General features: G+C 38.2%; 1 protein-coding gene across 1 annotated transcript; it reads right to left on the reverse strand.

Moving 5' to 3' along the window:
• Positions 1-6,751: 6,751 nt before the first annotated feature.
• On the reverse strand, positions 6,752-37,320 carry LOC109056450 (cysteinyl leukotriene receptor 1-like). Its single transcript, XM_042769673.1, has 2 exons — positions 37,196-37,320; positions 6,752-8,403 (listed from the first exon to the last, which is right to left on the reverse strand). The coding sequence occupies exon 2, from the start codon at positions 8,387-8,389 to the stop codon at positions 7,331-7,333; it is 1,059 nt and encodes a 352-aa protein (XP_042625607.1). The 5' UTR covers positions 8,390-8,403; positions 37,196-37,320; the 3' UTR covers positions 6,752-7,330.
• Positions 37,321-72,089: the final 34,769 nt, after the last annotated feature.

The raw sequence follows: 72,089 nt of genomic DNA on the forward strand, positions 1-72,089 counted from the left end.
AGATAGAACAAAGCTTTTATTCTTACAATCCAAACTTAATACTATATATGTTGATAAGGCGAAAGGTGCTTATATTCGTTCAAGGGCCAAATGGATAGAAGATGGGGAGAGAAATTCAGCGTACTTCTGTAAATTGGAAAAGAGCAGGCAGGAGAAAAATAATATTCGATCCTTAATTATTGATGGCAGTGAATCTTCCAACGCTTATGATATTGCACAAAAAACCTTTTCCTTTTATAGTAACTTATAGAAGTCGACATTTTCTTAAACTAATGCAGATGCTTTATTTGAGAGTATTAAGCCATTTATTCCACAAATCAGTTTGGAGTTTAAAGAGATATGTGATGCAAAAATTTCGTTACAGGAGTAAGAGAATGCTTTGCAATCTTTATCCTCTGACAAATCTCCTGGCTCCGATGGTTTAATGGCCAACTTTTAAAAAATTTTGGGGGATTCAATAAAATGTATTTTATTCAAGACTTTAAGAGGTTACTGAATGTCTTTCAGTAACCTCTGGTTATAATTCTCATTCCCAAGCCAGGCAAAGATCCTAAGTGTTTAGATAATTTGCGGCCCATTACATTATTAAATAATGATTATAAATTGTTAGCACACATTTATTCTAATTGGTTGAAGACCGGTTTATCTCAGATTATAAGTAATACGCAGTCAGGGTTTATGAAGGGTAGATCGATTCATAATAATTTACGTTTGGTCCTAGATCTGATTTACTATAAAGACAAGATTAACAACAATGGTATTATGTTTTTTCTTGATTTCTACAAAGCGTTCGACACAGTCGAACACCCCTTTATCTTTGCGGCTTTAGAATTGTATGGGTTTGGGAAACAGTTTAGAAGTATAATTGGTAGTTTATATCGGGATACAAATTGTTCTGTTTCATTGACTGAAGGGACCACTTCACGCTTTAATATAAGCCGAGGTATTAAACAAGGCTGTCCAATTTTACCTTTACTTTTTATTGTGGCAGCTGAAATGCTTGCTCTCGCAATTAAAAATTCTGACATTGAGCAATTGAAGGTTTTTGATGATTCCATAGTGATCAGTCTATTGGCTGATGACACAGTCTTATTTCTAAAGAATACTGATCAGGTTCCAAAAACTCTTCAAATGATTAATTATTTTTCTAATTACTCGGGCTTAATAATAAATGTGAAATAATGACATTGCAAATTTGTGTGAGCTGAGATTCTTTCAATGTACCAGTTAAATCTAGGGTCAAATATCTTGGTATTCTAATTACCAAAGATAAAGTGAATCACTTAATATATCTAACAGAACTGATGAATGTAAGGCCAGATTGGACAGATGGATGCAGAGAGATATTTCTATATTTGGAAGAATTTTATTGACAAAAGTGGAATCTCTGTCTAGATGCATTTACCCTGCAGGATCCCTTCCCATTTATAATAAGAAAATTAAGTCAATTAATCAGATGAATTTTAATTACATTTGGAAGAGGAAAGCTCATTATGTTAAAAAAGGGACACTAATGAAGGATTACAAAGAAGGGGGTTTGCAGGCCATAGACCTTGACTGTATGAATGGAACTTTCAAGATAAAATGGCTCAAAAATTTTCTAATAAATAATGACAGTTTCTGGTTCTGCACCCCTAGAAATTTCTTTGGAAGTGTTGGTGGAATAGAATTCTTATTGCGCTGTGATTTTTCAATACAAAAACTTCCTCTCCAATGATCAGAATATCATAAGCAGGTTCTTTTATATTGGAAGTTGATTTATAAACATATTTTTTCCCAATTTGGAATAATAGGTACATTTTATTTAGGAACAAGTCACTCTTTATCAGAGATTGGTGGAAGAGGGGTGTCTGGTCTGTTGTTCACCTGCTAGGGAAAAATGGTTCTTTTATGGATCACAGTACATTTTGTGAAAAATATAATATCCATTGTGATTACAAGCAATATAATAGGGTATTGAACTGTATTCCAAAAGCCTTTGTACTGTTGGTTAATAACACAGTGCCCAATGTAACTGAAGCTCTTCATTTACCTTCTTTGATAATAAATGGGCAAAATTTTATTAGTAACCGCCTGCCAAATAAATTAATAAGGACTTTTTTTTGACTAGCTTGATTTGGAAATTTATCTTGGGTCAATAATGTTAATTATCTTTTCCCCAAGAGCTCTATTTTTAAATTAAGAACCATCTATATCTCCTTTCCCATACCCCCAAAGCCAGGAAAGTACTTTTTAAAATTTTTAATGATATCTACCCATCTTTAGAGTTTCTTAGATATAGATTTAATATTGATCATAATAATTGTACCTTTTGTGATGTTGATATTGAAATGACTGTTCATTCAGTAGAGCCTTTTGGTCTCATACATTCCAGTGGCTTAAAGTTTCAATCAAGCTGTCTTCTCAATTTTCTAAAAATGATATAAATATTTTTGGTTTAATAATGGAAGATGTACATACTCAAGTTGTTCTGAATAATATTCTCATTTTGGGCAAATTTTATATTTTCATAAATGTAATTGCCTTAAAACAAAGCCATTGTTTTCTGTTTTTCAAAAGGAATTTTGGATGTACTGTAAATCTGTAAGACTGTTAAAATGTAAAACTGTAAGAAGACTGTTTGGTTTATTGCAGAAATTTTAACTATTAGAAGACCCTATTGTATAATTATTATTTTTCTTTATTTTCTCTCTTCGTGTTTTTTTATTATTTTTATTATTAATAATAATATTTTCTTTCTTCTTCTTTTGGTTTGGTGCTCTGTTCTTGGGAATCTTCTTACGATCTTGTAGTGCCTTATTGTATATGTGTTTTTTGCAATTAAAAAAAAAAACCTCACCGTCTCCTCCATTATGACGTAAATCATTAAAACAAAAATGAGCAGTTCTGGATCCTGTCCTGGCAGGATTGTCCTCTCGTCTGCTCTCCTCTCGCACCGTTGCTATGCGACAGAGCACTAATCAGACACACCTCATGGCGGAATTAGGAAATCCTGTGAAGGCGGAGCATCTCACGCACTTCAGAGGACCCTTCGTGCACTTTGGAGGCCTGGTCTTCGAAGTGTGTACACTCAACTTTGGGACACAGCTTTTAAATTGGGTCTCCCATTTTATGTTCCTTGAAGTGCTGATTCTGGCGTGCTTCTTGCTCCCCAGGTTAAAAAGACAGTAATAAATGTATAAAAAATGTCCTTGAAATTCAAGTAGTATGTTTATAATACATTTGTATTCACAACATGTTTATTTGAAGTGCATTAAAAATATATTGAATTGCATTTTAATATATTTCTAAAAAGTATACTAGAAGTACTTTTGTTTTAAATATATGCTTAGTTTATACTTCTAAGAAATATACTAAACACAAGCATACTTTAACACAAGTATACTTTTAGTGACGTTTAAGTGTATTTACAGAAAACACACTTATGTTACCCTTACCTAAAGTATATTTTATTTCTACTTTGTGTTAAAGCATAACAGAATGATTACACTTTTAGTGGGTTTTTAATGTACTTTATATTGCAATAGGCCTACACAAGGTTTTATTTTAAATATTTATGTATTTATAATTTTAATATTTGGAAAAGTACAATATTAAAAAAAAAAATCAACATTTACAATGTACAAACATTTGTCAACTATTATTAAGCATTGCGATTTTTAAAATATGTTTAGTTTTACTTAAAAGGTTATACTTTGGTTGATTAGGCTCTGATTGGTTCGTATGATAATGAGCTCCCACCAGACAGCTTTGTATATAAAATATGATGTGCTTGCAAATGTCTCTTGAATGTGAATATAAGTCTAAATTTAAACAGTATTATACAGAGCGATCATTGATCGTGTCTCTTTAGGGCACTTGGAGGAGACACGTAAATCATATGGATTACTTTGGCAATGTTTTTTTTTTTTTTTTTTGCAATTTCAACTTTTTGAAACGTGAACATCTTTGGTGAATCTTTTTCCATCAGAGGGACATAAATCTCTCAGATTTCATTAAAATATCTTAGCTTTTCTTTCGAAGATGAACGGAAGTCTTAGATGGTTTGGAGCATCTTAAGGGTGAGTGATGACAGAATTCAAATTGTTTTGGGGGAACTATAAAATTAATTAGAAAACATAGCAGTATGTTCTTATTTTTACCGTCTGGCTTTTGGAACCTCACTGTGACTTCAGGTAAGATTTAATTAACGTTATTTGTGTTTTTGACATGCATTGGCAAAAAAATAAAAATTAAATTAGTCATTATAACATTAACATTCTTTTATTTGCAAAATGAAGTTTTGTATTAATTTCTGATTTCCTCAACAATTTGGCTTCACTGTAATGAGGTTAATGATCTTTGAAAAACCATGGTTATGAACATACAATTACTTTGTCTTGAGCTGATTAGCCAACTGTGGTAGTGTTCATTGATTGGTGTTTATATTTGTTTAAGTTTCACAACCTTATTACCTTTATTTTGTAATATATATTTCTCATTACAGACAACAAAGATCAAACTGTAGGAAGGGTTGCTTATAAGAGAGCATACAGTACATCTGAAACTGCTGAGGCTGGGAAGCATTTTGACTATTGACTATATGTTATTCCGAGGTCACCGTAGCCACCAGATCCAGTCTGTATCCAAGTCAGATGGTCACTGCAGTCACCCGGATCCAGTATGTATCCAGCCCAGATGGTGGATCAGCACCTAGAAAGGACCTCTACAGCCCTGAAAGACAGCGGAGACCAGGACTAGAGCCCCAGAGACAGATCCCCTGTAAAGACCTTGTCTCAGACGACCACCGGGACAAGATCACAGGAAACAGATGATTCTTCTGCACAACCTGACTTTGCTGCAGCCTGGAATTGAACTGCTGGTTTCGTCTGGTCAGAGGAGAACTGGCCCCCCAACTCAGCCTGGTTTCTCCCCAAGGTTTTTTTCTCCATTCTCTCACTGATAGAGTTTTGGTTCCTTGCCGCTGTCGCCTCTGGCTTGCTTAGTTGGGGACACTTCATTTACAGCGATATCGTTGACTTGATTGCAAACTATTGCACAGATACTATTTAAACTGAACTGAGCTGCATGATGACATCACTGAATTCAATGATGAACTGCTTTTAACTGTCATTTTGTATTATTGACACACTGTCTTCCTAATTAATGTTGTTCAGTTGCTTTGACGCAATCTTTTTTGTTTAAAGCGCTATATAAATAAAGATGACTTGACTTGACTATTACAGACCAGCTACATTGTTCTCAGCGTACTGTCATTCTTGAAAAGAAAATACATCATCAATCATCATTTGCTTTGTGTGTGTGTGCGTGCGTGTGTGTGAAATATTAACATTTGTTGTTTTTCAGATCAGCTGCTATAGAAGACAAACTGAAATCTGAGTGCAGAGACAAGCAAAGGAATAGTAAGTATATTTTAATGTCATATCACCTCTGTTATAGAGATTTTTGAATCAGGACTAATGGAGGGTGATTCGGTCAATCTTTGAAGAAAAATGTTAGCAATGTGTCCATTCCAGCTGGCTACTTTGTGCTTGCTTTCAGTCACTCATGTAAAACACTGTTATTTAATTTTGTTTCTATTTTTTTTTTCTAAAGCTGCAACGCTCTTGTGCAAAATACAATGCTTAGCTCCATCGGCCCTCTGTTTGTGCCTTCGGATCCACCAGCTCTGTCTCCATCGGTCGGCCCCCAGGTGTCGGCAGCCACACCATCTACATCTTGGCTCCTCGCTCTCTCGATTCTGGCATGTTTTGTCAGCACTGGGATGCTCTGGGTCTGTGCTATGTGCCAAACACCATCTAAGCTGTCAGGGCATCATTGTCATCCTCCCATCACCATCCATTCACCACATTCTGCCATCTTCCCCGCACTTTTGCCTCTCACCATTCCTACGCCATCTCCTCGTCCACCTCCAAAACCCCCTTCCATCCCTCCCTATTCTGTTGCTTGAACTTTATCATCTTCAGTCTTTGCACACACACAGCTATTCATTTCTGTACTTTGTTTTTCAGTAATTTTTTATGTACTTTTTCTTCTTCAGAAAATTGCATTGTAATTTTTATTTATTAATTGATGTAAAATTCTGTACTTTTTAGTAAGACCGGTATTACTGAAATGTTCTACAAATGAATAAGATAGCTCTGCTATAGCATTTCAGTCTTTTTTTTTTATTTATTATGTTTTTTTTGTATAATGTATTAAAATCTACTTGAGTATGTTTGTAGTAATACAAATATACTATAAACATACTTGTATTTCAAGAGCATTTTTAATACATTTTAATAGTATGTTTTGTTTTGTTTTTTTTTACCAAAGTATATATGCTGCTGTACTTTTTATTGTACTTTATGAATATTTTTAATGTACACAACAATATATAATACATTAAAGTTTTCTAGATATCAAAGTGTGTATGTGTGTATATACTGAAAAAAGCAGCTTTATAATATACTAGTAGTGTAATGCTAATGCATTTCTAATGAGCTGAAATACAATTGAAATGTACTTGAAGCATTTTAAAGATGCTTCAAATATACTCTAACTGTAGTTCATGAAGTATTAAAAGTACATTTTCAATGTATTTTAAGAAATACACTTAAATTGCACTAAATACAATTAAAGTGGTTCCAATTTAACAATTTCAATATATTAAATATATTACAAATAGATTCAAATCAAACTTAAACATATCTTGAAATACACTTAATATACTTAAAGTTGTTTCAAAATAATACATTTAATATGCACTTAGTATAGTATAATTTAAATATGTTTATTTTTCACCTGGGCTTTGATTAAGTCATGACTCATCACTGTCTGACTTACATCTGTTTCAAAGATACAGTTTTTACAAAAAAGTTACATTTTGCATTTACACTGATACATCCTAAAATGCTACTTTAAGAATATATTTCACAATGAATACACACAGCATGCAGAATGCAGTCTGTTTATATGATGTTTGTCTGTATGTGTGTGTGTCCTCTTAAATCAACAATTAACAAATACAAATAGTTCATCCAATAAACACTGACTAGGGGGTTCAGTTATCAGTATTATGAAATGTGTTTAAAAAAATTATATATTCCAAGTGTATGTTTTTAATGGCAAATGTATTCTCAATTTTTTTTAAATATATATTTTCTTGCTTGTAATCAAACCATGCACAAGATGTATAGTGCTGTTTTACAGTCTTAATACTCAAATGTAGTACATAAGAACCTCTTCTTCTTCTTCTTCTCCTTCTTAATACTACTTTGAATGAATAACCTTTATTTTGCCTCAAGAAATCGGCTTTTGCCTTGTCAGAGAATCAGCATTTCCATTCCCTCTACCCAAGTTTGTTTGAACCATTACAGATTTGCAATTCGCTCTCCTCCACAGGCGGGGAGCTTTGGACGGCATGGCGGCATTTGTGAGTTCCAATGTAGTTTCCAGAAACCCTTCGGAAGGTGGATAGTCGATGACGAAAGTTCTCTCCAGAGAAAAAGTAGAGCATTGGGTCAAAGCATGAGTTAGCAGCAGCCAGGCAGAGGGTGATGACCACAGACTTCTGCATGTACATAGTATCTTTGCAGTTAGCATTTTCACGGTTTTTAAAATGGAGATGCACTGTGCGTTGTATATGATAGGGCATGAAACTAACCAAGAAAGCCAGCATCACCACAACAATCATCCGAATGGCTTTGTTACGTGTGTAACGCTGCTTGTTAGCACCATTCGTGTTTCTAAGTAGAGTGCGCAAGATGCCAGCGTAGCACAGCAAGATGACCAGGAAGGGAATAATAAAACCCACCACCAGGGAAAAGTAATTCAGCACGATCAGTTTATCCAGGCTTTGGGGCGTTTCTGGTGGTTCAAAACACTTGGTTTTGTTAGACTTTGGATCAGTATGCTGTCCAGAGAGGAGGAAGGGTGAACTGGTGGTGCAAATGAAAACCCAAATGCACACGCAAACTATCCATGCCTTCTTCTCAGTGGCTAGCCTCAGGTTTTGCACCGGGAACACAATTGCTAGAAAGCGGGTAAAACTCATGGCCATCATGAAGAAGACGCTGCAGTAGAGATTGACGTACAGTGCGTAGGAACTTAAGCGGCAGAGAAAGTCCCCCAGGTTCCACTGCCCTTTGTTGACGTAGTAAAGCACCCGTAGTGGCAGAGTGCTGACACACAGCAGGTCTGACACGGCCAAGTTGAGCATGTAGATGTGGAAGGATGATTTCTGACGGTAGGTACGAAGGAGCACGTACAATGCGAAGCCATTGCCCATCAGCCCTAAGACAGTGATGATAGAATATACCGTTGAATAGACTTGGTTACGGAAGTCATCGATTGAGGCACACACTTGTGTATTATTAACCGTAGAAGATGTTATGTTAGATGGACCCATTCTTGCATTGGTGTCTGAAATATGAAAGAAACAAAGAAATATAAATATTCAATTCTTATAACATATTGATAGACTTTTCCTAATACAAATCTGTACTGTATTTCCAAAGAAATGATCCTGCCATACAAATGAACCAGAAAAAAGTAATATTTGTGTAAAAAAGGTGTTTCAAACCTTTGCAGCAGAAGTTAATTTCAAGTAGATTGTATCTCTACACTAAATTAACGTCATGTCTTAAACATTTTATCTAAACATAAACCACACAGTGTCTCTTACATGATTACACAGTACAGGTATTTCGACGTTCATTAATACTGTATAACAGTTTATATATGAAGCGTTGTTAGTGTTGCAAGGCTCTTCAGTTTGAGGAATAATTAATTTCAAATATAATAACATCTTCTGCTCTGACTTTACAGTATGAGTGCAGTGTAATTGATGTTTCTGAGCTACAGCACAAGTCAGAGTTTAGATAAATATAGATTTAAAGATATCTATATAGATTAACACCTGCTACAGCATCTCAAAATATAGCATCTCATATTATTTAAATGTTTTATCACCAAGAGCTGTTTCAGTCCTTTAGTGAGACCATGCTCTTCAGTCATCACCCTCAGTGAGTGTAAGAAACACTGTACAGCAGGGGTCCTCAAATAGCAGACCTAATAACAATGGTAGCACCATTTTAATGTTTCTACAGTTTAAAGTGCACCACGCGTCCAAACAACAGAGCTGTACACCAGGGGCATGTCTATGTGGAGGCCAGGGGTGGCACCGGCTCCCCCTGAAATTTGGCTGGCCACCCCAGGTGCCCACCTTACCAGATGTCTTGCGATAGGCTTGTTTTTAGTAAATTTCTAACTGCATCTGGCAGTGGCGGATCCTGGCATGTGCAGCTGCCTAGGGCCGCTTTCTTCTCCTCTTTATACTTAATCTATAGCGTGATATATGACAAATATCGAGGGTGCGTAATGTTACGTGATCCATGTAATGCGCGAGGACGAATCTCTCCACTCGCAAGCGGATTTCCTTCACTCACACAAAACTGGATGTGTGCTTTTAAATATACATTGTCCTTTTATGAATTGGCTCTGCTCTCACTCAGATATTGTGTCTACACGCTCTAACATTGTCTTCGCATCACTGAAGACCTGCTTTTTTTCAAATTCAGGCGAAGAGTAGGCTTATCTCACTAAATGGAAGCAAGCTGATAATAGTCAGCCTTCTCTAGTTATTTATTTTATTAAAAGCCTACTTATTTTAGTTAAGTGCTTAAATTGTAAATATGCATGTATTCAATTATTTTATTTAGTGCATTTGTATTTTGTTGTTTTTTTTTATAGTTTTGCAATGAAAGCGTATCAACCAGGTTCCAGAAATAAAAATCAGTGAGGGTGCTCTAGTCTTAATGCACACTTTCACATATTTTGTCCCATGTGTTGCTGTGGTTATCACTATGTAAATCACTGCTACTTCGAGAGTGAATCCCGCATAAATATGCAGACGTCATGCCAAACTTTGCAACGTGTGTGTGGCTGAAACAAGAAAGCTTGCAAAGAGTGCTCATAAATTCTAAAAAGCTGTCACTTTTTGTTTAGTGTGTGTATACACAATGTATTATAACATACATTGGGCCACAAACCAACCGCCAACCGCCGTCTGGCTGTTCTGGTGCTCACTCAGTGCTCTGTAGTGCCAACCAGAAGGCAACAGTTCAAAGAGAAATTGGGCTGGATATGAGCAGTCCAGGGTGATTTTCTTAGCCCTTTTCTTCACTCTGGAAGTGTAAAGTTCATGGAGGTTGGGCAGAGGGGCAATAATAATCTCCTGATGTCTGAGCCAAACCAGACAGTTATGGATGAACACAGGACAAACTCAGTGAAGGCTGAGTAGAACTGTGTGATCAGATCCTGTGACAGGTTGAACTTCCTCAGGTGGTGAAGGAAGTACAACCTCTGCTGGGCCTTTTTAGCAATAGAGCCTTGCAACTCATTCTAATGTAATCTATTATTAAGCAAAACTCTCCAGTCATCGCATTCTTGCATTTGTATGAGAGCGCAGCAGTTTGAGCCGGTGATCATAGGAAAAACAGACAAGCGAGTCATTTTGAAACATCAAGACAAATAAAATCATGAGACGAAACACAATACTTTCTTCTCTGAGGTTAATATATCGGTTCTGAGACAGTCAGACAGGATTATACAGCCTAGAAACTGCGCTCCCTCTATAATCACTAAAAGCTGTCATTCACTTTAGTTCATCGCAATCTTACGACGTCCCGCTCTACAGTGAAGCTGTCTTCACTGCACAATCAATCTCTTATTTACATCGTATTTATAATGAGAGGATTTACCAGCTTGCAGAACTCAGCACTCGACAAAAACACAGTGTGTTGAGTGGGGATTGAACTTTTGATGCTCTCCAGAACACAAATACACACTGGAGCATTTGCCAAATATGTTTTGCCAATATCAGATGGGGCCCCTTGATTTCCCAGGGGCCCTAAGCGGCCGCTTACCTCAATTATTGGTTAAGCCCCTCACTCCCACTTTAGGTCCTGAGAGACTGGAACCTATGAGCTTGTTTAGCTCCAGGTTGTTAAGACTGCACCAGGCAGCCAGCTGCTCAACCTCCTGCCTATATGCAGACTCGTCACAGTCCTCGATAAGACCGATGACTCTGATGTCATCTGCAAACTTCAGGAGCTTGACAGAGGGGTGTTTTTCAGTGCAGGTGTTCATTTTCATCTTTGGTGCTACCGTGCTACCAGCAGAGTTGGGTACATTACTTGAAAATTGTTATCTGTTTCTGATTTCAAATTACATGACAAAAATTGTAGTTAGTAAGGTAATCCTTCACATTACACATTTAAGGTAATATTATTAGACTACTTTTTGATTACTTTTGACCAAACTTTTTTATCACATTGATTTAAATAGGGCAAGCTTGCACTATATTGATAAAAAAAAGAAAATATATTCCATTCATTGTTATTAATAACATAAAGTGCATTAAACATTACATTACCTCAAGGTTTAGCAAACTGTGGTTTGTGAAGGAACTGCAAGGGGGTTTGTGAGTTGTGTAAAGCTAATAATTAATTAAATGATAAAAATTAAAATTAAAAAAATCATTTCAAAATAATCAAGATAAAACGCTTGCTAAAAATGAAATATTTAATTAGTTTACCTGCATGTTATGTTTAGCGTTAGTCAATATCAGAGAACCATGAGCATTCAAATGTGTTACTTAATCTTGAAATTATACCTTAAAATCTCAGGGGTAATTCAAGTAAATATATTAGGTGAAAGAGGTTTTGCTGACAAAAACAGTTTGTGAATGCATTCAATGTAAATAATATATGTGAATTTCTGCATTTTAATATGTTTGAAAGACAAAAGTCTTCCCGAGACAGTAATACATGGTTAAATGACCTACTGAGTGATAATTCAAATAAACATTAATGCTTTTCATCAGTAGTTAACTCAATGATGAAATGCTGAGAAAATGATTTGTGTAAATCCAGTGGTCAAATGCTGTGCGGCCTCTCAATTGTCTGTGTAGTTTCATCACCCAACTAGTGACTGGTCTTTCACAAAATGTTCACAAAACTGGAGGACTTTATGAATGTATATTAGCACTAGGCTATTTTAGAAAGAAACATTTAAAAGATGAAAAAGAGGAAGTAGGGAGAATCAATCAATTATAAATAATTTATTGCTGTTGTGTGAATATGTAGTCATGTAATCAATAAAAAAGTAACTGTAGTCTGATTACCTCATGAACAGTTAAATGTTCCCCACTTATACAATAAAAATGTGCAATATCCTTATATTTATTTGTTACCCCTTCATCCTAGTACATCCCTGCATCTTACTCAATCCAATTCCATTATCATTTATAGCACAATTGTTTATACACTTATTTATCTGCAAAGGGTTTTTATTTTTTATTTTTTTGACTGTGTGTTGTTGTCTTTTGTGTACTGGAAGCTTATGTCACTAAAACAAATTCCTTGTATGTGCAAGCATACTTGGCAATAAAGCTCTTTCTCTTTCTGATTACAAGTATTTAAAAATGTATTTTAATCTAATTAAAAGTACTTAATATTTGGAGTCTGATTACGTTATCCAGATTATGAATCAGTTTCTGCCCAGCTATGGCTACCAGGGGTGTCAATAGACCCATCTTACTGGGGCACAAGCTCCAGTAAAGACTACATAAGTGGCTTAAATAGAAGCGCCCTATCAGGTTTTAAATCATATCATAACCTTCCGTTTTGGCTGTAGGTCCGGGTCCGTATGGGACGGCATCTGGGTCCAGACCCGGACCACGGTCCGCCTTTTAGTGACTTATGTTATAGACTGTTAAAGGGGTCACATGATGCGATTTAAATTTTTCCTTTCTCTTTGGAGTGTTACAAGCTCTTGGTGAATAAAGGAAATCTGTAAAGTTGCAAAGACTAAAGTCTCAAATCCAAAGAGATATTCTTTATCAAAGTTGAGACTCTGCCACGCCCCTCTAAAACGGCTCGTTCTAACATGCCCCACATCTCTACGTCACGATGTGGGAAGATTTGTGTAATGCCGCTCAGATGTTCACGCAAAGAAAGAAGGCGTGGTTTCAGTAACACAGTTAGTGTTGAAGCAGTCATGTCAGGGAGATGCTATGTGTATCTAGGAGAAAACAAAAGCACTTTATTTGGCTTTCCGAAAGTAGATGCATTTAGGAATCTTTAAGATTACTTACAACAGAACAGCAACACATTTTATGGATGACCGTTTCATGAATCTAGGAGAGGAGGTCATTCAGACTTTGCTACGACAATCTGACGCTCCTGAATCAGCTACTGTAAGTATGTTTTGTAATTAGTTTAAGTATTTGCCATAGACTGTTCAAATGCAGAGTTTTGCGCGCGTGTGTGTGTGTGTGTGTGTGAGAGAGAGAGAGAGAGAGAGAGACGGTCACACAGTGGAGTCAGCTGTCTTAACCATCCGTGGCTTGTGTACTGCAAACACATTCAAGCTTCATCACTGTGTGTCACGCGACTCTGTTCCCCTTTTGGGCTTGAACTGATGGTAAAACTGAGGACATTATTAACTGTCTTTACATTCATTTTGAGAGATGAAGCTTGCGATTATGGAAAGGGGTGTTACATTTCCGACGAGCGCTTGCATCACAATGCACTGTGTCAGTTGGCCAATCATAGCAGACTGTGCTTGTCAGAAGGAGGGACTTTGTAGAAAACTAGGCTATTGCACATAGAGCCCTGCACGGGCTTTAAATTTAGGGCTTAGACTGGCCCCGTGTCCGACAGCTTATCAGAATTACCGTCCCGAGATGAGACTGTCTTTTTTCCCCCTTCTCCCAAAACATCTTATACTACTGTTGCAGCTATTAAAATAGTTCAATTTTGTTTGTAATGGCAAAGTCATTAAATTTTGTTTTGTTTATTATTATTATTATTATTATTTTTATTAAGTTAACTTAGAAAAATGTTTGGAGCAGTTTTTGCTTGTTAAATATAAGTTTTTGTTTTTTAAAGCAACGACCAAGCACCCAGCGGCAGACAGTGAGCCTATATTTGATCAATTTAGCCTTCTTAAATTAGCATGACTTGCCTAAAATAAAATCTATAGCTATAAAACAAGCATATTACAATGTTTAAACGTTAAACCTAGTTAAATGTGTGCTATATCCAATTCCGTTTGCACGGAGAATGAAAGCTGAAGCGCGCTTTGCAGGACATGGAGGCACCAGCGCGATCACTTGCATTTTTTTCAGTGAATATGCCAACATTTTTGCTCATAAAGGTAAGAATAATACATCATTCAGGACTGTGAAGGGTCTACTTTTGTTTGTGTGCACTCACAATAACAACAAAACGTTGTGCTTTTATAAGAAAGAATAAATCAAAACTCAGCAAATACAGGCCTCACAGACATGATAAATATATCTATAGAAAGCTTAAATTACTAATTTACAAAAGAAAACAAATCAAAAACAAAAATTCTTTCATTATAATCATAATCATAAAGATGCACTTATCTCTAAAGGCACATCTAATGAGGAGATGGCAAGTCAGTATCGGCAACTTCATCCTTGCGACACCGACTCAGAAAACACTAGTTAATTAGTAAATATTCAAATATCTCCTTCCTATTTCCCCCTAACACATTTATGGTAATTACTTTTTCTAATGCTTTGCGGCAAGCTTGCGTTCATTTGAATGCAGAACTGTTCAGCTGCGCTGATGGCACACACCATACAAGCTGCTGCTGAGGGACACTAAACACCGTGCTACCGCAACTGTCAAGAGCAGCTCGACAGTCTCATTTTGTTTCCAGCAGTGCAGCAAATTTTTAGTTTTTTTTTCATCACTAATTGATGGATGTCTAAAATAGGCCCGTGTCTGAACTAGGGCTGTGACGGTGGCAGATTTTTGCCACGGTGTTGCAGTGTTGCAAAAAATTCACTGAATCTATTATTACATCGTCTCTACACTGTTTGTTATGATGAATGACAATACTGCAGTCTGCTTTCACTATCTGAGGTGCACCAATAAGCATTTATTGCCTTCAATCCCTGTACTCCGTCTCTTTAATCTTCTTTACTATCCTAACTGCATGAGTTTTTTGTTGTTGATACTAATATAAAATATCAGGGGGACTCCCATAAGTCTATTTTTTTTTTACGGATCCCCCCAGCTTGGCTTAATTCAGCACTGATTATCATTTCAGTTTATATTATGTTTAAAAAAAAAAAATGTTGCTTTAAAAATTAATATTTAATTTAAAATTACACATGCTATACTTTTGTTTCAGAAGCTTCATCTGAATCGACATATATTTATAGACTAAAACAGTTTGGTTATCAGCATTCTTCAAAATATCTTCCTATGTTCCTCAAAAGCAATAAAGACATAAGATTTGAAACAACATCGGGGTGAGTAAATGTAAATAAACAGAAATTCTATTTTTGTGAAACTATCCCCAACTATTTTTTTAAATTGAAATGATAGCCTACTCAAAATATATTATAATAATAAAATAATAATATTACTTTCTTATTAATTTAACTGTTGTATAAAATCATTTCCAAATTTGCACTCATTCGTGCCTGGTGTGATAACTTTATGAGACAAAAGCTCATTCAGGGGCATTTTTATAGATATATCCTATATCTAGAATTGTAAGGGCTGTCCTTGCCATCTTCGCGCTCTTGCAAACTGGATGCTCTGACTTGCCGTAGAGTCCTCGTAGCCATGAGAGGAGTGTCCATGTAGATGAGCAAATAAATCTGCATCTTAAGTGGCGTGTGGCCTTAACTTAACGTCGGTCGGCGTGTGGCATTATTTAAACGTGTGGTGGCGACCTGGCATTAACTTATCACCTAACAGCGCATATTTAACGCCTGGAGGCATTATGAAAACAGCGGTTTAATATTAATACAGCGGTAAACAGCATGCAAATTCTGACCAATTTGGCTTTCCATATCCCTGTCATTGGATTGCGATCGGATAAGGGGCGTTTGCATATCTAGTCAGTACAGCAGCCGCAGTGGATGGATAGGCTAATAAAACGCGAACTAGCGATCTGAAACAATGGCCTCAGCACCCGAAGGGGTAGGGATAAGGTAACCATATGTCCCGTTTTTCCCGGGAGTCACAATTTGTTGTCGATTAACTTTAAGTTAGTGAAGGCGGGATAGGTGGAATCGTGCTGTTAGAAGTGCTCTCTCTTGCGCGCATGCTCCACTGCCTCAGTTCTCACACAGCAGTCCAAATGTTTATCGTGTAGAGTATCTCACGTAAATACAGTAGGTTATGGAATAAGTGAACGTGAACAGGTGGGTGAAAACTGAACATGTATCAGTATTTAATGCATGCGTTCCGTCTTAAAATGAAGCATTCCAAATTAAATACCTATCTGTCATTAATGTTAACCAACAAAAGATGTTAAATAAATGTATACATGTTAAGTAAAACCTACTGTATCTGAAAAAAATAGTTTAATTTGTATATCTATTGTATTTGTCTTATTGTGCTTCTGAAATATATATATATATATATATAAGATATTTTTATACGTTGCTCCTTTTTCACTTAAAGGGGTAGTCCACCCAAAAAAGTTTTTCCAAATTCAGTCCTTGATTCAAATCTCTCTTAAGCTTAATTGATTTGGTCTAAAGTGAGAAGAATTAATGATTATTTTAGTTTAAAGACTACATATAAAAATAGCTACCAAAATAAATTTTGGTAACTACAGTTTGGCTAAAACTATTGACTAAAAGTAATGACTAAAAGTTGACAAAAATGCAATGACTTTTCATTGACTAAAACTATAAAAGACTCAAACGACTAAAATGTGACTAAGACTATCAAGCATTTTCGTCTCAAGGTAAAAACTAAGACTAAATTAAAAATGCCTGCCAAAATGAACACTGTAATGAACACAAGTGATCCCTTTATGCTGATGATCTTATAACATACCTGACCAATTCACAATCCTCTATTCCCCCCCTTACTACATATATGTAAGGAATACAGTGATATATCTGGCTATAAACTGAATTATGACAAGTGCAGTAGTGGAAAGAGTATACAATAAAAGAAAAAAGAAACAATATACTCAAGTAAAAGTACCATTGCATTCCAAATAAATGCAGTGTGAGTAAAAAGTACTTGTTTAAAAAACTACTTGAGTAAGAGTATCTTATTTAAAAGTACTCATGAGTAGTGAGTTGCAGAATCTACCATTTATAATAAATGCTGTACACTGCAGTGTAAACATTTAGAAAACACTGTACATACTGTAATTCAAATTATCTTTTGTTGTTTGTCAGAATGAATGGAGAATATCTATCATCGAGCAGTTTTATTTTGACTGCCATCTCTTTAAAATACACCAAAACAACACTGAAAACTATTATGATAAAAAGTGATGAAAAGATGAAAGAGTTATTCTTGGTATACTCATTACCATTTAAATTATAATGTTTGAAAAATAGATTTAAAATCAGGTGTAAGGCCACAGAGACAGCTATTGTTGTACATAAAATATTAAAGTTTAGAACAATGCAAAGAATACAAAACCATTAGAAACTCATATGAGAGTTCAGTAAAAATAAAATTAAAACAAGCATGTAACAACCACAAATGGAAGGAAAATAGCAGAGTAAAAGTACAGATACATCACTTAAAATGTACTCAAGTAAGTACACAATTTCTGATATAAAAAACTTACAGTAATGTAAGTATTTTAAATTTGTTGCTTCACACCCCTGGATAAGATAACATTAAAAAGCATTTCCTATTAATATACCTGAAGAGTTCAACCACTAGTTTAACCACTAACACTGTGCACTAGTGGGTTTAAATATTTAGGTATTCACAATGATTTAACATATGATGTTATGTTAAAAAAAAAAAAAAAAAAAAAAAAAACACACCTGTTCCACACTTCTGGACTGGGTGAAAGATGATACAAAAAAACTTAAAGATTTACCCTTATTATTAATAGGCAGAATCGATGTCATAAAAATTAACATTTTACCTAAATGTGTCTAAATTTCAGTGTCTCCCCTTGAACATTCACAAGTCTTATTTTAAGGAACTAACCAAAGTATTTTCGGGCTTTCTGTAGAGAGGCAAAAACCCGAGACTAAAACTTAAACTTCAAGCACCGAATAAGGTGGACTGAACTTTCCCAGTTTTAGACATTATTAATTAGCCTACATGGATCTGGATGAACCCTGATAAAGTTGATACTCAATGAACAGTTATAGAACAATAGGAGATGAGCTAAACGTGGTTCCTTTTTTGGGGTCAAAAAGTATTTTATCTACATTCACTAAAAATCCATTAATACATAATACATTTTCTGCATGGGTGGAATCACATAATTTATGCAGTTTTATTACTGTTCAACTTAGACATTTACCTCTTAGGGAAAACCCCATTGTACCTCCTGGTATTACTAATAATAACCTAAAAGCATGGGTGATTAAAGGTATAAAGACACTGGAGGACTTGTATGCCAATGATTATTTAATGACCTTTGAATTTCTATCCCAGACATATAATATTCCAAGAAATATTACATAATTTCTTTAAATATTTGCAAGTCAGACACTGGGTCAAAGAGATCACCACCCAAGACATTTCCTAAAATTTCAACACTGTCGCAGTTTAAAAATGTTGTTTAACAAGATTGTGTCCTCTCCAAGAGGTATTGCTTCTGTAGGATACAGCACATTATCAAATTATTTTAAGCCATTATACAGCGTAATCTTGAAGCAGAGGTGGGAGGGACAGGGCTCCAAACAAAAAAATCGAGTAAGGAGCCATTGGCTCCTATAAGAAAAAAACTTAGGAGCCAAATAATTTTTTTAGGTGCCACAGAATAAACGTGTTTTATTTATTTTACGATTATTATTATTTATTTACATTTCAACATTTCAGTCATACTGTCATGTGTTTATGTCTCATCTTTTCTTGACTTTATCAGCATTTTAATCCATCTTGTAGATGACCTGGGAACTAAAGTTCACTTAAAGTTGGAACTAAATGTCTTTTCCAGCTCGAAATCTACAGTCACAAAGAATTGTTCATTACACAGAATCTGTACCAGTATCATGGAGCATAAGCATCACATGGCCACTGAGTGTAGCTTGGGCTCAGGGCCGGCTCTAGCCCTTTGGTTGCCCTAGGCGAGATTGAGTTTTGCCCCAACACCCTTCAGTCTGCTGATCCTGGCCTGGAGACTCCACCGTCTCCTCCCTGATGGCAGCAGACTGAAGAAGCTGTGTGACGGGTGAGTGGGATCACCTGCGATGCATAGGGCTTTGCAAGTGAGACGGGTTCTGTAAATGTCCTGGAGGGAGACACCAACGATCTTCTCAGCTGCTCTCACTATGCGTTGAAGGGTCTTACGTATATGCCATAGTGCGCCAGAATGCCCACTACACGCCCACCATAAGGCTTGTCCAGATGAATGTTGAATTCGCCAAAGACTATAAATGGACTGCCATCTTCCGGAAATGAGGACAGCAGCCAATCCAGCTTCTCTAGGAAGGTGGTTGGAGGAAGGCGGTAAATTAATTAGTTTTATAGGAGCTGTTACAGTAATCGCATGAGAATCAAATGAGTTATAACTGCATAGGGGAGAGTGGGTTGAGTATTTCCAATTGTTAGAAATGAGCAGACCAGTGCCCCCACCCCGGCCATCCTGATGAGAGAAAGAGAAATTGTTAGCTAGAGCAGCTGGGGTTGCTGAGTCTTCAAGACAAATCAAGGTCTCAGTCAGTGTGGATTGTAAAGAAAAAGCAGAAATTAAATCTGCTTTGTTGACAGCTGACTGACAATTCCAGAGACCCACAGAGAAAGAAAGAGGTGCAGTAGAGGATGTAGAGATATGATGCATGTTACCAAGATTGCATTGCCATCTGCGTGTGACGTTAGAGAGTTGTCAAGAGACAGCCGGAATGTTTTGGAAACACACCATAGAGGTTGAAAAGAGAGGACAGGAAAGGAGAGTCTGTAAAGGGAAGATAAAAATAATACTTAAGTGCGTTGCCGGTTTCGTTGCTGGGTTAAAGTTGCGCAGATAAAGTTGCAGGTCTTTACACTCATCGGTCTTCACACAAGGAGGCTGAGCACAAGGGCTCAATGCTTCCGCTGACGTGGAAGACATCAAATAAATACACAGTCTAAGACACTAAAGTGAAAACAGCTGTAGCCACCTTCTAATTAGCACAGCCAATAGCCTATAGCAGGGCAATTGCTCAAATCGAAACTACAGTTAAGTGCAGAAAGGGAGCAATGCAAATAACACAGGCTACTTCTTAGCTGATGGCAATTATTAAAATTACTAGTAAGAGCAATTAAAAATACAAACTAAAGCGAAAATACAAAGTAGAAATAGATAGAAAACTAAATATTCCTTCCTAGCAGCAAGTAATAATTTAATCTTCAAACAAGTATTAAACAAAACACTCGCACTGCCATCCGTCTCTTCTGTTGACTAATCGCTTCTCCCCTTTTTAAAAATCTTCACTTCTTAAATATCAAATTATTTTGACAGATGGTTTACAATGATTAAAAGCTTCATTTAAAAAATCCTTAAAAAACATAATGGGCCCTATTTTAACGATCTAAGCACATGGTCTAAAGTGCATGGCGCAATTGCAGTTAGGGTGTGTCCGAATTCACTTTTACAATTTTAAGGACGGAAAAAATGGTCGGCGTGCCCGTTGCATGGTCTAAAATGGTAGTCCCTATTTTCTTAATGAGTAATTGGTGTGTTTTGGGTGTAGAGTGCCATAAACCAATCAGATTCTCATCTCCCATTTCCTTTAAAAGCCAATTGCGCTCGCGCCATGGCGGGTTTGCTATTTACACAGTGGAATTTCATTTTTCATTTTTACAAATGTTTGTGTGCTGCTGAGCATCCCTGTGTGTGTAATAAACAAAGTGTATGTGTGTTGTGCACCCACCTATAGTATATAGTTACTAACGCGCTCATTAAATAACAAAGAAAAAACATTGTGCCAGACTTTAAGCCGTGGGGAAGTCATGACCTAGTGGTTAGAGAATTTGACTCCTAATCCTAAAGTTGTGGGTTTGAGTCTTGGGCCGGCAATACCACGATTGAGGTGCCCTTGAGCAAGGCACCAAAACCCCCAACTGCTCCCCGGGCGCCGCAGCATAAATGATACCCACTGCTCCGGGTGTGTGTTCTCTGGTGTGTGTGTGTTCACTGCTGTGTGTGTGCACTTTGGATGGGTTAAATGCAGAGCACGAATTCTGAGTATGGGTCACCATACTTGGCTTTATGTCACTTTTTTTTTTTTTAGACCAAGGTTTTTGTTGGTCAATGGGGCAGTCTATTTTAGTTGCAGTCAAAATAGCAACGCACCAGCAATGCGCTTAGACACACCTCGGTTTCAGACCAGCACGCCCATGGGCGCACAAATGGCCGCAAATGCATTTGCTATTTAATAGTGCTGAGCAACGATTTAAAAAAAAACTTTTTAATCGCAATTAACCACATGATTGTCTGCGATTAATCGCATTATGCACAAAATTCAACAATGCATTCAAAAGTAGTGTATTGTGCACTTTTTTCATTTAAAAGTACTGCTATATGAACTAAATTGCAATAACATTTGGTTTTCAAACACTTTAAACAAATAAGGTGCTTTTTTACAGCAGTATCCCTTTTATATAGTAGCAATTATAATATTTCTCGTAAATCTAAACTTATATCATTAATGTATTCAAATTAAATATGAAACAAACTGTTTGCCATTACCAGGGCATTAACTTTTTTATAGAAAATATTTTATAGTTTGTTATAGAAAAACAAGTTATGCTCAGAGTCCAGTGCCTCGATCAAAAAATTATAACAGGATCCTTCCGAGTAGAGACCTGCACTATCATGGGACCCAACGCAACAGACACTTGATGGGTAAGTTCGGCGCCAGTGGATAGAGACTAAGGGTGTACTCACACTAGCCATTTTGAGCGGTTTGTCTAGCCGTTCCTGGCTAGATTGAAGGAGGTGGGCCAGAGCACAGTTCTGTTATACTGTAGATCAGTGAGTGTGAGCACTAACCACGCCGGAGTGCAGAACTTATGATACGTGCTGCATGATAAGGTATATACTGTGAGAGGGCCGTGTGTCACAGCATCCCAAACAACTCAAAATAATAAATTACAAAGTTAACAAAATGATGCACTCCACTGTGCTGGGTGAGAACGCTTCTCTGCTATCTTCATGTGCTATTGGAAACTTCCTATTTCCCTCTTATGAAGTTGTGATTACGAGCACATTCCATTCTTTTCTGTTAAAAATAACAGTGGATAGTGGTTTGTGAATTTTGATGCTTAGCCTAAATAATTTTATTTGGAGCATTCATGTGTGTTCCTGTGGCTCAGTGGTAGAGCATTGTGTTAGCAACGCAAAAGGTTGTGGGTTCCATTCCCAGGGAAAAAGGTTAGGTAAAAAAATGTTAGTCTGAATGCTTTAAGTCGCTTTGGATAAAAGTGTCTGCTAAATGCATAAATGTAAGTGTGAGCGCTGCTGCAGTCTTAAAGCCCCGATATACTTCAAACTAAATCGAAGAATGAACTGATATGACGCCATTTCGAACAAAATCAGGCCGAAACGAAGTTCTTTTTGAGTTCGTTTCAGCGGTTCGAAACAGCTCACCAAAGTGAACTTTCTGGGGGAGTACGTTTTGGCTCCTAAACACATTTGAGCTTCCACTGGTTAGTTTTGGCTCCTAAACACATTTGAGCTTCCACTGGTCCGTGGCGGTTACACAATCAGTGAGTGTGTTCTAAAACTGCACTTTCTTTGACGTGCAATATTTTTCCCGGGTCATTTCTCATTCAACGGAGGTCAAGCGGCAGGAGTACAACATCTCCAAGTCACTACCAGCATAAATACACCGGAGTGTTGAGTAGCTGAGCTGGCACAGATATATCAGCACCTATACGATCGCTCGCGGAGAGATTTTTAAAGATTCAGGGAAAGCATTTAATTCCAAGAAAGAAATTGCAACAAAGCTTGGTGTCGATGACCCGGAGTTATGCAAAAAGCAACGTAGAGAAACATCAGATGCAAGTTTTCCAAAGCCATGAAAAGAATGAAAGGAAAGAGTAAAGATATAATGTAGCAAGTTCCAAATACATGTGTTTCAAATAAACGTTACACTATACTGCTGCTGTTGTTGTTGTATTTAAAAGGAATACAATAAATGAAATGCCACAGGAACATACAATAATATACCTTTGTTTTTATCAAATCATGACACGACATAAAATATAAAAAGGTCTAATAATTTATCCAGTTTAATAAAATAAATGAACACTAATAAAATAAAGTAACAAACTGACTCCAATATTTTTTTCCACCTCATTCTAAAGTTTTCAGACTATGAGCCATTCACTCTTCCCATAAAGGACTGATTATTGAAATGGAATGGTTCGTTTGTATTGCAAACTTGACTCTAAACTGCTGCTAATCAATATTCTTTTGTCTATAATCTGACCATCGTTACCCATCTCACACCTAGATACACCATCATTGCATTGTTGTTGTGTTTAGGGCACATACGCGAGCGTCGCGAGTCATGTTTACATTATTAATCTTCACCCTGCCTCCAGCAACTCAGGGATGTTGTAAAGTTCAGAAACAGTATACCGTCGCTCAGCCTTTTCAAAACTCTTTTTGCCCCCAAACGGAGAATGAAAGCGAACTGCCTTGAAGTATATCGGGCCCTTTAGGCCCTCCTCAAATGCTCTCAATTGGTTGAAACACGTGATGACACCCATCCCAAGCCAGTACTGATCAACAACCCTCCCCTCCTGTGACCCATGGTTTGTCTGTATGTGAATTCAGATCCAGTGAGCAATGGACTTTTATAGTAATAATAAACTGCGTTAATGCGCGATAAAATAATTGTCAACGTTATCACTTGGTCTCCATTTGTTCTTTAGACTTCTACTATTTACACATCTTTACAAATCATTTATTAATTATTTGTTCATATTTTTGCAGTACCCAATCTAAAGTTGAACCATTACTAATCTTTTAGTATCTTTATGGGCATTGGACTTTTAGCTGCTGTAACAATGTTTGTGTAAAGAGTGGTTATTTAAGTTTAGCTAAATGTTTGCTAAAGACATCATGCTCATTGTAATTTGGGTGCAAAACGTTTTTATTACCTCAACACTTATATTAGTATGCGACTGTATATCATTAAACATGATATTACTACAGGAGAAAACAAATCTATCTTTTTCAAGAAAATACTTGTTCATTTATCAAAACAATGTAATATAAACAGATTGAACTATGTTCCCTTATAGTAATCAATTTAACCCCTGTACACTTTTGACCCCTTAACCAACCCTTAAACCAACCCATACCACCAAACCTGTCCCAAACTGCATCTCAAAGCTTTAAATCATTGTATAACATCTGTTAAAATTATTTGAAGATTTTCAAGAAGTGCATGATCACATGAATTGAAAGTTGAATGACATTTGTTAGTATGATTATTAACTTCAAATAATGATCTGCTAATCATTAGATTATGTTTCTTAAGTACATATCTCATATTTCTAGCTATGTAAATATTTATTAACTAATGATCTGCTAAGCATTATATAATGTCTTTTAATGGTTTATAAATGAAAGTTATTATATTGTTACCAACCTCAAAAACACAAGTAGACAAACACGAAAACTAACCATAACACAACAACAACAACAACAACAACAGGAAAAAAGAAAAAAGAAAAGAAAAGGGAAAGTCGTGACATTTGCCAAGTATGGTAACCCATACTCGGAACTGGTGCTCTGCATTTAACCCATCCAAGTACACACACACACACAGCAGTGAGAAGTGAACACACCGTAAACACACCCAGAGCAGTGGGCAGCTATATATCCAGCGCCCAGTGTTCATTCATTTACTCCCTCCCACCTACAACTCCTGCCAGCACGAGACTCGAACCTGCAACCTTCAGGTTACAAGTCCAAATCTCTAACCATTAGGCCACAGCTGCCCCCTGAGGAAACCACAGAACTTAAATAGACAGTCCAAACCAATCAAACACAGGTGCAGATACTAATCAATTAATGATTTACCATAGTAGCAGAAGGACATATGCAGAAGACCAAACCAACTGAAAAATAGATCAAATAACAATATATATATATAAAGAAATTAAATCTTAAATCTTACTTTGTATTTTTGTTGTTTTCTAGTACAAATGTCTAAATATTCTTGAATCAAAATGCGTTTACTTGGAAAAACAAAATGAGTAAAGACAAAATTTTGTTTTCTGAAAAAATCATCAAAATGTTTTTAGTTTTTTGTTTAAAACAAGGAAAAATATCTGCTAACAGAATAAGAAAAATAAGTGAAAGCTTTATATTTTAACTAATTAACTAATTAATCACAATTTTTTTTTTGAAATTAATTACAATTAATCCCACCTAACATTAACATTTAACATTAACATATTAAATATACTTTTATATTTAAACAATTTCACTTTCAGTCTTCAAATTAATGTCGAAAAAAATATAAAGACAGTATATTTAATTTTTTTCTTTCTTTTTTTATGACTGAAGGCAAGTAGTTTCTCCTCAAAACGGTAGTTTCCCAAAGGCAGTCATAGAAACGCGGTTTGAAATAGCCTTTTTCTTTTTTTTTTTTTTTTTTTTTTTTTTTTTTGCTACGTCAATGAAAAATACAAAAGCCAATCACGTCAAGGGATCTTATCCTTAGCATATAGTTAACTTTGCTGGCAAAGCAGAGGTCTAGTGAGAAGGCAGCCAGGTTACAGTTATACACCGGTAACAGTTATATTTTTTTCTGTAGATGTTACACTAACTATTAATATTTTCCCCTATTTTCACGATGTCACGTGCTGTTAGTGCTTATTTATTTGTATTAAGAACCACTAACTGGAATAATTACCCGTGGCAGCAGTGTAAATGTACCCCGGAGTCAGATGCACCTCTCCCGCATTGACATCCGCACATGCATATGATTGCGGGTGCGATTTGGAATCACAAATTTGGCTGCATTTGAGTCTTCAAGGCATTTTGAGGACACAACATCGTCAAGTAAGTAAATTTAACGAATTTTACAGTATCCACTGTAGCTGTCCCCTAGTAAAAACAATTTTATCAGTCATTATCCATGTACGAACCAGCGCAAACCAATAATAAGCAACTGCAGAACCATTACGTCGCAACAGTCTGAGGCCACAGTGCCAGGCCAGCAGTCTGACGCCGGAAGTGGGCGGTGTAACAGTCTCATGTCGGAAGTAGGCGGAGTTTACAACAGAAACAATAATGGCGTATAAGATCATGGTAAGAAGGTATTTAATTAATCAAATGTATTTATTTTATGCCTTTAATTGTTTTGTTTGTTGTTTTTGATAAGCAATTTATACAAAACATGTCTCTAGTCTATTTTTTGTAAATGCGCTGTGTGATGAAGTGCGTTATCGCGTCTGTTTTTAGAACTTAATCATCTCACTTTATGGATTGTTAACTTGGCACTGTATTTTATTTCAGTGGTTATATTTTCTGATGTTGACCAATGTTTTATGCAGATTTTTTAAATTTATACAGGTATATCATGATTCAGAGACACTCAACTTTACTTGAAAAAAAAAGAAAAAAGAAAAAAAACCTTGTTTCAACAATTTCCACTGCCCAGTGTTTTTAAAAGGACCAGATACAACAACAAAAACACACAAACCAAAAAAATAACTTCATAAAGGAACACACTTTCAGAGATATATGATCTTTGTGTGTTATTTGTTAATATACAGTGGCAATAAATGGTATTTAATAGCAGTCTTTTTGTAAATTGTAGTTAGCCTGCACAATTTGGTAAAACACACAACCTAACAGCGATATATAAGGTTTGCTGTTCATTTGCATAATATTCTGCATCTTTCTTTTATATTATGAATTTAAAAAGTTGTTTTTGCTTTGTCAGTGGTCATTTTTGCTTTAGAACAATGAAGCTATATTATGCAATTTTTTATGGTTATAAATAATTTTTAAAAATCTGTTTGATTTTGTTGCAGTAAATTGACAAGCAGATCATACCAATTGCCAATGGAAGCTGATTGAAAACAAGGTTAGTTTTGTAAGACTTTCATATTCTAATTATACAGATGTTGTGATGTTATAGCTGTCATGTCTTTTCCAGAAATAACTTAATAATATTATTTTGTTTTTAGAATGTCCACAACAGCTGGCCAGTTCTATTGATTGTGAATCTCCTAGAAACATGAGCTGTGTCCCAAACTGAAGTGCATGGACTCCGGAGTCCGCATTTGAACTGCAATTGCATCACAGTGTCATGACGTAAGCTGTTGCAATTCAGGTTGCACCCTCCGAAGACCGCATTCCAAGGCCGATTGTGTCACTGTGGAGTGATGAAGACTGACGTAATTCGAAAGCGTCACTTTGCACCCTACCATATCCCAGAATCACGTGTGCGCAGATGACGACGGTGTTTATATTCAAAGAACATAGAGGATGTTCTGTGGGGGAATTCACATTGAAATGTAAGTATTGTGTTTTCATTTACTCAAATACCTAGTGAAAGTGTCAAAAGCTAGGTTTTTTTTTTACACAAAGCCCACAAACAATAAGACAGCCAAAATATAAGGCAATACACTTTCCCTTTGTTGTGTTTTTGTATTGCTGTCATGCAAGATATGTCTACAAATGTTTTAACCAAACTTTAGTACTTCAGTATTTTGTATGCATGTCCTGCTGTGTCATATTTTTTAATGTTAAGATTGCAAACCTGTCTTTATTTTTCATAAGTGTTTCCATTTTCTCTTGTTTTAGTACTATTCTGGAGAAAATCAGCCTGCTGGGGAAAGACTTAAAAAATACAAAGTATGCAAGTTAATAGACACATTTTTGCTGAAATTTGTTGTGCTGTTGATGTTAATAGGCATGGTTTATTTGCTCTGCCTTAGGATTGCAAGTGCTCTGAGACAGGTGAGGGACTGAGTGGAAGCTGGTGGAGTTACTCAGGGAGGACATCAAACTCTCTTCTTGACCCTGACTGTTGTGTTTTCTGTCAGCATTTGACATTTTTGACATCCTGTCAAATGCTGAATTTAATTTACTGTTTTTATACAGTGCTTATTTTTGCAGTGACTGTCTACAGCAGTTGAATATGAGGCAGGCAACTGGTTGTCTATCTATTGATGAAGGGTTAACAATGCTAAAGCCATAGAAACCCTTCTCTGGAGTAGGTTTTCATTACAGCAAGTAAAAGTGGTGCTTACCCCTTTACAAATATGAAATGTTCCTTTACTTGGGGTTAAAAGTAATGTGTTTACACTGTATATAATTATTTATTTATTGGAGGGGGGGGGGATATGGTCTTGGTTCCAATTGATGATCTATTAATATTGTATTCTTCCAAGTTAATAGACACATTTTTGCTGAAATTCATTGTGCTGTTGATGTTAACAGGCATGGTTTATTTGCTCTGCCTTAGGATTGCAATTGCTCTGAGACAGGTGAGGGAGGGAGTGGAAGCAGATAGAGACAGAGGAGAGAAGAGCACAGGAGAGCAAGTGTCCTGGGACAGATGAGGGAGTGATTGAAAGCTGGTGCAGCTGCTATCAAACTCCAGAGAGAGAGATGGAGGAGAGAACGAGAGAGAGACATCAGAGCACAGGAGAGCAGTGTCCTGGACAGGTGAGGGAGCGATTGAACTGCAGAGAGAGAGACAGAGGAGAGAAGAGCACAGGAGAGCAAGTGTCCTGGCACAGGTGAGGTAGTGAGTGGAAGCTGGTGGAGTTACTCAGGGAGGACATCAAACTCTCTTCTTGACCCTGACTGTTGTGTTTTCTGTAAGCATTTGACCTGTAAACATTTTTGACATCCTGTCAAATGATGAATTAAATTTACTGTTTTTATACAGTGCTTATTTTTGCAGTGACTGTCTACAGCAGTGGAATATGAGGCAGGCAACTGGTTGTCTATCTATTGATGAAGGGTTAACAATGCTAAAGCCATAGAAACCCTTCTCTGGAGTAGGTTTTCATTACAGCAAGTAAAAGTGGTTCTAACCCCCATTACAAGTATGAAATGTTCCTTTACTTGGGGTTAAAAGTAATGTGTTTACACTGTACATAATTATTTATTTATGGGGGGGGGGTATATGGTCTTGGTTCCAATTGATAATCTATTAATATTGTATTCTTCCCCTCCAAGTGCATGTCCCTTCATACAAATAAGATTTATCGTGTTAGGGAATTTTGCTGTTAAAATGTAGCTCTTTATCTCTCTCTCTCTCTCCTGGCCATTTGACTATAAATTAAGTAAATTTTTTCACAGGAAACATTTGTACACTTCTCTCATGAAGAAGCCACAGATAACAGAATCCCCTGTCTGCAATGCAGTCGGATGGCTTTGCAGCAACCCCAAGTCTTTAAAGGTTTAGTGGATGAGCCGTTGAAAGAGGAAGACCAGGAAAAAGGCCTTCTTGAGCTTTCACATGGATCTAAATTTGCTTCAATCAATCCTGTGTAGAAATGTGTAGTGTATGAAAAAAATTGTTCATTCTGAAATGGTTGAGTAAAAACATACATTTTATTTCAAATAAAGTGTTCAAATGCTTAAGCTTTGTTTTAATTTTTTGTGTTTTATTCTTTGTGTTCATTATTAAGTTAAGACATTACAAAACAGGATGATAAACTTTTAACTTTAAAAATACTTAAAGGGATACCATGGGTATGTACATATGTATGTATGTATGTTAATGACTTTAATTATTAACTATAGCTATTCAACATTACAGCATAATTGAGGGCTACATTTATTTATTTGTTTTTTTTTTATTAGACTTTAAAAAACTACTTCTAATATAAGTAAACTTAAAACAATCTTCACATAAACCCATTATAATAAATCTCATTTTTATCTGCCTGTGCCCTTTAGCAAGTAGGATATATACAGAAATTTAATAAAGATATCAAACACTAAATTCTAAATTAAATACAGATAAATCCTTAAAGCTACAAAAGTTATAGATTTCCTCTTTTTTTCTTTTGTTCTTTGATTTGCAGCCATCAAAGCAGCTGGTTATGAGGTTATTTTGGCTGCTTTAAGAGCTGACGCTGCTGAGCATGACGCGGATCTGACACGCATTGTATTTTCTCACAACTCTTTAACTTTTCTGGCATGCTTCAGGTCATTAAGTCTTTACCAATGAGCTGACAAGTTGAATCGGGTGTGTTAGATGAGGGAGACAGTAGCACTTGGTTTACTTGCAGAACTGGACTGAATTAATTCCGATTCATGAATCTGAATATAGAGTTTACATGAACGCTAAATAAAGTAATCGGGTTGAAGTGCACGTTTATGTCACATGCACACACTGCACAAATATACAGGTCCTTCTCAAAAAATTAGCATATTGTGAAAAAGTTCATTATTTTCCATAATGTAATGATAAAAATTTAACTTTCATATATTTTAGATTCATTGCACACCAACTGAAATTTTCAGGTCTTTTATTGTTTTAATACTGATGATTTTGGCATACAGCTCATGAAAACCCAAAATTCCTATCTCAAAAAATTAGCATATCATAAAAAAGGTTCTCTAAACGAGCTATTAACCTAATCATCTGAATCAACTAATTAACTCTAAACACCTGCAAAAGATTCCTGAGGCTTTTAAAAACTCCCAGCCTGCTTCATTACTCAAAACCGCAATCATGGGTAAGAGGTTAACCCAGAAGGCCATCATTGACACCCTCAAGCGAGAGGGTAAAACACAGAAAGAAATTTCTGAACGAATAGGCTGTTCCAGAGTGCTGTATCAAGGCACCTCAGTGGGAAGTCTGTGGGAAGGAAAAAAAGTGTGGCATAAAACGCTGCACAACGAGAAGAGGTGACCGGACCCTGAGGAAGATTGTGGAGAAGGACCGATTCCAGACCTTGGGGACCTGCGGAGCAGTGGACTGAGTCTGGAGTAGAAAACATCCAGAGCCACCGTGCACAGGCGTGTGCTTTTGAACCAGAAACAGCGGCAGAAGCGCCTGACCTGGGCTACAAGAGAAGCAGCACTGGACTGGTGCTCAGTGGTCCAAAGTACTTTTTTCGGATGAAAAGCAAATTTTGCATGTCATTCGGAAATCAAGGTGCCAGAGTCTGGAGGAAGACTGGGGAGAAGGAAATGCCAAATGCCTGAAGTCCAGTGTCAAGTACCCACAGTCAGTGATGGTCTGGGGTGCCATGTCAGCTGCTGGTGTTGGTCCACTGTGTTTTATCAAGGGCAGGGTCAATGCAGCTAGCTATCAGGAGATTTTGGAGCACTTCATGCTTCAGTCTGCTGAAAAGCTTTATGGAGATGAAGATTTCGTTTTTCAGCACGAACCTGGCACCTGACAGTGCCAAAACCAGCTTAAATGGTTTACTGACCATGGTATTACTGTGCTCAATTGGCCTGCCAAGTCTCCTGAGCTGAACCCCATAGAGAATCTGTGGGATATTGTGAAGAGAAAGTTGAGAGACGCAAGACCCAACACTCTGGATGAGCTTAAGGCTGCTATCGAAGCATCCTGGGCCTCCATAACACCTCAGCAGTGCCACAGGCTGATTGCCTCCATGCCACGCCGCATTGAAGCAGTCTTTTCTGCAAAAGGATTCCCGACCAAGTATTGAGTGCATAACTGAACATAATTATTTGAAGGTTGACTTTTTTTGTATTAAAAACACTTTTCTTTTATTGGTCGGATGAAATATGATAATTTTTTGAGACAGGAATTTTGGATTTCATGAGCTGTATGCCAAAATCATCAGTATTAAAACAATAAAAGACCTGAAATATTTCAGTTGGTGTGCAATGAATCTAAAATATATGAAAGTTTAATTTTTATCATTACAATAATAAAAATAATGAACTAATACACAACAATCTAATTTCATAATAAGCACATATAGAGCTTCCCGCTGTTTGTGCATAATAACCATTCTGAATGAATATTTATCAATTTCTGTTCATAATTTGCAGATAATGAGCACATCCACTGTGCCATGCTTTTACATTTATCATGTAGTAAAATAGCCGCTCTATGCCCGATTCTGTGGATGAGAACCCAAAACAAGGGCTGGTGGGACGTTTTTCTGCTCCACTTCACAGATGCTGAGTAAAAGGAGAGTTTTATAATGACAGGAAGCTCATTTATTCAACACTTTATTCAACAGGAACATGACATTATTTCTGCATCATTGCACATGTGCAGTCCTTTCAGTTTTGGTTGTCAATCCAATCAAGTGTTTACATGCACTCTCAATCGTATTAGAAAAAGGAATAAACCCCCTTCAATCCGATCAAAATTTCATTCAGATCGAGCTCAGTCGGATCTATTAAGGTGTTTACATGAAGGCTTTTCAGTCCGATTGGTCTGTCAATATGATTAATAACGGATTATGTGGCTGCATTACAAGCACAATATACTGGCTGACAGGACTGTAAAATTTGTTTTACTGACATATGGCCTAACAACATCTCTTCTGACCGCAGTTCACTGTTGTTCAACTGAAGCACCTCCTTACCTGTATCTTTTCTGTGCTCGTCTGACTACTGCCTAGCGCTGAGGTGAAGTTGGAGTGCATGTCTGAAAGTCTCCCGTTTGATGTGATCATAAAGACGTGCATCTAAATAAATGCAATTATTGTCAAGAACAAAGAGACAGAAGCAGCAGTTGTCTCATTCACTAATAATTGCGTAGATTATTCACATTTATACGCACGTTTGAACTCATTACGAAAACTTGCGGCCTAATTCATAACACGTACATTTGCACATGAATTTGTTCTCAAGCTTGTCCTAATGTTAGTGAATTTAGAGTACTCTAAATAAGTGTCCGCGTGAACGAGATTAGTCATTTGCAAAAAACATACCCAGACCATCCTCATATAAGGACTTTCCGCACACGCTTTCCTTTTACAGCCTTTGGTTACTCGTGTCAAAGATACTCCACACAACCCCATAAGATACTCTCTACAGACGCGCTCTTGCCAGATCTTTGAGCAATGCCAAGTAAGCAGTCCTCAAAACCAGTTCATACACAATAAAACACCTTTTATACAGACCCATTTTACAGAGCTTTTATAAGCCGGCTGTACATGCGCTGTTATTTAGAGAAACATTGCAGCTCGAGCTATAGTCTAACACCGCTTTTCTTACTCTTTCATTGCATAAATGATTTCAAGATTAAAGGGATCATATGATGCTGCTACAAAGAACATTATTTTGTGTATTTGGTGTAATGCAATGTGTTTAAGCGGTTTAAGATTCAAAAAACACATTATTTTCAATATAATGTACATTATTGTTTCTCCTCAATGACCCACCTTTCTGAAACGCGTCGATTTTTACAAAGCTCATGGGTCTGAAAAGCGAGGTGTGCTCTGATTGGCCAGCTATCCCACGCGTTGTGATTGGCCGAATGCCTCGAGCGTGTGAAGGAAATGTTACACCCCTCACCATACTGTGATGACGTGTGTCTCGGTCAGAACACCGGCGAGACAAGACAAAAAACAATAAAACCCATTACAAACGAGGCATTTGTTGCATCCAGTGGCGACATAATTACTGATTATAATGACTTATAATGTGTTTTTACGCATTGCGTTGCATATCGCACCACGTAAACACAAAACCATGTCTGCATTTGTGATCAGAGAAATGACCAACAACAAGCGCTGCTCTACACTGCTCAAAACTCGCGTTTGAATCATCAGTGGCAAATTCTTTAAATATAAAATGCCAGACTGTCCTTTCAAATTTGGAACTGCCCCACTTTATAGAAACAGCCTTTGTGCACAGAGGCAGTGTAGGCTACTCTCACAGGAAACAGTCCTCAACCTCCGTAAAATGTGGAGTCATTTCTGTCATTTCTGACCAGAGATTTTTACATTTTGAATTTTGAAAAATCGTAGCTTCACTAGAATGGTACGAAACTTGATGACTTTTATGGCACTTGGAACGTGAACACACACACAAAAAAATTGAGGGCATGATTCGAAACACACACACACACACACACACACACCTCTGAACTGGTGTGGCTGTAACACTGCAACTATGTAAAATAAAATCAATAATTCGACTACAATGCAGTAAAAAAGTGGACGGCAAGGAAGGGGTTACACTCTAAACATCGCGAGTGTAAAACGGATACATCCACTCACATCACACTCACAGACACACACACATACAGAATTATACATACACAAATGAATTGGTATGACTATAACCATAAAGCCAAAATGAGTCAGAAGACTGAAATGATCAGATCAGGATTAAGCTCTGATAAAGCATTCTTTTTTTTGTGATAATTTTTTTTATTAGTGTTTTACATAAACAAATAACATCATAAGTCCATTTAGTACAAAAAGGAAAAAACAACATAATCCAGTAAATAAATAATCCAGTATTTTAGAAGGAAAAAAAAAAACCCTGCCAAACATCAATAGAGCTAGATTTGGCCTTATTTTGTGCTGTTGTATATTCACAGTAAGCCACTATTTTAAGAAGGCTATGGATCCAATATGTTTTCCCACACATGTGTGGTGTAAACCAGTTCTGTGATAAAGCATTTCTGTTCACTTTTGTTAAATATTTTAGAATTTTAATGTTTTGTGTAACAAATTGCATTCTGTGTTCAGGTTTGAATGTTTTAATTAATAATGCAAAAAACTACACTTCAAATGAACATTTAAAACAACAAAAAATATAAACCTTGACAAAAATTAGTCTTTGAGAATGCCTTTGAGAATATACATTTAAATTCACAACCTAATAAAAGTAAACAATTATGAATAAAAACAACTATGGGATTCACAAGCCTCTCTATAGAGTCCTATACAGGAATCTAGTGGTTATACCATGAAATTACAGGATTTACATTTTTTGCTCTCAGCAGGAGGTGCTATTCTGCCTTCAAAAATTGGATTTTAAAGACCTAGTCTCTATTTTAATCTGAAATACTGCATTAATTGAAAAATAATTGTAAAAAATGTTTTTTGTTTTTTTTTTCAATGGGAAAAAAACTGATCATAATTATTGCATACATATTACTTAGTACCATGAAATTCTCTCAAAATACAAAAGAAAAAAAAATATTATTGAACAAATATATTAGATTGATTTTACTGAAGAAAAAAAAAAGTTACATGTCAGGTGTTAGGGTTACTTTTGACCGCGAAGACCATGAGTGTGACTCTCAGATGAGGAGCGCACAAGGGTTAAACGAGGTGTTTCATGGGGGCGTGGACGAGTCTTAACTTTTATAAAGAATATCTCTTTGGGTTTGAGATTTTATTCTTTGCAACTTTAGGGATCTTATCTATGCACAATCAGCTTGTAACACTCCAAAGAGGAAGGAAAACTTGAAATCGCATCATATGACCCCTTTAACAGAAGAGAGATAATAATAATAATAATAATAATAATAATAATAATAATAATAATAAAAACACCTTGGGCCATTCAGGTAAGAGTGCTCATTTACTCCACAGCCAGGGTTGACTGCGCAGCAGCCGCATCACATATTGGTGTAAATCACTAATTTATGTTACTGGATGAGCTACTCAATAAAAGTGCAACACAGGAAACATAATCAACAGCTACTAGAGCAGAGAAGAGAGAGTAGAGCCTCTTTCTTGATTGAACACTGGGTGTATACTTCAGAATTACTTTCGTATAGACTGAGATGTAAAAAACTGTGAACTGTCAACAGTGATTAGGTATAGCTAAGACTGGTCCAGACCAACCTTACGAACGTATGACTTCCAGAAGGTATCCTTAACTAAGAATGTTTGGGGAAACATATTAACGGTAAGGTACAGCTTAAGGTATAACTTAAGAACAACGTAGCGTTAATAAGGTTTTGGGAAATGCAGCCCAGTCCTTTGCTGGTTATTGTTTTGCTATGTTTTGTGTGTGTTACATCTGCTCCTGTGTTTCTGCTGGTTATTGGCTCTGTGGATTTATAATTAAAGACTGTTTATTTGGATTACCCCTTCATCGTGTGAGTTAATCAGCACAGCACCGTAACACACTTTTATAAAGGCCTGAGGGACTTTATTTAGCAAAGGGAGAAGTGAACTAGAGTTACTTTATTGCATCCTAGCTCAGAATCCTTGCTTTTTTTACTGCCAAATGTGTAGTCTGAATTTTAGCTCCAGTGCAGCTCTTTATTCTGAATTATATAGACTCATATCACTTGGTTATCAGGTGTACTGTCCCAGTATCCCTTTTGGAAGGACACACAAATTTACCTTGAAAAACAAAATACTGTTTTGTGATAATCATCCTCAAACTAGACCTTGATAAAACAATTACATTTATTTTAGAAAGAAAAAAGCTAGTCAGTTGTAGTCTATTCTTTTTTTTTTTTAAATTGTGAATGCTAATGCTATTTAGTGTCTGCATTTGTCATTCAAACACAAAAATAAGCATGCCAAAGTTTAACTATTTGCATTCATGCATTTCAAAATGCATTTATTCAAATTCCTTATTTGCATAAATCTGTTAATTGTAGCATACTAACTAAATAATATATATATTTTAAGCAGTTTTAAAGTATGAACATGATTTAAATATGGTTAAATGTGGAACAAACAATATTAAATTACTTAATGCATATAATTGGTTTACATGCAATAATTTGGAATTATTGATGAAATATAAACCTGATTATTGTGATTATTTAAACATTCACCTACATAATTTGTTTCATTGTTTCTTGTATTACTGAAAATTCTTTAATATGACGATAACAAATAGGCCTATTATAAATAACTAAAATGACCAAAACGCAATTATTGATCCACAATGTGCAATTCCTTACTAAAAGCATCACAAAGTTGCAAAGGCATGGTCATCAGATAATTGGCAAGCTGGGTATCGTCTCATGCGCATTTCTTTCTTTAGTCAAACACAAATAAGATATTCTGAAGAGTGTTGGGAACTATACAACACAGGAGCTCAGTGGAGCGTATATGCAAACAAGGAAATTACTTCAGTTAAAATTAATTCGACATTAGTTCGTCATAAAATTTAGCTCGTCTTTAAAATAGATTCAGCTCTGTCATTATTACAAACGTAGCCTAAACTTTCAATTCACGCATCGATATCAAATAATCATTTTAAAACCACAGCACATGCTATTGACTGGTGAGAAATGAGCAGTATGAATAAAGCGTCATTATCTAACCGTTATCTGTCCGTCTTCGATCGAGCAGTCCAGTCACAGCGAAATTAAACGTCTCCTTCCTTTCACATATAGATTTCCATTGAGTTGGATTGCATGAGAAACTCAGTATGACAATGATCGCGTAAGCCACGCCTCCCTTCTGCAAAACTGAAAGACTCCAGGCACATTAATAGGTTTAATGAACAACTAATGTTAACTGAAAATGGACGCACGCGGTACAGTACATCTTATGTGTTTTATACAGTACCATTACAGCACACGGAAAGCCAAACAAACCCATTCCAGTTTATTTCGGTTGAATCTTAAATTATGGTATATATACTTACATTTATTACAGTGCATTAAGAAAGCTTTCAGACTTTTTTTTTCACATTTTGTAGCCATATGCTAAAATGATTTATATATTTATTTATTTATTTATTCAGTTAGTCAGTCTATGACATGGAGTTTTATCATGATTAACTCTGAAAGGTGTGCATCTGAAAGTGTGACAGCAGCAAACATCCACTCACAAAATGTGATTATCAACTCTTATAAGAGATCGTTATGGAAATAGCATTAATTTAAATCCATTTACAAGACAGAAAAAATGCAACTGCTGCCATGAAAGTTTGAACGAAATTCTACTGTATTAATGCAGATGAAAGAATGAATTTAATAGGCTCATATTAATGCATTCTCCAAATTAAAGCAATTCACAGCGAAAGCATTCTAGATATGAAATTGCCTGGCTTTGCTGCTAACAATTGATTATATTTTCTTTATAAAAAGTAATTTTAATAAATAATTAGTAGCAAAATCCAGGCACTGGCTTTCACACTGAGCACATTTGCTGCAGTCCGAGTCTGATTTGTTCCCGGCGACTGTCTTTCACTTTCCCACGCATAATAACACCAAATTAATATATATATATATATATAAATTTGGTGTTATTATGCGTGGGAAAGTGAAAGACACTTGTGTTTACTGTGTGTGCTTAGCATGAAGGCTTGCACACGGACTGTTTTGCGGAGACAGCTGATTGTGAGTCATTCATTTGCTGCTCTGATTGCACTCACTATACGCGATTACACTTCATGCTCACTCTTACACGTATCGAAGGTATATCATCATCACCACTGTCATCACTTACATGTTTTGTTGAACTAAGGACATTGTCATCGGCCAAAACACATGTGCACGTTCCTTTACTTCCTGATTAATTGCGCACCTGAGTCTGAGTTCTTTCACATTCAGGTGAACCGCACCACAGTTCCATTGCAGCTTTCACATCACTTATTTTTCATGCGAAATTGCCAGTGTGAAAGCCACCTAAAATGCTGTCACTGTGAATTGCTTTCATTTGATGCAAGTTATACAAGGGGATCGACTTTATGATGTCATTCACTTTACTCGCAGCTGATTGGTCTAGCTATGGTTTGCAATCTCTTACACAGAACAAAACCTGAAGTGCAGCAGGTTAGCCATGTAGCATATAGTTAAATCCACTAACTTTGTTATAAGGGTAATTGTCCTGTTGGAATGTGAACCTTTGACCCTGTCTGTGGACCAAACCAAATACACATAACCTTTAATCAATGGGTTCGGGCCAAAATTCTGAGCTCGGATCCCTCCCCTTGGACAGCACGCCAAATATGCATAACCTTTACTCTTTTTATTATATGTAAGTGTGAACTTGTGAAAATAAGAATAGAAGACTTTGTACTGTGTCAAAGAGATTGCATACATGCATTTATTTAGTAACCACAATCCCAAACAATATAGTCCAAGTTTTCACTCAAGCAACCAAGTGATCAAGTGGCTGGGCTTAAGATGCAGATGAGTAGCCGCTTCATGGTTTTCATAATGTTTGAAGTGAGTGCAACTGGTCTAAAATCTATAATCTCCTTCAGATACCCTGCTTTAGGTACTGGCTCGAGACATGTTGATTTCCATAGCAGCAGCGCCTTCCCTGTCTGTATGAAAAGGTTCAGCTAGTTGGGCTGTACACTCCTTAAGCAATCTCTGAGACACACCATCTGGGCCCGCCACTTTCCCTGGACGCAGCCTTCCAAGCTGTGACCTTCAACTGTAAAGGTCAGGGAGGAGGAGCCAGGTTTGTAGGCAGTTGCACCTATGGTACTAGTAATGGAGAATCCACAGCCTGAATGAAAGAAGGGTGATGGAATAGGAGGAAGATTTGTAGGTTATATAGAGGAAGGAGCCTGTCCCCCAACAAAAAATGACCATATAGGTCATTTGTGCAAGCACCTTATTACGACCTATATTTACATTTTAAAGTTAATCACCCTCTAGCGGGCGTAAAAATAATGACAGTGTTGTGTTGCATCTGGAGTCATGAAATGACGTGTAACTGTCATTACCAATCATACACCGATCTCACAGTAATTCGTACATATTTTACTAGGTGGCTAATTCATTCGAATGACCCCACCCCTAAACCTACCCCTCACAGAAATCATGTTTTATAGTGCATATACATTTTATGAGCACGTGCGTTTTCTGGGATCGAACACATGATTGCATGATCACATGATTATATATCGTCGTATAACGCAATACCCCACCAACTGAGCTACACGGAACCCAAATTATAGCGCAAATAAAAGAGTACAAAACATTAATATGAAAACATCCTGTTTCTGATAGGGGTGCAACTGTAGTATACGCTCTCATGGGTCATATTTCAGGGATTTTGAAAAAACAACCTATATGGGCGAATTGGTTGGAGGACAGGTTGAGAGGAAGAGGGACTGTAAGGGAAGTACTGTAGATCCTGCAGAGGCTGGGCAAACACTAGCCGCTCTATCAAACCTGTTATGGGCAGAGCCTTAACGTTACTAGTGGTCCAAGGTTTATTGTTAGGAAAACAGTGTGCATTCCTTACTGGCATGACAGTGTCCCAACAGAAATTAATGTAATCAGTAACACTGCCAACTATCCTTTTAATATCCATGTCCCTACTGTTTTCCTGCGGCTCCAACAGTACATTTCATTCAGTGCATTCAAAACAGTCCTTAAGTGACTCACTCACCTTCAATGTCCACTTCCTGAAAGTACGGCAGTTTCCTTACAGGGTTTGTATATTGGCTGGAGGAAGACCAGATTCTGATCTGATTTTCCAAGTGGTGGTAGGGAGAGGAACAAGAGTAAAATCCCCCGATATTGCAATAAATACCTCTGGATGTCCTCGAGACAGTTTCACGAATGATGTCACATGCCACTGCTACCGCCACTCATGGTGGAATATAAACAACAATGGCAATGATGTGTAAGAACTCTCTCAGCACATAGTAAGGTTTAAGACCAACTGCCAAGAGCTCAATGTCCTGACTGCAGATCCTCTCCTTCACTATAATATGACCAGGGTTGCAGCTTCTGTTGTTCACAAATAAAACCAGTCCCCAAACTATTCTTCCTGCTCGCCTTTACATCCCTGTCCACCCACACCAAAGAGAAGCCAGGTATGTCCAAACATGCATCAGGCAAGTTGTTGTTTAGCCAGGTCTGAACAAAACACAAAAGGCTACACTCATGGTATAGTCGCTGGTTCATCTCAAGTGTCTCCAGCTCCTTTCTTTTATTAGGCAAAGAGTTAACATTTCCTATAAGATCGATAGCAGAAACAGCTTGTATCTCCAAGATTATCCCACATGTATATCAGTCTGCCGCTCAATATGGTGCAGGCATCTATTGTGATAAAAGTACAATTAAAGGGACAGTTTACTAAAAAAAATTACATGAGGCAGAGTAAATGATGAGAAAATTTAGTAATACTTTCTGAAGCCCGTATTTATAATACATTATAAGGGTATTCTTAGGGGATTATAATGAATACATATTGCATTATAAAAAACCTTATAATATGTTGTATCATCTCATGAATATTCATAAGAACAGTTTTAATATATTATAATATTTACTTGTGGTTATAGCTTTTAAGAGTATGATGATTAATAACACAATGAACATGTTGCATCCACTTTTACAAAGGATTATATTTCTCATAGTTATAATGTATTATAAGTCTCATAAGGGAAGTTGTGGCCTAATGTTTAGAGAGTGTGACTCCTAACCCTAAGGTTGTGGGTTTGAGTCTCGGGCCGGCAATACCAAGACTGGCATCGAACCCTCAACTGCTCCCCGGGCGCCGCAGCATAAATGATGCCCCCTGCTCCGGGTGTGTGTTTACGGTGTATGTGTTCACTGCTGTGTGTGTGCACGTTGGATGGGTTAAATGCAGAGCACGAATTCTGAGTATGGGTCACCATACTTAGCTGTATGTCACGTCACTTTTTTTATAAATTGTTATCAATTTATACACTGCAATAGAAGTTTACTGAAGTATGATGACTTCCACCTCTGATAAACCAGGAAATGTCGTCGCTTTCAGATTGTGAACTGTTGATGGTATGTCTGTTGTTCCCCCTTCCATTTAAAAAAAAAAAAAAAGTTGATCACCAAAAAAATGGAAATGTGAAAAGGGTAAATTACCACAGATATGTAAAAATGTCATCATTATATGCATGGTGGTCATTCATTTTGACTTGTAACCCAAAGTTCGCAGGTTTAAGTTTCGGTACCAGCAGGGATCAAGTCCATGCACATTTTAAGGGACAGTGGGCAAAATCACTAGGGATGGGGCAGTTATTGCTCAGCCATATATATATAACAGTATATTAGTTCAGTCATATTTTGTCTTTAACATTTTGTGTTTTAAGGGGATTTATTTTGTTGCTAAATGTTTACTAAATATTTCCTCTAAATTATGCACCATGGTGTAACCACTACATGGCTGTATAACCCTATATTTAAATATATAAACACCCCTGTGTATTCCCTAGTTGATGGGAACATTGTTTCCAAACATAATTACTTACTTGTATTATGTATTTGGACATGTACAGTATTTAGACTATTAAAGACATTTTAAGGTTGATTTGAAGTGTCAGTTTTTGTATTATTGCGGTCAAATCTGGTTTGTGGTTGAGCCGTTTAAAAGAACTCCACTTCACTGTCAGCGATAGACAGATTCAGATTCCAGTAACTTTACTGGCATGGTAAAAAGGCAATGATAGCGCTTTGATCCAGTGGTGTTGAGCATTATCAAATTCACAGGCAACAGCAATCAGGCAGTGATTGACAACATCGAGTCACCTTTATTGGTATAGTGCTTTATATAATACTTATTGTGTCAAAGCAGTTTTACAGTGTTAAATAGGAAAATAGTTTGTCAATAATGCAAGAAGACAATAACAGAATAATTAAGTTAAAGTCAGTTCATTGATGATTCAGTGATGTCATCATCCAGTTCAGCTCTCTTCCAATAGTGTCTGTGCAATCAGTCAAGTGTCCCCAACTAAACAAGACAAAGGAACCAAAACTCCATCAGTGACAGAAATGGAGAAAAAACCTTGGGAGAAACCAGGCTCATTCAGGGGCCAGTTCTCCTCTGGACAGACAAAATCAGTATGTTGTGGTTTAATTCCAGGCTGCAACACAAGTCAGATTGAGCAGAGGGTTCGTCGGGTTCCCGTGGTCTTGTGCTGATGGTTGTCGAGGTGATTGAGGTCTTCACAGGGGATCTGTCTCTGGGGCGCATCTAGTTGATGTAATCTCCGCTGACATTCAGGGCTCTAGACGTCGTCTCTTGCTGCTGATCCACCATCTGATCTGGACACAGACTGGATCTGGTGGCTATGGTGACCTCGAAATAAGAATGAAAGAGAATAAAATTAACATAGATGCCATTCTTCTTACGATGTAAGAAAGTACATCGTGTGTTATTGGAAGTGTTCCTGGTTCCGGTTGACCTAATTAATGCAGCCTAACAATCCTTTAACGGATTTGAATTATAGAAATGTGATTGTGTATGCCAGGTTAAAGAGATGGGTCTTTAATCTAGATTTAAATTGACAGAGTGTGTCTGCCTCGCAAACAACTCTGGGTAGATTGTTCCAGAGTTTATGGTCGTACTTCCTGGTTCTAATAAGAACTCTAGCTGCTGCATTTTGGAACAGCTGGAGTTTTACAAATGCTAGACACATGGTTTTCAACGCTCTGATACAATGACATTAGGCATTGTCAGATTAACAGTACTCTAGCCCAATGGTGTTAGGAGGACAAAAATACAAGTAAAAAGTCTACAGAACAAAACAAAAACAGGCAATGCATGAAACATCATGTGTTTATGCCACTGGCAAATCTAGGGGTGGGGCCAGAGGGGCACTCAGCCCAGATGAAATCTGATTGGCCCCTGAAGTGCTCCTGTTCTGTCACTCATCGCTGATCTATGTCAGAACCTGTTAATCATTTTAAATTCAACCAGTGTACAAGTTTTTTCTATTGCAACTTAAATTAGTACTGTTAAAAATAGCGTGTTAGCACATGCAATTATTATTATTATTATTTTAGTTTAATGCATTTAAAATATTTAAAGCAATTAAGGCAGGACTGGAATTGAATTGGTCACCCCACTCACAGCTGCAGCTTCTGTCTCCTTGTGATGAGATTTGTGTTTAATTAGAGGCAGAAATTCTTTACTATCACATCAAATGGGAGACTTTCAGACATGCACTCCAACTTCACTTCAGCGCCAGGCACTGTCAAACGAGCACAGAATAGGTACAGGTGATGAGGGAGCTTCAGTAGAACAACAGTGAGATGCTGTCAGTAAAAATACATTTTCCTGTCCTGTCAGATGGTATACTGTGTTCATAGCACATGCTTTTCAGTTGCACACATAAGTGCGTAATAAAGTGCAAAAGAATAAAAAGCTATATTTAGGAAATTAGTGTTTTAGAATTAATTTATTGTTTGATGACTTTATTAATTTTTTGAATATTTCCTACTTGCTGAAGAGCACAGGCATAAATATGACATTTATTATAATGGGTTTATGTGAATATTGTTTTAAGTTCAATTAAATTAGGAGTTGCTACTTTTTAGAGTCTAATAAATGTTAAAATTGACATCTCTCAGTTATACTGTAATATTGAATGGCTATAATCAATGGTTAAATATTAGGGGAAAAACACAAAAACTATGTCCTAGAGACATCAGTATTATTAGTATCAGTGATACTCTCCTCAGTCATTAAAAATATGCCATTAAGCAAATATTTTAGTCTTCATGTTGTTTCTACTACATTAATATGAAGATTGAATGTGAAATGATTGCAGTATAAAAGTATATTTAAAAACTCTAATGTTAGGTGGGATTAATTGCAATTAATTTTTTAAAAAAAAAGTGTGATTTTTTTTTCAATCAATTGACAGCACTAAAATACATTGTGCTGCAGTTGTTGATATTCTTAAACTGTTTGCATTAAGTGGGTGGCTCATATCAGATGTCTCTCTTCCCAAGAAGAAAATATATAATAAAAACAAACAGGTCATTCTGGTTTGTAGACCAGGGGTGTCACAGCACTGCAGAGTTTAGCTTTAACTCTAATTAAACATACCTGATCCAGATAATCAAGTCCTTCAGGCTTATTTGAAAACATAAGGTAGGTGTGTTGGAGCAGGGTTGGAACTAAACTCTGCAGAGCTGCAGCCCTCCAGGAACTGAGTTTGACAGGTCTGCTCTACAGAGTGCATTCAGATAGTATTCTTTTTTCCCCCCACACATTTATTTATGTTGCAGCCTTATGCTAAAATGCTTTAAATTTTTATTCACATCAGCCTACACACCATATCACATGAAGTAAAAAAAAAAAAAAAAAAAAATGAATAAATAAAATGAATACATAAATAAATACAATTATTACAAAATTATTACATAGAACTGACAAACTGAAATATCAATCTGACATAAATATTCAGTCCCCTTTGGTATTGACTTGAGTTAATTTCTGTTGATTTCATTACAGGGTGATATGACAATATCTCCATAATGGTGACCATATAAAGTAGAACTGCAGGGTTAAAGGGATAATCCACACAAAATTAAAATTTTCAGTAACACTTTCTATGAAGTCCGCATTTAAAATACATTATAAGGGTATTCTTAAGGCATTATAATGAATGCATAATGCATTATATATATATATATATATATATAAGTATAATATGTTATATCAATTCATGAATAATCATAACAACAATTATAATACACCATAATACTTATGTATTTGTGGTTATAAGTTTAAGAGTATGATTATTTATGACACACAATTGACACCATATTAAATCTACTTCATTTGTAGTATAATGGACTGTATCATGTCTTGGTTTTTTTAAGATCTGCACAGTATCTTACTACAGCTTGTGAGTGGTTAGATGTTGAGTTTTTCCTTTGGAGCTAATGTTAATTAACTGATGTGAGCTTAACACTCCAACTGAAAAAAAAAAAACATTTTATTTTGATGGTCCCCTTAATCAATCGACTATAAGCAACTTTGCAACTACATGCCAACTAACTCTCATTAGAGTATTAGTATGCTTGAGAATAATAGAATCTGGTAGAATAAGCTGATGTACTTGTACAAAGACACTTGTAAAGTACTTGTAAATAGCATATATTTACAGCAGCAGACATACTAATACTCTAATGACTGATAGTTGTTATGTAGTTGCAGAGTTATTTATCAACAGCTGTCTAAAGGGTACCACCAAAATAATCAAACTGATATTACAATAAAAATAGTTCAAAGCAAATGTGTCATATTACACATTCATCTGATCTGATATCTGATCTTAGATGAAATGACAGAAAAAAAAAAAAAAGTTATTATTATTATTATTATTACTATTTATAAGTGGTTTTACTTAAAGTGACTGCTTTAAGTAAAGTAGCATCAGAAAAATGGCAAGATACGAAATTGAAAGTGACGTGACATACAGCCAAGTATGGTGACCCATAATCAGAATTTGTCCTCTGCATTTAACCCATCCAAAGTGCACACACACACACAGCAGTGTGCACACACACACTGTGAACACACACCCGGAGCAGTGGGTATCATTTATGCTGTGGCGCCCGGGGAGCAGTTGGGGGTTTGGTGTCTTGCTCAAGGACACCTCAGTCGTGGTATTGCCGGCCAGAGACTCGAACGCACAACCTTAGGGTTAGGGGTCAAACTCTCTAACCAATACGCCATGAATTTCCCGGCAGTCAAAAGATAAAATTTACACCCTTTATTAAAAAAAAAAAAAAAAAAGTGTAGTGAAGTGAAGTGTCATACAGCCAAGTATGGTGACCCATACTCAGAATTCATGCTCTGCATTTAACCCATCCAAAGTGCACACACAGCCAAAAATGTAAAAAAAAAAATTTGGCCACAATATTTTTGCCTTTATTACAATAGAACAGTATTTTTAGACAGGAAGCAAAGTGGGATAGAGAGGGGGAAGGGATTAGGAAAGGTACACAAGCCAGGACTTGAACTTGGGATGCCTGAAACATGATGACACTACATATCAGCACCCTGCCCACAAGGCAACTGGGGCCAACCTAAAGTTGTTTTTAAAATAATGTGTGTGCGTGTGTGTGTAATGACTGGCAAAACAAGACACACAGATAGAGGCAGGATACAACTGCAGTAATTCAATGAAAAAAAAAAAAAAAAAAAAAAAAAAAAAAAAAAAAAAAAACCTTTTTAAACAAAAGCACAAGAAAACAAACAAACAATGCATTCACGGAAGGTAAAGACCCAAAAACAAACAAAGAAAACATAAGGGTTTAAATACACAAAGACTACTGAGCTAGAAAGACGTGAGATGTGAGACACAAGTGAGAAACTATGGGAAAAATTAACAGGAAACAAAAATACAGGTACAAAGTCTACAGAACAAAAATAAAATAGGCAATGCATGACACATCATGTGTTTATGCCACTGGCAAAACTGTTTATACAATAGGCTATACAATTGTCTATACAAAATTTGTGCTCTTTAACCTACTTTGCAAAGCAAACTTTCTGCTAAAATAAGAGCGTGTATTTTATCTTTTAGACAGATTCAATCATAAATTCAGATCAATACAAAAATCAACATCATTACCAGTTTCCAGTAGAAAAACTGTGCCATTTAGTTAAAAATGAAAATAAGATGAAGATCCACATAGATGTGTGTTAAAATGTTTGGTTGAAAATACATGTATATAGCTGTTATGAAAAATTCACATTGCAATCAAGAGATAAGCCAGAGAAAGCGAACAAACGGAGTAAAATAGTGTATGAGTTAGTGTAGAGTAGTGTGGAAAGTGCAATACTCCAAGGTAGTCTGTCCATAGAAGCATCGTATGATTCTAAGCAACACTGCAATTGGGATGAAACTATTACCGGTCTGAGATTAAAATTCCAGATGGTTAGTTTTGCTGTTTTACATATTAATTATCATTAAAACCGAATTTAATGTAATGTATAGTGTAATTCACTAATCAAGGACTTGGCTGCAACTTTTGGTTTGTCCCACCGCGCACTCGAAGATGAACTGATGGATGTTCAGGCAAGATGACACAGCCATACCACGCAACAGTCATCCTCCTTTTGAGCCAGATTTCACCAAATTGGTCTGCTCCCGACAACATCAGGTGTCCCATTAATGGTAAGTAGAATTATACTCTCTAAACATCTCCATATATTCGCTAACTGTAAATCATTTAGATACCTTACTGGTCTAAACATTTGTCATTGGTGACGGCAAACATTAAATGATATGCGGGTAAACCCGCGTGAATATTGAACTTGGACATAGTGCAGAACATTGAAAAAAAATCCTGTGAGAAAGACTGTTTTAGAGTCAACAAAAATCACATGGCCTGGCATGAAAGAATTATAGGGGAAACCTTTAGATTTGAAAAAGAACATGGTCAGATTGGTGGCTTTAGCTCTGTTGTGTTTCTAGACAGCAAATTCATCTAATGCAATTATTCTATATATATATATACTTTCTCACCATATATATATCTATATATATATATATATATATATATATAATATATTTTTGTATGTTTTTCATATTTTTTGTCAAAGACGATTCATGCCAATACATTTCTAATATTTCTAATAACTTTTGTACGCACTTGTAGCCTTATTATTATTTTTTCTTATATCAGTTGTTAATTTGGACAACATGCTGCCTGGTGTCTTCTTTAACATCAGGGGGTGGGGGGGGGGCGGCTTCATAATGGAGCAACTATAATGTTACATTAGCAAACACTAATATTGCCCAATAATAAGTCCTAAAAAAATTTATAAAAAAACACAATAACAAGCCCTAAAAAAATATTAAGCAATAAATACAAAATCTAACAAACTAAATTATTATTAATACATTTCATATCTAAGAAACTAAATTATTATTAAGTATAAGCACGTTATAAACATCTCCATATATTCGCAAACAGAGTATTTCACAGTAAACACTGGTCTAAACATTCTTAGACTCTAACATTCATAGTGTTACAGTGCTGTTTAATCCATCTTAATATTGTGTGTTATGATTTTACAGAACACTTAAAAAAACATCCTAGACTATTGTAACTCTTTAATATACTCATCATCAATTTAAAAATTTACCATTGCAACTCTTTATAATAATTATCAACAAATTAATCATAAGAAAATAATCATCATTTTTAAAGTAAACCATGCCATGGTTCTGCACCTTCTTAACTTTCAGAATAATCTCACCCTATGTCCCTGCTCGTACTCTGAGATTGAGTTCAGGGAATTTGCTTTCAGTGCCTAGGTTTAGACTATCTAGTGTTGGTGGTCAGGCTTTCAGCACCTCAGCTCTTAAGCTCTGGAACAAACTTTCTCAAAACCTCTGTGCTGTCTCTTCACTCCAGACCTTTAAAACTGATCACTTATTTACAATATGTTTTGTTCATTGATTGTCTGCTTCGTTTTTCAGTTCCATGACTGCTTTTCACTGTAAAACCCGACAAGTCTTTGATTGCCTAGGCTTAAACCATGTAAGGTTTAAAACTTTGCAATTAATTAAGTAATTTATTAAGTGCTGATTGAGCATTAGTGATGAACAGCTGCTGTTACCAAACAGAATCACTGAAGAAAAGAGAGACACAAGAACTACTACAATGTAATGTCTGTTTTGGTGTTTTGTTTCATGTTCTTGTTTATTTTGTAGTTTGATTTATGCTGTTTATGTCATAATTCCCTTGCTCTCTTGTCATCTTGCTATTGGTTATGCTTGTTCTTTGTATCATGTTCTGATTGGTTTATTGTCTTGTCATGTGATTATCAGTTCTGTTTACTCATTGGTTGTTTTAGTCATGTGACTTGTTCCCCATTGGTTTGTTCATGTCATGTCAAGTCAAGTCATCTTTATTTATATAGCGCTTTAAACAAAAAAGATTGCGTCAAAGCAACTGAACAACATTAATAAGGAAAACAGTGTGTCAATAATGCAAAATGACAGTTAAAGGCAGTTTCATCGTTGAATTCAGTGATGTCATCATGCAGCTCAGTTCAGTTTAAATAGTATCTGTGCAATAATTTGAAATCAAGTCAACGATATCGTTAAGCAAGCCAGAGGCGACAGCGGCAAGGAACCAAAACTCTGTCAGCCTAACTATTTCCCTGCATTTATCACATGTGAATCCCTCATCACCGACAGAGAAAGATAAACTATACATGTGGCAAGCAGTGCAAATAACAATAGCAGGCGAAGCCATTACTCACAGTGCTTGATGAAAGATTCTTACCACAGTTGTTTGATGAACTTGTGAAACCCGGAGAGAGAGAGTAACGAGAGAGAGGAGAGGAGGAAAGAAAACAGCGATAGGCACAAATGGAAACGCTAATGACAAGCTAACGAGTGCTAACGCGATGCAGGTGCACTGCACTCGCAGATTTAAAATAAAACTGAACTATCAAATTAATCAGATTAGAGTGATAGATAATATCAGAAATATGGTGGGAATTAAGTTATATTTTAGTCACTTTAAACAACAGAGAGTGATAGTAATATAAAGATGCTTCTACAGAAAAAACGAAGCTACACAGAGCTACGATCACAAAACAGCAGCACGGCAAGCAGGAAGCAGGAATAACACTGTCCAACAGCGACACCCACAGGTAGCCTGTTAGCCCCAGAGGGAGCCGCCGTGGGAAAAGGCCAGCGAGAAGAGCCTGTCAATGCCCCGTATTGCTTGCCTCAGACAGCGGGAGAGATGGTGAGTCCCCTCAACATAATTTTAACCTCTTCCTTGACCTATATCAGCAGGTGACAGGAGTCAGGTCGTTTGCCAAGGAACAATGCGAGGACGACCGGCTAAATCACTGCTGGACACAGGTGCGCATGTTAGAGGGAAAGGAGACACAACCGGGGCCCCATCCTCTCCCACATTTCATTGTCTGAAACAGCCTGCTTTACTGTGTAGTGCGGCAAAGGGGGTGGGGACAAGACCCTGCTGGTGGTGCCACAGACGAAAAAGGAGACGGTACTGGAGTTGGCACCCTCTTTTATGTCCTGGGCTAATGGCTGACCTGTGCACCCTGCTCAAGGTGAAGCAACTGAGGACCTCCATATACCACCCCCAAACGGATGGCCTAGTTGAACGATTTAACCATTATATTTCTATAATATATCCAAGATGGCAGCATGTCTTTCTGTCTGTGCATGACTGAGTGGTTGATGTTTGTTTGTTCATGGGATATTTACCAACTGTTCATTTTGTGAGCTTTCGTAAAATATAACTATAATGTAGAGTCAGTATTTGTCCTACACATGTTTTTATGACGCAAATCCATATAGTTTAAGTTGAGACCGACATCATCAGTGAACTGGCACTGCGCTAGTCCTTGCAGTGCATTCTAAAAAAAACGCACAGTATCCGTTTAATCCCAGTCTGAACAAGTGGTTACGACCATCAAGCTAGTATGGAAATTTACCTGGAACTGTTCATTACTTTTTTCCCGTTTCTGGAGGATCTGTTTCATGCTAACTGGCCGGTGCCTGGAGTTTGGTTACCTGTTGGATCTCGAGTTCAGATGTGTCAGTTTGATGGGCCTGATCTCTTCATGATGAAGGAAAGTGCTTTTTTTCCCCCTTGTTCTTACTGCTGGTTTTTTAGATGTAGCCTGATGTTTTAGAGGCGGCTGGCCTTGATTTGAACTTTTTTACCTGCAGCATTGCCTCAGTTGTTGGGCTTCCTGTGTACAAGTGATTACACGCAACATCATCGGTCGCTGGAGAATCGGATAATCTGTACTAGATTTTTCCGTCGCTGACCTGGACTTTATTATCATACCTAGGCCGTAATATTCTGTCTTTTTACGTCTGGGTGGTGTGATGGGCATAGAGAGAAAGAAGTGGTTGCTCCTTGCCTAGGAAAAGTGATGTGACATACAGCCAAGTATGGTGACCCATACTCAGAATTCGTGCTCTGCATTTAACCCATCCAAAGTGCACACACACAGCATTGAAAACACACACACACCATGAACACACACCCGGAGCAGCGTGCAGCCATTTATGCTGCGGTACCAGGGAAGCAGTTGGGGATTCGGTGCCTTGCTCAAGAGCACCTCAGTCATGGTATTGCCTGGCCCAAGAGTCGAGCCCACAACCTTAGGGTTAGGAGTCAAACTCTCTAACCACTAGGCCACGACTTCCCTTTACTGGAATGGCTATTCCAGTCCAGTGCTCCCAATACAGTGTGAATCATATGAAGGCACATGCGCATTTGGCTGTTCAATTAATGTCGCATCATTCCCTTTGCCCCTATTTTCCCGTCTGACACTGTTGACTTGGTCTGTCTGTCTAGTATCATGACATTATGTGACAACTTTACCACTAGTTCTTGTGTGCTCTTAGACTCCAATTTTAGTCGGAGAAGCAATGAGTCGCACAAGATATAATTTAAGCTAAAATGTTTAATTGCTTTATTACTGTTGATGTCAGGAAATGTGCTACCAAACCCAGGCCCAGACACCCCTATAGGTTTTAACACCCAGCAGATTTTAAAGAAAGGTCTGGTCTTGGTTTCTTTCATTTGAATGTACGCAGTGTTATGTTGTGTATCTGGGCTCACACTACAGATACTGATGTAATCGTCTTGACTAAAACCCTAACAGATGTGGGGGTGTAGCAATCTACATCAAAAACCAGTATCAAGTTAATGTATTTCTATCAATATCGTTAGTTAAACAGTTTGAATTTTTAGCCTTGGAGCTTAAAGTCCCTAAATCGCTTTGTATAAAGTGAAAGTGATGTGACATACTGCCCATACAGTATGTGACCCATACTCAGAATTTGTGCTCTGCATTTAACCCATCCAAAGTGCACACACACACACAGCAGTGAACACGCACACCGTGAACACACACCCGGAGCAGTGGGTAGCCATTTATGCTGCAGCACCTGGGGAGCAGTTAGGGGTTCGGTGCCTTGCTCAAGGGCACCTCAGTCGTCAAATGCCATCCCTAGACACAAAACAACATCAGCTGGGTTAGGAGTTAAACTCTCTAAACATTAGGCCACGACTTCCCCACCCCAATGGTCATTGGTTGTTATAGGACACCTTCAGCTGTTAGCGGTGCTCTGCCGTCCTTAATGCAACTCCTTTCTGATTTTAACTCTAAGGAATTAGAAGCCTTCTGAGACCTAAATTGGAACTGGTTACAACCAGTATCTGATGATTTCAGAGCTTATTGTGATTCATTAAATCTCTTTCAGATTGTTGACAGTCCCAGACAGCTAAACTTTAAAAACCCGGAAAAATCATCGCTAATAGATGTGATTCTAACTAACGTTCCTCATAAGTACTCAACTGCTTCCATATTTGCAAACAACATTAGTGACCACTATGTCGTAGCAACAGTTAGAAAAACTAAAATACCTAAAATAAAACCATGGATTATAGTCAAGCGTAATATGAAGCGCTTCTCAGAAACAGAATTCCTTCAAGATTTATCTAATTATGACTGGGAAAAAAATTATACTAGTGCAGATGTTGATAGTGCCTGGAACCTCTTTCATGAGGGGTTTACCAGTATAATTAATAGGTCTGCTCTATTAAAGAAATACAGAGTTATAGGCCGAAACAATGTTTGGTTTTCTCCTGATTTAGTAAATATCCTCCATGAGCACAACCTGGCATGGGCAAAAGCCAGAAAACAAAATCAGAATTCTGACTGGTTGGTTTTCAGGCAACTGTGTAATGCATGTACTCTAAAAATTAGAAAAGCCAAAGCTGATCATTTTCTTTCTCAAAACACTCATAACCTGAATAATCCATCTAAATTTATTAACAAATCATTATCAGAAAACATTAAAGGCCAGGAGTTTCCTTCAAGCATTATGAAGACCAAAATACTTGACTGTTTCAATGAACATTTCATAGCCTCAGGATTTTTATTTGAGTCACTCAATACCCAACATGAGTGTTCCTCTACAGTGGAGACTGTTGGTTTGGATCCTTCTTGTCAGTCTTTTAGTTTTAGTCCTATTACAGTTTCAGACATAAAGCCCTCAAGCATTTGGACATGACAAAATCTGCAGGCCCGGATAAACTGGATCCCTACTTTTTAAAGCTAGCAGCAAATTTTATTGCCGTGCCTTTAACTAATATTTTTATGCCATTCCTTCCATCTGCAAAATCAGCCTTTGTGGTTCCCCTGTTAAAAGGTGGTGACCATTCTATTTTAAATAACTTCAGACCGATCTCTAAATTGACTGTTCTGGTCAATGTTTTAGAGTCCCTTGTCAGTGATCAATTAAAGGATTTTTTTAAACAATAAAAATGTTTTATCCGATTTCCAATCTGGTTTTAGCAAAAGGTATAGTACAACATCGACAACTCTTAAGGTTTTAAATGACTTTATTGAATCTATAGATAACAAGCAGCATTGTGCAGCTTTTTATTGACCTCTCTAAGGCATTTGATACAGTGGACCACACAGTGCTTAAGCACAGACTGTGTAGGGCTGGACTTTCTGACCAAACTGTCAGCTGGTTTGATAATTATCTTACAGATAGAACTAAGTGTGTGCAGGTGGAGGGCAACACCCCTCACTATCTCAAAATAACAAAAGGCGCGCCCTTTCGAGCTGCTGTTTGGACGGCAACCCCAGGGGCTGCTGGATGTGAGGAGCATGGGAAAAATAGCACATACCCCACCGCTCCATGATCAAACATGTGAGACCGGGTCATGCCATTAGTCCGGGAGCACCTCACCAAGGCTCAACAGGTGCAGCAGCAGTACAAACGAGCCGCCCAGCCCCAAGAACTCCAGTCTGGAGACCGAGTGATGGTCCTTATCCCCAATTCAGCCTGCAAGTTCCTGGCCAGCTGGCAAGGCCCATATACCGTCACGGAGAAGATCGGTCCTGTCACTTACCATGTCCGCCAGCTGGGACAGCAGAAGGCAGACTAGCTATATCTCATTAATCTGCTAAAGTAATGGGTGGGGACAAGGGACCAGCTCACCGCACTCACCACAGTGGAGCAGTGGTCATGGACATCAACCCACAGCTGTCGGCAGCTCAGAAGGCTGAGCTGCAGCACCTGGTTGGCCAGTTCCCTGATGTGTTCTCCCTGATCCCTGGGCAGACCCAGGTCCTCCATCACGAAATCCGCACACCACCAGGAACCATCGTCAGGCAACGGCCCTACTGAGTCCCAGAGGCTCGTCGGCAGGCTATTGAGGAGGAAATCCAGCAAATGCTGAAGTTAGGGGTGATTGAACCATCTAACAGCCCTTGGTCCAGCCCTATCATCATGGTACCAAAACCAGATGGCACCCTCTGCTTCTGTAATGACTTCTGCTGCCTCAACTAAGTCTCAGAGTTCGACGGCTACCCAACCCTTCAGGCTCTTACCACATTCCAGCTCATGATGGACATCTTGCTGACGCCCCACCAGTCCTACGCTGTGGCATATCTGGATGACGTGGTAATCCACTCGGAGCATTGGGAAGACCACCTAGACCATCTTCGGAGGGTGCTGATGGAGCGACGCAGGGCTGGGCTCACCGCCAACCCCCGCAAATGTCAACTGGGCCTGTTTGAGGCCAAGTACCTGGGCTTCCAGGTCAGACGAGGCCTCGTCAAGCCCCAGAAAAAAAAGGTGGAAGCAGTCCGGCCCTCCCCGAAACCCAGCTCAAGCCTTCTTGGGGTTGGCGGTGTACTATCGCTGTTTCATCCCTAACTTCTCCACCTTAGCCGCCACCCTGACAGACCTGACCAGGAAGGGGCAGCCAGAGAAGGTGTGCTGACACCCGAGGCGGAGGAGGCATTCTGGAATGTAAAGACAGCACTCACCTCGGAGCCGGCTCTGCAAGCCCTGGACTTCAGCTGTTTCTCCCTGCTGCAAACGGATGCGTCTGACACAGGACTTGGAGCCGTCCTCACCAAGGTTCAGGAAGGTGAGGAGCATCCTGTCCTTTATATCAGCAGGAAGCTGACCCCGGCCGAGAAGAATTACGCCACCATGGAGAAGGAAGCTCTGGCCATCAAGTGGGCAGTCCTGGACCTGTGCTACTACCTCCTGGGCCATAAGTTTACTCTCGTTACGGACCACTCCAACGTCAACGGCCTCACTTCCCCACCCCTGTCGGGGGTCACCCCCTTGTGTCTCCCCTACTAACAGCATTTTTTTTTCGGCCAGGCACAGAACAATGCTTTGGGGGTGGGGGGAGTGTGACGAGCATCCCGGCTCCACATCAGCGTTGCCCTGGAAACTCCCGAGGAGCACCTGCTCATGAGCATTAAGTGGCTGATCGGCCACACCTGGGGCTCATCAACCCGCCGGCAGTTAAGCAGCATGCTCACCGATGGAGGGTGAGAAGCCTCTCCATGAGATAGCAAACTAACACTCTCTCTATTCCATTCCAGAAAGCACTGAGTGACCGATCAGCCCCACCATGAGCACGGCACAGATTTACCCACACCTGGACACGACCGAGAGGACCTCAGCGAGCTAGAGCACCACCACTATTCATGTAGTCACTTGTCATTTAATAAATCCACCCTCCGGGGCTCTGAACTAAGCTCTCCTTGTTGCTTGATCCTTCCACCCCGCCACAAAATATATATATACATATATATATATATATATATATTATAAAAAAAAACATGAGCAAGATCCATCTCTTCATTCAGTCCAGTAGGGGTTAACGATTTCAGCTCAAAAATCCAAAAAGCCTCTCTTTGTAATAGTTTTGTTACGATTACTGCCTCTCCTATGTGCTAAAATCCTCTCAATGCCAAGGAGATCCAAAAGAGATTGCTTAGCGGATTTGAAATGGGAAGAAACTGGAGAAGTGTAATCTTGTCTCGTAATGGCACTCATATGTTCTATAATTCTGGTGCACAATGCAAGTTTGGTTCTTCCAATATACAATAGGGGACAGCGACACATAATTATGTATATCACGTGTGTAGTTTTACATGTAATCAACTGTTTAATTTTATAGTTTTTGCCACAAATTGGGTGTGTAAAAGATTTACGTTTTATATAATAAAGACAAGCAGTACAATCTTTACATGGAAAGTTTCCATCTGAGAGGGTAAGATAAACCTATTAAGGCAAGATTTTAGAGAAGCTTTAGATGTAACTGCTAAAGAAGGACTGTTATCACACAGTTGTAATGTGATGCTGCTGATGTCTGAATTATATTAATGTGGATAAAAAAAAAAAAGAACAGAAAGCTGTTTAGCTGTCATTTTGACTGCGATTTAACAGGTGTCATATATGAAAGTGGCTTTTACTGCAGTGATGGCATGGTACTACTATATCAACATGGGTGGTGTGAATAGTCACATGACCAGAGGCACAGCAGATCCGGTTTGGCAGACTGAGACATGTTGTCTGAAGGACAAGTAACACCTGTCACACTACAGATAAAACTACCATATTTGTCACAGTACCTGCAATATTTAAAGGATGTATTGTTGACATTAATAAGGCTGCTATCTCTCATAATAAAAGAATACAAAAATGATCACAATTGTAACAGGAAAACAGGGAGACTTGAATATGTTTTAACTGCACAGCTGAATGATTAGGTTGGACACTGGATAAATATGTAACTGTTACCAGATCATATGACTAATAAATGAGTGAGCGCCGAAACAGCCAATCAAATCACTGCATAGAGAAGCTTCCTCGCTACGCAGCAGATGTCAGTCTTAAGGAAATGTTGGACACATACAAACCTCCTGTTTTGGAAAATGTCTGTAACTATGGTACAGAAAAAAAATGTTGTTATGGCACATGCAATTCCAACACTAGGATTTAATTATCATTAAAACACAATCGCATCATCACTTCTTTACAACAACTACATAATATACTATATTTTAATAAGAAAAACACAAAAACACATTATTTAACCTCTGTTTACATATTTTCCTGTGTGTTAATGTCAATATTTATGACATGTTGACTGTCCATCTTCATAACACTAGGATAGATTTCAACTTGTGTTTCATTGTTTTCTTGTCTTCTGCTGCTATATTTAGGGTTTCAACATAACCTGATACAAAAGCATGTGCTTTTTGATTTTTCCACAATGATAAACTATTTTAAGTAATGTATTCCAAAATCATCAGGTACATCATTAAGCAAGCCACGTCTTGGCATCGTTTTAATATATTTTATTTATTTATTGACATAAATTGATAACAGTTTCACATTAAGGTTTTCTCATAGAAAACCATTCTAATTAAAATGCTTAACATTTAATTTTAGCTCATTGCTTTCACATTCTGTCTTCTGTCTTTGCCTGTACATAGTATGCATCATCAATAAGGTGTATATTTTAATTTAATCTTTTAATTTCACTCTTTAAGCATTATACCACATTAAGCATTATAGAAATGTTCAGTTTGTCACATATTTTGGTTTTTAGAGGCGTTCTAAATATTCATGGCTTGAAACAGATGGAAAATTGACAGGCCTCTGATGTAGTGCTATGGATGTTGTTTTTTTTCTTTTTCTTTATCTAATCCAGAAATGCAGCAGTATTGTTCAGTGTGGATGTAGGTGTCCACTAATTGGTTGCTAAGTAGATCCCTAAGTGAACTGAGAGCTTCAGAGCAGTGAACCAATATTAACGATACATTGCAAAAAGAGAGATTTCAGAAGGGAATTCAACAGCTGATGTGAAGAGATAAATTATAAATTTAAGTGTGTGTTACAGAGCTGAATGTCAAGATGAGTATGCAGTATGCATGGTGGAAATTCCCTAGATGCATGATAGGGACTGAGTACAGATGTTGTGTCTGTGTGGCTTGTGGGCTTTCTCAGGAAGTCTCAACCTGACTTTTAGAAAATGTGAGTGATTCTTGGCCATGCAAAACTTGCACTGCAATTTGGTTGCTAGGGTCTTCTGAGTGTTATTCAGCACACTGCTATATCTTCTGCACATCCACATCTCATGTTTCTAACTCTAAGTGTGAGCACTGTTATAGTGATGCTGAATTATTGTTGGGTATTGCTTATTATTTTGAATATTTCCATCTGTTAACTGTTTTTCTTAAAGTTTTTTTGTCTTTAACATTAATGGTTTAGCATTAAATCATTCTGGGATGTTGGATATGACATAGTCCTACCTAGAAACATTTCCACCAGGCGTCATCGCTAGGGCTTGGAGTAATAGCTGCTTAAGATTCAGCATGGTCATCACTGTAATAAACAGCAATACAAGATATATTTAAATTTAAATAGTTTTTCCTTTATTTTTGGTCAAATAAACACAGCCTTGGTGAACATAAGATACTCCTTTCAAAAACATAAAAAATCTTAATTATCCCAAACTTTTGACCAGCATTAAATACTTTACAAACACCATAAGTTCCACTAACTTTTGAAAACCACAGTGTCAATACTTTTTGTCTTTATTTGTCTACTTCATTTGTTTGTTTTGTTTTTCATTTCAAACCTAACTTTTTTCTTTTAGTTTTGTCTTTTTCTCAAACAAATGATACTGCACTGATTTTTTTTTTATTTTTTTTTTAATAAATAGTGTATTTTTGGGGTAACTTTTCAGTCTTCAGTGAAAAACGAATCGAGATGTAGTGAGATGTAGGCCATGATATTTGTTGTATCTCATTATCTGTTACAAAAGGAAGTGAATCTAGTTAACAGTAATGCTCTGACATCTCATTTGAATCAAATATTTTTTGTGACTGTTATGTGCATGCATGTGGTTGTTTTGTGTGTCTGAGAATCATGCTTCAGTTCAGGAAACAAGGTTTTTAAAAACTGATGCTTTGGGCTGATAGTGTTTAAATTTAGTAAGAAGCTCAGCTTGATGGTAGTGAAACTAGAAAGAGAAACTAGAATAATGGTCAAATGCTGTTGGAAAAACACATAAAGCTAAAAACTAAAAGGAAATAAAGACATTTCTGGTGCAAGCTGGAGGCAGTTTTTGAGCCTTAAGCAATGCTCCCCACCAAACATCAGGACACCCTCCAAGAGTTAATACATCACTCAAATCACTTTTAGTTTTATAGTGATTTATACAGTACAGATTGTTTCACAGCTTCACTTTATATAACAGGAAAGTAACAGAATCAATGATACAAACTTAAACAATTAAGTACATTTTGCTGTAAAGCAGCTGTAGCAAGACAATTGTGTAATGTTCAGCTGCAGTCAGTTCAGTGCTGATTCAGTTCAGATGTGCTGATTTGTTGGGCATTTGTACACTCAAGAGTCAGAGCTATTTATTTAAAGTTATGGAGGACATACTGTATACTAGAAAATTACACATTTGTTAAATTTAATAAAGGGTGTATGCTCATTTTTGCAACCTTTCTGCAAAACTTCCTAATATAATTATTTTACAGAAATGAATGACTTGTTTTAATAACTATGTTTAATATGTTTCAATTTGTCATCTTTGAATGAATGGATTTGCAATAGTGATCATTAAGAAACAGAAATGTATCCTTGTATTCGGAGGGAGTGTACTGATGTATGCTATTTACTGTACACTGCATAAATACTGTATATTAGGACACAAATACTGTACTTGGTTAACATGTTAATCATAGAAAGGCAGCTGGGCTTTATACATCCCCACTGCCAAAAAAAAACAAAAAAAAAAAAAACACCATTAGTAAAGCTTTTGAATAATTTATGTGCAAAACAAACATACAAACAAACAAAACATGTTACCCACAATAGTCATGATGTTGCTAAAAGCATATGTTTTTGTTAAAAATGCACAACAAAGGCAATGATGAAATCTCTTTTGTCTAGAAATAAATAATAAAAGGCATATATATTGTAGCTGTTACAGTATGTAACATCATTATATCACATTTTGAAGTACTTTTCCAAAATACATTTTCATTATGTAAAACCTGTCTAAATGACATCACCTGCCACAAATCCCTGTGTAATTCAAGCTTGCTCTAGAGTAGGGCTTCTCTACTGGGACATTATGTAATGCTAGGGGGAGCTAAGAGCAAATCATTAGAAATGGGACAATTAGGTCACAAATGGGGTCATATTAAGTCAAACAAGCCAACAAACAAACAAAATTAATTAATAAATTCAATTCAATTCAAGTTTATTTTTATAGTGCTTTGGGGTAATATGATCATATTTTCTTGACCTGGTAAGGATTCTAGCCGCTGCATTTTGTTCTACCTGTAGCTTGTTTATTGAGGATGCAGGACAACCACCTAGCAGTGCATTACAATAGTCCAGTCTAGAGGTCATGATCGCATGAACTAGCTTTTCTGCGTCAGAAACAGGTAACATGTTTCGCAGCTTGGCAATGTTTCTAAGATGGAAGAATGTTGTTTTTGTAACATGGGAAATGTGGTTTTCAAAAGACAAGTTGCTGTCTAATATAACACCCAGATTTTTGACTGTAGAGGAAGTAACAGTACATCTGTCTAGTTGCAAATTGCAATCTACGAAATCTACGAAAAACATTTTCCTTACTGAGATATCATCAGTCTTCTGTTTCAGTGGCCACAGTATGACCATGACTCCTGTATATTGTCCTTTGGTGTGGAGCATGCATGGAAGGACCATTAATAACAAGAAGTTTCTATTGAATGATTAATAAATTTTGCAGGGTTCTGCCCTGGCAGCTGTATCTGTTTTGTCCTTGTTTAGTGTTTCTTTGTTTGTCTGGTGCATGACCACATGGCTTTGTCTATGTTTATGTTGGCCATGTGCTCCTTTCGTCCTGCCCCCTTTTTCACATTACCACGCCCCCTCATTTAATCCTTGTTTGGTGCTCGTTACTTGATCGTTCTCCCCTTGTGTTTGTGTGCTTTCCTCCCTATTTATTGTACTCATTTTCCTCATCTGTTTGCTGGTTTGTTTTGTGTGTGAGTTAGTGTTTACTTGCCTCTCTAGCTGGGCTTTGCGAAATAGAGTTTTTTTTTTTTTTTTTTGTCTGTTAAGGTTTGGTATTTATTAGTTAAAAGTTTGTGTCATTGTTTTACTCTAGTCTAGTTTCAGTTTTTCCTTTTGTTTGGATCTCATTTTTGGTTTCTTGAGTTTGACCCATTTCTTTCAAGTATTTATTTATTTTTTTCTTTTGAGTTGTTAGATTTCCTTGATTAGTCTTTCCAGTTAATTCTAGAACTTATTTTCTTTACTTTTGTTTCTTTTCTTTTTATTTTACTTTGGTTTTCAGGTTTGGTTATTTTTCTAGCTCCCCTTTTTCTTATTTTGTTTCGAGGTCATAGAATTCCTGTCTGTCTCTTTGCTCATTTTTATTTGATTATTATTATTATTATTATTTCTTGGTCATCTTGATGTTGTCTTGAGTTCTGTCTGGTGTTTTGTGAGTTCTCTGTCTGTTCCTATCTTGTTTCCTGGGTTCTCCCTGGCCACTGGGTCTTCCTGCCTGGAGGTTTGGTGTGTGTGGCTTCACCTCCATAGCCAAGTGCCCCTGGTTCCTGGTGCTGCCTTCTCCTTTACAGTCCTCCACTCAGTTGTCACCCAGGACCATTTTCGGTGGTCTTCCCCCACGCACCCATCTCCCTCAGTAACCGTGACAAATTTAGCCATTTTTCAGGACCTTGTCCTCACATCTAGATATGTCTGTCAAAAATATAATCACATATGAAACACAGGTGCATCTCAATAAATTAGAATGTCATGGAAAAGTTCATTTATTTCAGTAATTCAACTCAAATTGTCAAACTCGTGTATTAAATTCAGTGCACACAGACTGAAGTAGTTTAAGTCTTTGGTTCTTTTAATTGTGATGACTTTGGCTCACATTTAACAAAAACCCACCAATTCACATCTCAACAAATTAGAATATGGTGACATGCCAATCAGCTAATAAACTCAAAACACCTGCAAAGGTTTCTTGAGCCTTCAAGATGCTTCAAAATGGTCTCTCAGTTTGGTTCACTAGGCTACACAATCATGGGGAAGACTGCTGATCTGACAGTTGTCCAGAAGATAATCATTGACACCCTTCACAAGGAGGGTAAGACACAAACATTCATTGCCAAGTAAGCTGGCTGTTCACAGAGTGCTGTATCCAAGCATGTTACCAGAAAGTTGAGTGGAAGGAAAAACTGTGGAAGAAAAAGATGCACAACCAACCGAGAGAATGGCAGCCTTATGAGGATTGTCAAGCAAAATCGATTCAAGAATTTGAGTGAACTTCACAAGGAATGGTCTGAGGCTGTGGTCAAGGCATCAAGAGCCACCACACACAGACGTGTCAAGGAATTTGGCTACAGTTGTCATATTCCTCTTGTTAAGCCACTCCTGAACCACAGACAACGTCAGAGGCATCTTATCTGGGCTAAGGAGAAGTACTGGACTGTTGCCCAGTGCTCCAAAGTCCCCTTTTAGATGAGAGCAAGTTTTGTATGTCATTTGGAAACCAAGGTCCTAGAGTCTGGAGGAAGGGTGGGGAAGCTCATAGCCCAAGTTGCTTGAAGTCCAGTGTTAAGTTTCCACAGTCTGTGATGATTTGGGGTGCAATGTCATCTGCTGGTGTTGGTCCATTCTGTTTTTTTTTTAAACCAAAGTCACTGCACCCATTTACCAGGAAATTTTGGAGCACTTCATGCTTCCTTCTGCTGACCAGCTTTTTGAAAATGCTGATTTCATTTTCCAGCAGGATTTGGCACCTGCCCACACTGTGAAAAGCACCAAAAGTTGGTTAAGTGACCATGGTGTTGGTGTGCTTGACTGGCCAGCAAACTCACCAGACCTGAACCCCAGAGAGAATCTATGGAGTATTGTCAAGAGGAAAATGAGAAACAAGAGACCAAAAAATGCAGATGAGCTGAAAGCCACTGTCAAAGAAACTTGGGCTTCCGTACCACCTCAGCAGTGCAACAAACTGATCATTTTCATGCCACGACGAATTGAGGCAGTAATTAAAGCAAAAGGAGCCCCTACCAAGTATTGAGTACATGTAGAGTAAAACATAAAACAGAAGTATGTTTTTTTTTTTTTTTTTTTTATTAATTTTTAAAAAAAAAAAATGTATTGGTCTTATGAAGTATTCTAATTTGTTTGGATAGTGAATTGGTGGGTTTTTTGTTAAATGTGACCCAAAATCACAATTAAAAGAACAAAAGACTTAAACTACTTCAGTCTGTGTGCATTTAATTTATTTAATACACACGTTTCACAATTTTAGTTGAATTACTAAAATAGATGAACTTTTCCATGACATTCTAATTTGAGATGCACCTGTACATTCGATTCTCTGTATGTATGTACTGTACATGTGGAAATTGACAATAAAGCAGACTTGAACTTGAACTTGAACATTCTCAGTAAATAAAGCTAATCTAGGATACCATTCTTATTTAACTAGGACATTCTTGCATTCTACTGTTGATATCACATGTATTCTGTATATTTGCATCCTGAGACCTTGATTTGAACATTCCTATGTACTCTTAGCATTTGTCTTTGCATTGTGTTCCATTGCTGTTATATTATCATTTCCTGTGTTTATGCCAGGTTCCCCTCTTTACTGATCACCCTCACTTCTATCTTGTTTAAATCCTCATTATGCTTTGAATAGTATGCCCTCATTATGCCCTCCCATTTATTTTGTTAGTTTGTCAGTTCTTGATTTAACTCTTTTAGCATTTTGCTATTTACAGTTAAAACTATAATTTCCCAACTATATCATTGTCACAGGCACGCCAGGCTCCAACCCCGTCCAATCACAGCGCACTCCCGCACCTGAGTACTGATCACACACACCTGCCCCTCGTCAGCACCCAATCAACCAGCACTTAAAAGACACTCTCACCCACACAGTCACTGTCCGGTCTCGTTCGCACTTAGGATTACCTACCTGCCGACCTAAAGGACTTCCATTGGATACTTACCTGTCTTCCTCGTTCTCAAGTTCTTGTGTCACCTCTTGTGTCAAGTGTGTGTGTGTGTGTGTGTGTGTGTGTGTGTGTGTGTGTGTGTGTGTGTGCGCGTGTGCTTCCCACAACGTCTCTTCTACTTGGATTCTTCTAGGACCTTAATCATATATCATCTCAAGGACAGTATTCAGTTTACTCTCTCTCATCCCTCACCTCAAGAACACTCGCTACCATATTTACTCTGCTTTTGTCAATAAATACCACCTTACGTGTTATCTTCTGTCTCTGTCCCTTCTGTACTGTAACAGAACACCGGACCCTAAAAAGACGGACTGACATTAGCATGAGCCATCCAGATCCCTTCCAGGACCTCGTGGACGCTTTGCGGCGCACACTCAATGTCCCATCAGCACCTTCACCACCGGCGGGCACTTCCGGGAATGACACCACCACCACTTCACCTTCCATACCTTCCAGTCCCATGGCCAAACCAGCGCCCTTCTCTGGTTCAGCGGAGGAATGCAGCGGATTTCTCCTGCAATGTTCGCTGGTCCTGGAGATGCAACCGCACGTATTTCCCACTGAGCGATCCAAAGTGGCCTTCGTCATCTCACAGTTGAAAGGTAAAGCACTTCAATGGGCCGATTCCATTTGTACCCAGAATAATCCTGTCATTCAATCATATACCAGCTTTGTTGACCACTTCAGGGAAGTTTTCAGTAAACCCACCTGGGATTCATCCATCGGTGAAAAACTTTACAATTTAAAACAAGGCAAGATATCTGTGAATGAATATGCTCTGCAGTTTCGAACGCTTGCGGCCACAAGTGGGTGGAACAAACAGGCTCTGATAACAACGTATCGACAAGGATTGGAACCCCGTGTGCGGTTGCATCTCGTTGCATACGAGGATACCATCGGGCTCGAACGCTTCATCCAACTCTCCATCCATTTCGCCACTCGTATGCAGTCATGTCTCGAAGAGCACCAGGGCCAGCCACAGAACAACATCTCACTCTACCGACCAGAGCCCGTCACCCCTCCAGAACCAGTCCACGAACCCATGCAGATGGATTCGACTCGCCTGACTGGGGCTGAACGGCAGAGAAGGCTGACCCAGAATCTATGTCTGTACTGCGGATCTCCGGGGCATATCCTCTCCACATGCCTCATCTGTCCTCCTCGTTCTCTGGTGAGTGCCATCTTTCCTACCACTAATCAGATGAAACCACTCACCACTATTGTGACACTTACTGCTGCTGATATTTCCCTTCCAGTCAATGCACTCCTCGATTCTGGGTCAGCCGGCAACTTCCTCTCTGGCTCCCTCTGCCGTCAGCTCCACCTCCCGACCACGGCCACGCAATCCTCCTACCAGATCCACTCAATAACGGAAAGGCCGCTGAGCAGGAGACGGGTTCGCCGTAGTGTCGGGCCTATACAACTGCAAGTCGGCATTCTTCACAAGAAAATGATCCATCTGCTGGTTCTGGAGGAATCCACCGCTGACGTGGTCCAAGGGTGCCCGTGGTTGAAGCAGCATAACCCCTTCTTATCCTGGAGTACTGACGAAATCCTGAAGTGGGGCGAAACTTGTTTCATTGACTGTTTTCCCGAGGTGCCGGTTCCGTCCTCCCAGCTCCATCAACCACTCTCGGTCTGTACAACGTCCATTGAGAGCCCCCTGGAGAAATGCTATGTGGACATACCGCCTTGTTACGCCCCCTTCAGTGATGTTTTCTGCCCAAAGAGAGCCTCCAAGCTGCCCCCACATTGGCCATGGGACTGCGCCATTGATCTGCTACCGTGTGAGTCAGTGCCAAGGGAAAGGATCTATCCCCTTTCCATCCCGGAGGAGAAGGCCATGGAGGAATACATCGAGGAGGCTCTGGCTCAAGGCTACATCCGTCCATCCACTTCCCCTGCTGCTTCGAACATCTTCTTCTTGGAGAAAAAGGACGGAGGCTTGCGGCCCTGCATAGACTACCGAAACCTCAACCAGATTACTGTCAAGTTCAGATATCCCCTTCCTCTCGTCCCAGCAGCCCTGGAACACTTCCGCGGTGCCACTGTCTTCACCAAGTTGGACCTCCGCAGCGTGTATAACCTCATCCGGATACGCGAGGGGGACAAGTGGAAGACAGCCTTCATCACACCCACTGGACACTACGAGTACCTCGTGATGCCGTATGGACTAGTCAACGCCCCCTCCGTATTCCAGGACTTCATACATGAGGTGCTCCGGGAGTTTCTCCATAAGTTCATCCTGGTCTACATCGATGATTATCCTCATTTACTCCTGGAGCCTCACCGAACACCATCACCACGTTGCGGAGGTCCTGAAACGCCTGAGGGAGTACCAGCACTACCTGAAAGCGGAGAAGTGCTCCTTCCATCAGCCCTCAGTGCAGTTCCTTGGTTATAACATCGATAGCAGTGGCATCCGGATGGAAGGTGGATGCCATTAGGAACTGGCCAACCCCTACAACCATCAAAGAACTCCAAAGATTCCTCGGATTCTCCAACTTCTACCGCCGCTTCATACAGGATTATAGCTCCATCACCAGTCCACTCACAAGCCTGCTCCGTAACAAGTCTCTGTCCTGGACCCCTTCTGCCACAGAGGCATTAGCCACCCTCAAGGAAGCCTTCACTACCGCTCCTCTCCTGGTACACCCTGATCCCGACAAACCCTTCATCGTGGAAGTGGACACATCCACCACCGGAGTAGGAGCGGTCCTATCTCAGCAGCAGGGGAATCCCAGCAGACTCCATCAATGTGCCTTCTTCTCCCACAAGCTCAACCCGGCGGAGGTAAATTATGACATCGGCAACCGCGAACTCCTGGCTATTAAGCTAGCATTAGAGGAATGGAGACATTGGTTGGAGGGAGCAAGGCACCCATTCCAGGTCATCACGGACCACAAGAACCTGGAATACCTGAAAATGGCCAAGAGACTCAATCCCCAACAAGCCCGGTGGGCTTTATTCTTTACCCGTTTCCAATTTACCATTTCCTACCGACCCGGATCCAAAAATGTCAAGGCAGACGCCCTCTCCCATTGTCATGCCCCTGAAACAATCTCTTAGGAACCGGAACCCATACTTCCAGAGGGACTGTTGGTCAGCCCTATTACCTGGTCCGCTGAGACCATACCCTCCCCCAATGCCTCAGCCAATACTCCGCCGGGTTGCCCCCCTGACTGACAGTACATCACCAGGACACGGCGCACTCCACTCATCCACGCTGCTCACACCTCACTAGGCACTGGCCACCCGGGGGTCAATGAAACCCTCTCTTTGCTAAAAGAACACTTCTGGTGGCCCAACATGGCATCCAAGGTCAGAAGGTACGTGCAAGGATGTAAGGAATGCGCCATCTCGAAGAGCCCCGTCATCTACCATCTGGCAAGCTCCTACCTCTGCCCGTTCCCAATCGACCATGGTCACACCTTGGAGTGGACTTTGTAACCAACCTTCCCATGTCAGGTAACTGCACCTGTATATTCGTGGTAGTGGATAGATTCTCTAAATCCTGTCGTTTGATTCCTCTCAAGGGACTACCGACTGCCATGGAAACTGCCGAAATCATGTTCAATCACATCTTCCGGTACTTTGGCATCCCCGAAGATCTCGTATCAGACAGAGGACCTCAATTCATCTCTCGGGTCTGGAAGTCCTTTCACTCTCTCCTAGGTGTGGCAGTCAGCCTATCATCGGAGTACTATCCGCAGTCGAACGGGCAGACGGAAAGAAAGATCCAAGAGATCGGTCGCTTCCTCCATACCTTCTGTCACAGCCACCAGGACTCTTGGAACCAGTTCCTTGGGTGGGCCGAGTACACACATAATTCCCTGTGACAACCATCCACCAGACTTACCCCGTTTCAGTGCGTACTCGGTAACCAACCTCCACTATTCCCCTGGTCAGGAGAGCCCTCGGACGTACCAGCGGTCGACTACTGGTTCCGAGAGAGCGAGAGGGTCTGGGACTCAGCCCATCACCAGTTACAACGGGCCCTTCGGAGACACAGAATGACAGCCGACCTTCACCGCTCTGAAGCTCCTACATATCAACTTGGACAGAAGGTCTGGCTGTCAACCAGGGACATCCGCCTGCGTCTCCCATGCCGGTCACCATCACGGAGCAGATCAACCCCGTCACTTACAGGCTTCAACTCCCACCTGAGTATCGCATTCACCCCACATTCCATGTGTCACTTCTGAAGCCTCACCATCCTTCTGTTCCTCTCTCCACAGAGCCTGGTGTAGCCACAGCTGAAGCCCCCCTTCCACTCATCCTGGACGACGGTATGGCTTACGATGTCCGAGAAATCCTGGATTCCCGGCGCCGTGGTGGACAACTCGAGTACCTGGTAGACTGGGAAGGTTATGGTCCTGGGTCACCCGGCAATGACATACTCGACCCTAACTTACTGGACACCTTCCATGCTACTCATCCCGACAGACCTGCCCCTCGAGGAAGAGGAAGACCACCACGGCGCCGGGGTCCTCAGCCCTCAGGAGCGGGCCGTGGGGGGGACATGCCAGGCTCCAACCCCGTCCAATCACAGCGTACTCCCTCACCTGAGTACTGATCACACACACCTGCCCCTCGTCAGCACCCAATCAACAAGCACTTAAAAGACACTCTCACGCACACAGTCACTGTCCGGTCTCGTTCGCACTTAGGATTACCTACCTGCCGACCTAAAGGACTTCCATTGGATACTTACCTGTCTTCCTCGTTCTCAAGTTACCTCCTGTGTCAACTGTGAGTGTGTGTGTGCCTCCTTCCCGCAACGTCTCTTCTACTCGGATTCTTCTAGGACCTTCATCATATATCATCTCAAGGACAGTATTCAGTTTACTCTCTCTCATCCCTCACCTCAAGAACACTCCCTACCATATTTACTCTGCTTTTGTCAGTAAATACCACCTTACCTGTTATCTTCTGTCTCCGTCCCTTCTGTACTGTAACAATCATAAGTTTGATATTTATAGTAAACTGAAGTATTAGATTCCTGCATTCCTGATTATCTGGTTTTCTTCAACGAAACAGTGTTCATTAACATCCATGCATCACTTCACTCTTTCCACTCCAGTGCAAAATTACAATTAAATAACAATACAGTGGTTCAGCACAGGTTAAGCACTGGTTAAGTCACACCATTTAATGTGTCAATAGCAATAAATAGATTTTTAACCATAGATGTATTGTTTTCTTCAGAACTGTAGTAACAGACTTGTAGTAAAACTGTGATACAAACAGTTTAAGTTGCAGCCATACTTTATCACTGTGCTGCAGTATAATAGCACAGTCATAGGTTGTAGTTACATATCGAATCTAACATTTGAAATGGCAAATGTGGATAAAGCTTGGAAAAGTTGTACAGTTTCACAGTGTAGCATTGGTAATCTCCACTGATAGTGCATTAGCATTAGCAGCACATGGCAAAAGTACAAGACAAAAAAATCCATTATACTGCTTTCTTCAGTTAAAAAGTTGTCTCTTATAAATCAGTTCTAAACAAAAGCAAAATCAGTGGATCAGTTCAAGGCGTATTTGATCATCTCATGCATTACATGGGGATAAAACCAGTGACCTTGCTTTAGCTTGTGCCATGCTCTCTGAACAACCTGTCCTCCAACTAATACGCTCGTATAGGTCATTTGGCCAAAACCAATAAATACTAAACACCACAAATCATACACGTACACTACAATTGTGCCCCTATCGGCAAAAGGTCGTTTTCATATTAATGTTTTGTTCTCTTTTATTTGCACTGTGATTTGCGTTTCGTGTAGCTCAGTTGGTAGATTATTGCGCTATACCTTGATATGGAATCATGCTATCATGGGTTCGATCCCAGAGAACGGACGTGCACGTAAAATGTATATGCTCAATAAATCATAATTTAGCATGATTTCTGTGAGGGTTAGGTTTAGGTGCTTTTTTAATGTTAATTAATTCAAACTAAAAAACCACATAGTAAAATATGTACGAAAATTACTGTGAGATCGGTGTAAAAAGTCCACACATTGCATTTAATTAAACGTGCATTTTGACTGGTAATGACGTTATATTTCATGACGACAGACGCAACGTTATACATTCACTATTTTTACTCATACTTTAAAACGCTTATTTGCTCTGTTTAGTCATTCTTTTCCTGACATTTAAGTTGGAGATGATAACATCTGATGAAGGATTATGTTAAGCAAATATTCTAGGAGGTTTGTGCCAGTTCCTGAACTGCATATTGGTAGTTAAACCTGAGGATATCACCTTTGTCTGTGATGGCTTTTGATGGCCCAGTGTTTGAAGCTGTGGCAAGTGTTTATGCTGTGGAATTCTGTTTATCTCAGTGAGGTATATGTATGGTAAAATAATGCTGATTGGACAGGGGCTCATAAAACTCCAAAGTCTGGGCAGGGTCCTAATAACTACTTACATGCTTGCCATACTTTAAGGTTGTGACCGGAGTGCTTTGTATAAACCTGTAAGGACTGCACCCTAAAATGTTTATAAAACTATGTACAGATCCCTAGTTAGACTTTGGTAACTGTAGCTGTCACAGATTAAAGTGCATTTTCTAAATATATTTTAGTTGCTTACCTCTCAATTAATTTTGGTAACAGAGACACCTACAGGTTAACAAATGAGTAGAGTTAGTTTGAACCTGTCATGTGATCTGGCTAGTTCTGTCAACCACATTGAGACGCACATGGATTAAAAAAAGATCTGATCAAAAATGTATCCTAGTGTCTCCTAGTGTACTGATTGGAATGCACACAGTATTGATTTTATTTTATTTTATTGTATATTTACATTACATTTACATTTTACATTTATGCATTTAGCAGACGCTTTTATCCAAAGCGAAATTACAGTGCATTCAGGCTATACATTTTATTTTATTTTTTTACCAGTATGTAAAATATATATATATATATATATATATATATATATATATATATATATATATTCATGTTTTTTTCATGGTGTCCATATGATGTTTATGATGTTTATGATATTTTACTGTGCTGGCCCTTTGAAATAAGACAAATAAGACATTAAACACTAAGGCTTCGGGTTTTTTTATTTATTTTTTTAACCAAAATAAATTGTATATTTTATTCTATACCACTTTGTCCCTTCTTCCATAAATGTGTTGATCATTTCCTGCTTTTATGAAGCCCCTCCCTCAGAAATAGGCGAAGGGCTCTGATTGGTTAGCTAGCTCATTGTGTTGTGATTGGCTAATCCGCCTCTAGCATGCATCTAAACATTCTGCCCCTCACCTCAGCAGCATGTGCTCCGGTTGTATTGTAAACAACAGCATCATTAATATCGCTCATCAGTTTGAGCCTGATTGAGAAGCAGAGGATATTACCGAAGAGAATCGCACAGAACCTGTGTAAGCACAGCTCATAATGGTATGTTTTTTATTTGTTGTTGTCTCATAGATTCAAGATTCAAGATCATTATTTGTCACATATTTAGTTATATGGAGAGCATATGACCAGGAGTGAAAGTAAGGTCAGCTCCATGGACAGTGCAATTATTAAAGAATACAATCACAAGAAAATTATATATAAAAATTATGATATGGAAAAAGTTAGATAAAAAAAAAAGAATAAAATA

This window comes from Cyprinus carpio, chromosome A14, assembly GCF_018340385.1.
Source record: "Cyprinus carpio isolate SPL01 chromosome A14, ASM1834038v1, whole genome shotgun sequence".
Taxonomy (NCBI): Eukaryota; Metazoa; Chordata; class Actinopteri; order Cypriniformes; family Cyprinidae; genus Cyprinus; species Cyprinus carpio.

Coding starts and splice junctions, on each gene's coding strand:
- LOC109056450 (XM_042769673.1), bottom strand. CDS start 8,389: ATGGGTCCATCTAACATAACATCTTCTACGGTTAATAATACACAAGTG.